General features: G+C 45.7%; 1 long non-coding RNA gene across 1 annotated transcript; it reads right to left on the reverse strand.

Moving 5' to 3' along the window:
* Window positions 1-12,403: 12,403 nt before the first annotated feature.
* Window positions 12,404-47,325, reverse strand: LOC309841689. Its single transcript, XR_014299250.1, has 3 exons — window positions 47,242-47,325; window positions 46,825-46,949; window positions 12,404-12,511 (listed from the first exon to the last, which is right to left on the reverse strand). It is a non-coding gene; the product is annotated as an uncharacterized lncRNA (long non-coding RNA).
* Window positions 47,326-60,948: the final 13,623 nt, after the last annotated feature.

A 60,948-nucleotide genomic window follows, 5' to 3' on the forward strand; every position in this document is an offset into this window, starting at 1 on the left:
AAAATCTTTAAAAAAAAAAAGTATTTTGGTCTAAGTCCTTTACAATCACATAAATATTAGAATTAGCCTATGTAATTCTTAGTGAAAAAACATACTGGAATTATTGTTAGGGTTCTATTGTATCTATGATTCATTTTAGGGAGAATATTAATAATATTGAGTCTTCTGATCTAAGAACATGATTTATCTTTCAATTTATTTAGGTCTTCTTTAATTTCACTCCATTATGTTTTGTAGTTTTCTTTGTACAAGTCTGCCATACAATTGTTAAGTTTATCCCTAAGTATTTCAAGGTTTTTTTTAATATTATTGTAAATTGTCTTTATTTTTTACTTCATTTTCCAATTTTTATTACTAATAGATAGAATTGAAATGAATTTTTATGTATTGACTTTATCTTGTGATCTGGCAAGACACATTTATTACCATTAGCATTTTTTGTAAATTCATCAGGATTTTTCATGTGCAAGATTATCATTTGTGTCCTCTAGTAAAATGTTGAAATTTAGTATTAAGTTCTAGTTCAAGATGGCAACATAGGAGGCCCCCAAATTCACCTCTTCCCACAGATACACTCTATCTCATCTAAATATGGAACAATTTGCTTTGAAAGAAATCCAGAAGCCAAATGAGTGAATCCTATACATTGGGCAGATGAGGGGGGGAAAAGAGCAGGAGAAACTGAGACAGAATTTCTCCATAAACCCTACCCCTGGCATGGCAACACACACTTAGGAGGGAACTTACAACTCCCAGCTTCTCAAGGAGTGATGGGTTTGGACCCAACATCTAGTGCCCCAACTTTTTTCCAATCAGCTTGCATCTAGGTGCTGCCTGAGATCCTTCCTTTGAGAAACTGATAGGTCTTGACACACCCTCAACCACTGGGAGCCACTAAGAATGAAGAGAGCAACTTGGACCACAAAGGTCTGAGAATCAATAAGGATCTCTGGATGGGCTTATTGATGAATTTCATCTCCTACATGAGACCAGTCTATCAAGACCACAAGAGGTAGCTATTTTATCTAATGCACAGAAACCAACACAGAGAGTCAGGAAAGGTGAAGAACTAGGAGACTATATTACAGACAAAAGAAAAAGGTAGGGGTGCATTGGTGGCTCACTCATTAAGCACCTGCCTTCAGCTCAGGTCATGATCTCAGGGTCCTGGGATAGAGCCCTATATCGGGCTCCCTGCTCAGCAGGAAGCCTGCTTCTTCCCCCCGCCCCCCGCTTGTGTTCCCTCTCTCCCTGCCTCTCCTTCTTTCAAATAAATAAATAAAAGCTTTTTTAAAAAAAAAGAAAGAAAGAAAAAGATAAATCTCCAGAAACCAATCTTAATGAAATGGAACTAAGTGATTTATATAATAGAGTTCAAAATAACATACATAAAGATGCTCACCAAAGTCAAGAGAACAATGCATGAAAAAGTAAGAATTTCAAGAAAAAAAGAAAATATTGAAAAGTACTAAATAGAAATCATAGAGCTAAAGAATACAATAACTGAAACAAAAATTCAGTAGAAGAGTTTAACAAGAGATGAGATCAAGCAGAAGAAAGAATCAGGAAACTCAAACAGGGCATTGGAAATCATTCAATTAAAGAAACAAAAGAAAAAGAGTAAAGATAGTTTAAAAAGACTTCTAGGACACCATCAAGAGAACCAATATATGATATGCATTATAGAGGTCTCAAAAGGAGATGAAATGAGCAGAAGCTTATTCAAAGAAATGGTTGAAAACTTTCCTAATCTGGGGAAGGAAACAGATAACCCAGATCTAGAAAGCCAAAGAGTACAAAATAAGGAGAACTAAAGAACTCATACCAAGAGACATTATAATTAATGTGTCAAATTAAAGACAAAGAAAGAATCTTAAAAGCAGTAAGAGAAAAGTAACTTGTTACATACAAGGGAACACCCCTATGACTAAGCATATTTTTCAGCAGAAACCTTGCAGAACAGAGAGAGTGGATGGTATATTTAAAGTTCTGGAAGGAAAAAACTGCCAACCAAGAATACTCGACCTAACAAAGTAGTACTTCAGAATTGAAGGAGGGATAAAGAGTTCCATACATTGAAAAGCTGGAGGAATTCATCACCACTAGACTGGCCTAGACTGGCCTTACAAAAAATATTAAAAGGAATTCTTCAAGCTGAAATGACAGGATGCTAGTTAGTAACGTGAAAACATGTGAAAGTATAAAACCCGCTGGTAAAGTTAAATTCAGAATACTCTAATATTGTGATGGCTGAAGGCAAATCATTTATAAATCTCATACAAAGGTTAAAACATGAAAATATTAAAATAACTAAACTACAATAATTTTTAGTGTATATACAATATAAATAGATGTAAATTGAAACACGAAAAACAAAAAGTGTGTGGGGGAGTAAAAATGTAGAGCCTTTATATGTATTTGTAGTTCTTATTAGCTTAAAATAAATAGTTACAAGTATAGGATAGTTTAAGTACACATCATGGTCACAACAAAGCAAAAACCTACAGTAGATACACAAAAGAGAAAAAAGGAAATCCAAGCATCCCACTACAGAAAATCATCAGAACAGAAAGAAAGATAACAACAGAAGAAGAAGGGATCAAAAGAACCACCAAACAACCAGAAAACAATTAACAAAATGGCAATAGAAAGTCCATACCTATCAATAATTACTTTAAATACAAAGGGAATTAATTCTCAAATCAAAATACATAGCTGAATAGATTTAAAAAAAAAAAAAAAGCAGACCCAACTCGATGCTGCCTACAAGAGACTTCAGCTTTAAAGACACACATAGACTGAAAGGGAAAAACATCTTCCATAAAATGGTAATCCAAAGATAGCAGGTTTCTGCACTACTGCCTGATATTTTGTAAGGTCATTGCCCTTATACTTGAAAAAGAATGGCAAACTGCCCCTACACTCTTGGTGTGTTTCTTTTTTTTTTTTTTCTTTTTTTTTATTTTTTACAAACATATATTTTTATCCCCAGGGGTACAGGTCTGTGAATCACCAGGTTTACACACTTCACAGCACTCACCAAAGCACATACCCTCCCCAATGTCCATAATCCCACCCCCTTCTCCCAAACCCCCTCCCCCCAGCAACCCTCAGTTTGTTTTGTGAGATTAAGAGTCACTTATGGTTTGTCTCCCTCCCAATCCCATCTTGTTTCATTTATTCTTCTCCTACCCACTTAAGCCTCCATGTTGCATCACCACTTCCTCATATCAGGGAGATCATATGATAGTTGTCTTTCTCTGCTTGACTTATTTCGCTAAGCATGATACGCTCTAGTTCCATCCATGTTGTCGCAAATGGCAAGATTTCATTTCTTTTGATGGCTGCATAGTATTCCATTGTGTATATATACCACATCTTCTTGATCCATTCATCTGTTGATGGACATCTAGGTTCTTTCCATAGTTTGGCTATTGTGGACATTGCTGCTATAAACATTCGGGTGCATGTGCCCCTTTGGATCACTACATTTGTATCTTTAGGGTAAATACCCAATAGTGCAATTGCTGGGTCATAGGGCAGTTCTATTTTCAACATTTTGAGGAACCTCCATGCTGTTTTCCAGAGTGGCTGCACCAGCTTGCATTCCCACCAACAGTGTAGGAGGGTTCCCCTTTCTCCGCATCCTCGCCAGCATCTGTCATTTCCTGACTTGTTGATTTCTTTAAGGATAAAACCAACCTATCCTAGCAGCTTCTACCCCTAGGCAAAGGACTTCACTAACTAGAATGAGTTCTCACAAACTACTATATGTTTTAGACCTGAACATTTAACATTCCTCCTCTTTCATTTTAATACCAGAGCGCACTTTAAGGGCATGGCTGAGTAGGGCACTGTACCCAGCAAGTTAAGCACATGCAGCCTCTGTTGTCAAAGTAGAAAACATCATGAAGAAGGAGTACAGACAATTTGACATAAACACTGAGTAATAATTCCTTTAAGCCTGTGGTCTACTGTGCCTACAGGATGCCAAACATCTGGATGGAAGATGCAACATTCAGTCAGGAATCTCACTATTCTTCCAGATAATTGAATAGACTTTTATTGTGAATTGCATAAACCTAGCAATTATAATAGTTATGCCAACTTATATTTCCATGATTTACAACTGCAGGATACATATATGTATAAGTATGTGCATGTGTTTACATGACTTCACTTAATTACCATATCCTTATGGAATAGACTTAATTACCCAATTTTACAGATGAGGAAGTTGAGAACCTTTGTCAAGCATGTACAGATCTCATACTCTGCGCCAGATACAAACCCTACAAATGAGAAATAAAACAGTCCCTGCCTTAAAGGTGCCCACGGACCAAAGGAGGAGGTCAGAATTTGAATGAACCTGACTTGCCCAAGGTCACAGCTATTTACTATAAGATATGTGACTCCATCCAACTTTTCTGGCACCAAGTTCAGCACTCTTTTCACAGCTGCCACCAAGAAAGTCCAGATGCACTTACAGGGCACAGAACAGAAAGGGGAAGGGATAAAGGTGTACTAAATTTGGAAGAGTCTCATTATTAACACCAAACTCAGAAACGAAGCACAACCCATTAAAGTTACAGTTTTGGAGATTATGGCCAAACATTAGAAAATCTTTTGATGTAATGGGTTGAAGAAACAAACAGGAATGGCATGTCTACCCATGTTCACTTTGTACACATATGGGCAGACAAAGGACAAGAGCATGGGTAAATTTAAACAGCTGGATTTTCTTCATGTAGCAGGGCAGTTAGTGGCTGAAGTTTCCTTCCTTCCTTCCTTCTTTTTCTCTCTCTCTTTCTTTCTCTTTCCTATTACTTTCTAGTTTTGTTGATGTTGCTAAAATATAAACTATAGGTAGGAAATAAGAGATAACATGGGAAGATTAAAGTTTTCGCAGCTGGGCAGACCCAGATTCAAATCCTCAGCAAAAACATGTGTTGAGTCAGGTTTTTAGGATACAGACTGTAAAACACCACCTGTTCTAAAGGGATTTACCATCTATCTTTTTTTTTACCTATTCTGTAAGCATTTATTATGAACCTTTTTTTTTAAAGATTTTATTTATTTGACAGATAGGGATCACAAGTAGACAGAGGCAGGCAGAGAAAGAGAGAGAGAGGAGGAAGCAGGCTCCCCGCTGAGCAGAGAGCCCGATGTGGGGCTCGATCACAGGTCCTGGGATCTTGACCTGAGCTGAAGGCAGAGGCTTTACCCACTGAGCCACCCAGGCGCCCCTATTATGAACCTCTTATAAGTCAGAGACCAAAAGAAAAACTAGTGATATAAAGATAAATAGGACTTAGTCCTTACCATAGTTTACTGGAGAGAAACAATCATGGAAACAGGTAAATGCAATATAATGTAGAGAATAGAATCACAAAGTTGGGCATTTGGGAGCATAGATAAACACTTGATTCAGGGGCGCCTGGGTGGCTCAGTGGGTTAAAGCCTCTGCCTCGGGCTCAGGTCATGATCCCAGGGTCCTGGGATCAAGCCCCGCATCGGGCTCTCTGCTCAGCAGGGAGCCTGCTTCTCTCACTCTCTCTGCCTGCCTCTCTGCCTACTTGTGATCTTTCTCTCTCTCTGTCAAATAAATAAATAAAATCTTTAAAAAAACAAAAACAAAAACAAAAAAAACCACACTTGATTCAACCTGGGTGAGGGAAGTCTAGGAAGCGATGGCCCTGGAAATGAGCTCTTAAGTATAAGCAAAACTTGGTTAGAAAAAAGGGGACTGGGTGGGGAGGCAGAAAGACCTCCCTGGCAGAGAGGAAGATGTGAGGAATGGTGCATTTACATAATCATCAGTGCGGTTTTGCCAGAGCATAGAATTTGAAGCAAGGGATGAGATTTGATAAGGAGGTAGGAACCAGCTCAAATGAGGCTTCGTACACCTCCAGGGGGCAGTGTGGATTTGAAGCCAGGAAGACAGGTGTCAAGGTGGTCAGCTTTACAGCTCAGACAAACACTCTAGAGCCCTGTAGAGGGAGAATGTGAATGGGACAGCCAGGTTGCAGGTAAAGGTCTCCTCTAGGGGTTCAGAAGAAACATGAGTCTGCACTAGGACAGAGTTCGTCAGCAGGGAGATGACAGTGATGGGAACCAGATGGCAAGACAGTCCCTAACAATTCCAAGAGCTCAGTGAAAAGTAGAAAGGAAGTATTATCTTAAGCTTGGAGAAAAATTTTTTTAAAAGACAGCCTGGGAAAGCTTAGTCGATAGAGGGTAGAGGAGATGAGCAGCCCTTTAAAGAAGGAGAAGACACGGGTGGAAAAGGGGGACAGATCCTAGGGTGAGGAACAGAATTAACAAAGGCAAAGCCGTAATGCGTAAGTTGAGTTCACAGAAGACGGTCAACCAACAGTAAGAACATGTAACATTTGACAGGCCCTCTATGTTGTAAATTCTCCTCCCCATACAGAGAAGGAATTGAGCCAGATAGATTAGTTTTTCTACCCCAAACCCCCATTTTCCTGAGGCATAAAGAGAGGCTACCATGAGCTCAAAGTCAAGAAAGATTCAGAAGTTCTAGACTATGATCCAGAAAAGAAAACACAGTCCCTCCTGATGGCATGAAAGCTCTGATGGTCTTGTGACTCCAGGCTGTGGCCAGACAAGGGCAGAGCCTCCTTCCCCTGCTCTGGCTTTCTCATTCCCCACCTCCAGCCCCACTCCCTGTCATCCAGTGACAGACAGAAGTGACTGGCTGACCAGCCGTGCCAAGGAAAACAGAAGAGTGAGATGGGAAGAAGTGGGAAGGAAAGTGCTAACGTGACCAAGGGGTCAACGGCGAAGAGGAGAAAAACAGTGTCCAAGGTGAGAGGTTCCCTCGCCAACCTGAATGTCACAGGAGTGCACAGCGTCAGACAGGAAACTTTATACTTTGTAAGACATTTGCTCCCTGTCTCAACTACTTGTCTCTGCCATTTAGCACTTACCATCTTGTGTCACTTAGGACAGTCAGTGAATAAAGAAGCGTAGCTATGTTTCAGTAAAACTTTGTTTGTGGATCCTGAAATTTGGATTTCACAAAATGTTCACATCTCACAAAATATTCATCTTTGATATTTTTTCAATCAGTTAAAAATGTAAAAACCATTCTTAGCTCACGTACCAAGTACGGCCAGTGGGCTGGGTTTGGTGTGTGCACTGTGATTTGCCATCCCTGGTTTAGAGGAAGGGTCTCATATAGATGAAGAGCTGGGATCGGTCAAGTAGCATAGAGAAGTCATTCCCAAACCCACAGTCCTGTGGGCTCTGGATGGGATGGATATAGGGCAGAAAGTGAAGAATAGAACTGCTTCTCCACTTTCACAGGTGCTTCTCTGGATAATGATAAGCTGTTTAGTAATGTAGTATGCCACTCCTTTACCCATAATTAAGGATGTAGCGATTGGGCTTTATATTGCTTTTATATTAATTAAATTTTGCAATACTTCTTCCTGTATTTCTATAAACCATATCATGGTATTCAAAAAAACTCATAATAAAGCAATAGCCATGCGTATTTTGGCTATGATATGCTCCTGTGGCTACTAAGGAAGCCAGGTAACACCAAGGGGTGTACCTCGCGGTGGCCTCAGCTGCCCATCTGGGAAATGGCAGAACCTCTTGCGAAGCTGTGAGACCCGTTCTTGCCCAACTGGCTGCTCCCACTTGTAAGGTTTTTATATGTTCTGCAGATACACGGTGTTTTATTGACCCTCCCAAGTCTCAATCTCTTCCTCTGCTAGACACTAAATGATCTTTCCTAGTTTGCAAAGATTTATGGGGTCTTGCTTGAAAAATACTTAAGAATCCTTGGGCTTTGCCTTTCTTCCAGCAGCGTAGCTGAGGGGTAGCTGTGCATCAAAATAAGGTGATTAGGAAGATTGACATACAAGATTCTTGACAAAGAGCCCAACCACTTTCCTTGGCCTGGGCACAAGTCTCCAGATTTCTAAATCATCAATATCATATCAAATTCTGACGCTAAAACCATTCAATCTCCCCTCCTCCTGGCCCACTGCACCCAGAATAAAAGGATTCATGTTGTTACACTTCCCTTCTTTTCTGCTTTCTGGAAGCAGTTACTCCTTCTTATTAGAGAGGATGTTGGAGAGACTGCTGCTGACCTGTTGCTTCATCTATGCTCCAAGACTTCTAATTCCCCAGCTACCTCCTTAAGAGGTGAAGACAAAAGGAAGGAGGCAAGAGGAAGAAGAGAAGCCCTGGAGAAAAGGAGGATGCACAGTGAGGGTTCTTTCTCCTGACACTGCTGCCCTCAGCTAGCCATGATGGGCAGGAAAGGAGCCAGCCACCCATACTGGTGTGTGATCCACACAACTTGAACCTGAAAGGACCCTGCCAAAGGGATTTTGCAGAACCAACGATGGAATCCTTTGTTGCAAACATTTCCAACAAGCCAAAGCTCACAGGACTTGCTTGGCTGGTAGTGGAGAGCCCTCCCCTCATTGCTAGTATGTGGGTAAGATGGAGGCACTTCTCCCAACTCCCCGGATACAGTCAAAAACCCACTTTCTGCCACAAGGCACGAGGTTGGTTCGGCTGGCTTCCCACAAATCTGGTTCTGAAGGAAGCGCACAGCTCCTCTGAAAACACATTCATTCTCCTCTCCCATTTGATCTCTCTTCCACATGCTTTTTGGATTAACGCTGCATTTTGTTTCCATCTGTTTTCAACTCTTGGTTAGAAACGTCCAGGGCAGGCTCTAGCCTTCTACATGGCTGGGAGGTCCTCTGCAGGGCACTGTTCCCAAGCAGGGCCCGTGGAAGATCACCTGCATGTCTTCCCCCCAGTCCTCAAACACTGAGTGAACACCTCCTACGTGTCAAGTGTTATGCCATCCATCAGGCACTTGGAGGTGCCACGTCACGCTGCTGTGCAAAATTCACACAGGCTCCCTGTCACTTGAGTAAAAGCTCAAGTCATTACAGTGACTGGCAAGACAAAAGATGACCCCGCTCCCCACCCCCATCCCTCTGACCTCACCTCCTGCAACTTCTCTGATGCTCCAAAGCAACTCTGGTCTTGCTGCTGGGCGGTTACCATACCTGCCACCTTCTGCCTCTGTGCCTTGGCACTGGCTGTTCCCTGCATACCCCCCACCCCCCGCCCACTGCCCCAGAATGTACCTTCCCCAGGTCGCTAACTTTCTCAACTTCAAATCTTTGCTCAAATATCACCTTTCAACAAGGCTGATACTGACAATACTGCCAACAACTGCAAGCCTTCACAGGCACACCTGACCCCCCTTTACCCACTCTACATGTTCTTTTTCTGCAGCACTTATCACCTACTGCCTTGGCCCAGTTCCCTAGAAAAGTATCTTAAAGGAATGCAATCCCAGGGAAGCAGACATGGGGGAAAAGAGGATAAAGCATAGAAGCAGGGAGAGCAGACCTCAGGGAATATGTTTTCCAAATGGCCATATGTTGTAAAAAGTGATGGCTAGATCCCACGGGACGTCTATAGAGAGGCTGAATGAAGCAATTCCTCTCCAAACAATCTGCCCAGGGGAGGAGAGAAGAGCGTAGCCTTTGGTCTCTATCTCTCATTGGTTGAAGTCTGCCCTCTCGGTGTTAACTCCCTTGTATTTCCAAGTGACGTGAAAGCAGATGAGCCCAGAGAAGGTTCCTCACCTCCATGGGAACTGGAAGCCTGTTCAGTGCAGAAGATGGGAGGTGAAAGACAGGTACCAGGCGGAGACCTCTGGGGCATGTCTTGGGGGCCACCTGAGGGACAGCTCTTATAGCTGGCCCCTTAGCTGTAGGAGTAGCAGTGATGGGTGGCTCCAGGGCTGCACCGAAGTGAAGGCACCACAGGCTCCGGACTGTCAGGCACAGACTGAGCCATTGCCAGGCCTGCTCCCTGCCAGGCCAGGTCCGTGGATCTGGACTGGGCAAAAACTGGGTCCTATATCACCTCCCAACATGGGACCCATCTCCCTTGGCTAGAAATCAAGCTCCACAAAGTAAGATCTTTGTGTGTGTTCCCTGATTTGCCCCAGGAGTCTAGGAAAAGCCCTGGTTCAGGATAGGTCCTCAGCACACTACTGAAAGAATAAAAGGGTAGCAGTACTAATGAATGAGATACAGTCCCTGCCCTCAATGAACTTACAGGTCCCGGGGACACAGACAAGCAAACAGCTCCGAGCGGTCCAGAATGGGAGTCCTGTGCCGGCAGCCAGCCAGGGACTTGATCCCTACAACCCATGAGATGATGACCTGAGCTGAAGCCAAGACTTTGATGCTGAACCAGCTGTGAACCACCCAGGCACCCTTAGATGACCCAATCTTTAGAGTCCTTTCCCGGGGCACCTGCGTGGCTCAGTGGGTTAAGGTCTCTGCCTTCGGCTCAGGTCATGATCTCAGGGTCCTGGGATCGAGCCCTGCATTGGGTTCTCTGCTCGGCAGGGAGCCTGCTTCCCTTCCTCTCTCTCTGCCTGACTCTCTGCCTACTTGTGATCTCTGTCTGTCAAATAAATAAAATCTTTAAAAAAAAAATAATGTCCTTTCCCATTAAACAGCATCCTAAACATGTCAAGGTCCAAGAGGAGTGATCCAGCCCAGACTCAGTGGCAAGTGATCGGACACTGTCCAAATACACTTGCGGTGTACTGGGGGCCACCAGCCAGGTTTGATTCACCAGCAGCCTCCTTCCAGTCCCAGACCAGCGAGCACAAGTCTCTCTAGGCTGCACATGAGGACATTCACAGGATGTCAGCCCGTCCAGGATAGAGGTGCCACCTGAACAAACTTGGGGTGGGATCCTGAAGGTACCCATGAACACAGTGTTCTTGCAGCTTTATGTTCCAGAATGTGATCGATGAAATCCCACCTACACGCTCACTGCCTCGCCTGAAGTTTGCAGGGCATCAGGGCAAGTGCTGTCAAAGCCTGTGACTCAGCCAGGGTGTCACAGAGTCTCTGTCGTGGGTCCAGATCACCACTGTCCCACAGAAATGTAATAGGGGACACATATGTAATTTTACATTTTCTAGTCACCACAGTTTAAAAAATAAAAAGAGAAAAAATTAATCTTGATAACATTTCGTTTGACCCAATCTATCCAAAATATTACCGACGCAACATGCTATCCATATACAAATCATGGAGATACCTTACATTTTCATTTTCATACTAAATCTTGGACTTCGAGCATGTCTCCTGCTGAGAGCCAATCTCAATTCAGAAGCCACATTTCAAGCACTCCGTGTGCATCCACACGAACCCCGTGAATTGTGGCTGCTGTGTTGGACAGTGCCGGCCCCAGGGTCTGCTGGTGCTGACGGAGAACACGCACATGTGTACACACACTCATACCTGAGCAGCACGGATAACAAGGCCCTTTGTCCAATCCCTGCAGCCTCAGGCCCAGCAAGTAATCCAAGTTACAGCCTCGCACCCTGCCGCACTGGGAGCAGGCGGAGCCCCCGGGAAATGGATGGCAACCTGAATTCATGCACACAGAATGCAGTCAAAGGAGAGGCGACTAGTTCGTAGGGGGGAGGGGGGCTATCTGGGCCGCTGCCTTTGATGTTCAATTCACCTTCTGATTTCAAAAGTAGCAGGCCAAGGAAAAAAAAATACTAGAAGTCTTGGGTGCCTGGGTGGCTCAGTGGTTTAAGCTCTTGCCTCCGGCTCAGGTCATGATCTCAGGGTCCTGGGATCAAGTCCCGCATCGGGCTCTCTGCTCAGCTGTGAGCCTGCTTCCCTTCCTCTCTCTCTGCCTGCCTCTGTCTACTTGTTCTCTCTCTCTGTCAAATAAATAAATAAAATCTTTAAAAAAAAAATACTAGAAGTCTTTAAGCAATTGAGGCAAGAGGTCAGAGTTCCTTGGTCAGTTCCTTGGGAAATGAGATTCATATGAGATCTGGGAGAGCGGGAAAAATTGTCAAAAAATCATAAAGTTAACAATTTGTATATTTAGGTGGTGTCAAACCACAGGAGCCTGGCATCCCCGCCCATTAATGAAAGTCTCAGCCCCATGCTCCTTTCCACTGAAAGTAATTGTTGCTTGAAACAGATCCACAGAAGCAAGGGGTAGCAGAGTAGAATGTGTGTTTTCCAAAACTGAAGACTTGGAGACTGCTGGGGGGATTGTGGTTTTCCAGGAATGGACTGGATTGAAACGGATTTTTTTAAAAAGAAAGGAAGAAGGGAAAACATTTCCAACACTCCTTTGTAGCTTCCCCCATGCCCCGCAACATGCAAAGCACCAAGGGAAGAGGGACTTCTCTGCCACTAGGAGAAGGGAGAAGGCTGGTACCTCCCAGGGCAGACATCCCTGGGGCCCATCTTTCCGACTCTCCCCCTTCAAGAGCAAACCACATGGGTGAGGCCTCAGAACGGAGTGTTTACTCACTGCGTTTGTGAGGCTGACACTAGAACCACATGGAAGGCACATGCAGGAAGCGTGCTGTAATCCACTGGTGTTTATAATTCCGAGAGAAGGACGACAGTCGAGGATGGGACTGATCCGGTTCCAAATCTATTTCCTGGACTCAGATTTAAAAGAGAGATGTTAAGGGCAAAGTCTCTAACGATGTGGGTACATCTCAACAACTTACAAGTTTATTTCTATGGGTGTTTGTACAGATTTTTAAAATCTGTTGCTTTCTTCTCATACACGCTAAGCCAGCCCTGCCGGAGCTCACAGAACTCTGAAAACCATCTCCTCTAACATATTCTTATCAAATTCAGAAAATCTGATTTTCAAAGAGTTCATTTACAGGACAATAATCCCCTTTTGCTGTAATGCCTTTATCATTTTTTTATTGTTTTTCTTCACATTTTAAGTGTTACCATCTGACAAGCTTGTCCGTTCTCGGTGATGTTAAACATCCCTCCAATCATAGTCTGGTTTCCAAATTTCTTCCCAAACAACCAAATCGTACAGTGGGTCTGCTCACATTCCGCGGCACACCCATGCAAGACGTCTTGGGGCCCAAGGAGCCTCTGCAAAGCCTCTTGTCTGAGCTAGCCGCTGCCCCGGGGCTGCCTCTGAGTCATTGTTCCCCTTTGTCTCTCTCAGTTAGGATGGGATGTTATACAGCTCTTGCTGGGAAGTACAGTTTCTGGGCTCCCAAGCATTTCAATCCTAGCCACATGGCCCCGGTAGGAAAGCTACCAGGCAATGAAGAAGACAGGTGAGCTGGAAAACCAGCTCTAGGGATGACTACGAGTAATGACTACCAACACACGGCACTCCACAGTTTACAAAGTGATTCTGAACCCGGCGTCTCACTGAACCTCACAGTCATCCAATGGCAGGCTCTTAACTGTCTTTTTATAGTGAGGAAACAGAGGCTGGGTTCCCTAAGGTCATGCACGGATCTCAGGGGGGAGCTGGGAATGCAAGCAGCTCTTCAGACAAGAAACCCAGCCCAGCTCTGCTCATGGGTCTTCTTCCCCCGGAGACATCGGCAAATAATCCAGGCAGCAGAGCCACTTTCATCACTGGGTCAAACCTGGAGCACGTAAGACATGTTTCATCGCAATGAATACGTCTCTTTGACTTCATTTTACTGTATCTTTTCCCTCATTGCGTTTTGAGGGTGCTCAGATAAAACTGTTCCAGGGCTCATCCAATGCGGATACAAGGAGAGGAAAAAAGTAAACCTTTCCCCAACTATGTGCAGAGGTTCACTTTGTGAGAGGATACTTGATTCCTCTCGTCCAGAAATTTCTATTGCTTGAGCAGAAAAGTTATAGTTTGCTGAGGCTCAGACACCCCAAACGAGAGCCATCACCTGGTCATGGCATGAGACGCAGCCTGGGCTGGGGGACAACCACAGAGATTTTGTAGAGGAGGAGCACAAGGAAGCCCTGGGCAGGACCCCCCCAGGTCCCCTAAAGACAGGTCACTAGAAGCACTTGTGATAGATACGGATTCTTGGATGCCTAAATCCCACCCCTGTCTTTTTTTTTTTTTTTTTTTTAAGATTTATTTATTTATTTATTTATTTGACAGAGAGAGAGATCACAAGTAGGCAGAGAGGCAGGCAGAGAGAGAGGAGGAAGCAGGCTCCCTGCCGAGCAGAGAGCCTGATGCGGGACTCAATCCCAGGACTGTGAGATCATGACCTGAGCCGAAGGTAGCGGCTTAGCCCACTGAGCCACCCAGGCGCCCCCCACCCCTGTCTTATAGGCTTCATAGCCCTTTTTCCAGTGTATTTGAATTATGTATATTTTCTCATTTCTCATATGAGACATGGAGTTTTAAAATTGAAAGCCCCAACCTTAAAGAAAAATAAATAAATAAAGATACGGATTCCTGGACTTCCATCCAGAAGGCAGGAGAAAAGCCTGGTAAACCTGTGCCCCAGATGGTCCCTAACTTAGGGAAGGCTGCAGCCCTGGGAAGCATGAGTCAACTCCAGAGGACCCGCCTTGGGGGAGGGGGTTTGAGGGCAGAAATTGTGGGGAAAGAGATGGAACGAGGTGAGACGTTCAAATTAAGATGAATACGGAAAGAAGACTTATTCCCAAAATGAAAGCAGGCATCAAGAAGTCGGCAGGCAGCAAGACAGCTGGAGGGAGGGAGGGCTCGGGGAAAGAAGGACTCCTCACATTTGCCCCCTGAGAGCAGCTGAGAGGGGTCCTCACTTTAGGGTCATGGCTTGGTGAGCCAATCTCCATTCCTGCCTGTGAGCCCATCCTGGGGACCATGGCCAGCCCCTGTCCCCTCATTTCCAACCAAGGATCCAACAGGGAGGAGAGAGGTGTAAGTTGCTGAATGGACATAGGACTTTGCTCCATATCTGAACGCCCCCCCCCCCCACTGGGATGTATACATGCCTGAGTCCTTAGAGACCCCACGGAGTTATTCCCACAGGGAATCTCTAACAGCCATGGTAAAGGCAGAGAGATTCTTGGTCTAGGGAAAATCTGGGTTCAAAGTCCAGCTCCAGAAGAACCTCACAGAGCAAAATGTTTTGGTCCTTGGTTTCTTCCTCGATTAAATAATAATCACACCTAACATTCTTATAGTGCTTACTACATGCCCAGCTTTGTTCTGTATATTTTTTATACATAAGTTTTAGGTCTTTCAACTCTCACAACAACCATGTAAGGAAGATTCTGCCGTTGTCCCTGCTTTACAGATGGGAAAACTGAGGTAGAGAGAATTTGTCAGTTGCCCAACAAATAACTGACAGAGGCAAGATTCAAATCTAGTGGGTCTGGCTCCAGAGCCCACACTTAGCCCCTGTCCCTATGGCCTCCCTCAGAAAAACAACATCTGGCCGACACAGACAGAAAATGTGTGTGTATATGTGAGTGTGTTGGCATGTGTGTGTGGGGGGGGGATGTATGAGAGAGATCTGGTGGGGAATGGTACCACAGTAGATCCCAAGACAGAAGATGATTCTGGGCTGGGGGTGGGGGATGGGGTGGGAAGGCTTCGTGAAGCAAGTCTCCCCACCTGATGGAGAAAACCCAGAGGAGGGAAGAGGAGGCCCCTGGATGGAGACTGGCAGAAAGGGGGTTTGGGGTGAAAACACTCAGCACCCAGTGGTCTCATTCATTCCATTTGGCCGCTGTTTAGTGAGGGCCTGAAATATACCAGGCCCCAGTGCAGACACAGGAGGCACAGACACCCTCGCTGCCTCTGGGGGGCTTATAGTCAGCAGAGGAGATGGACAAAAAAGAAGACCAACACATGAATAAAACCACAGGAAAAGTGATGAGCAGGATGGAGATTAAGAATTGGGGGACTAATTGAGCTAGGGTGCCTGGGAGAGGGCTAGGCAGGTGTAGAAAGTGGAAGAAGAGGGGGATTAGGGAGCACAGCACGAGGAAGAGGTGACAGAAGAGAGGGTGGGAGACAGGCATCGGCCCTCGAAGGTCACCAAGAGGAGGCTGGAGTGCAGGGCGGCAAGGCGGTTGGGGCGTGGGAAGACTTGAAGCAGGAAAGGGACACTATCCCATTTATGTCTTCAGAAAATCACCTCTGGCTGACTGGGAGGAGAGTAGGGGACCCGGTTAGGAGGGGCCACTGTTGTCCAGGCAGGGAGCTTGCACCGGTGGGAAGCACAGACAAATAGAAAGGGACATCCCGTCTTGGAGGAGTGGTCCTGTGCCACTCTCCAGGTTCACACCACAGCTCTGAAATGAGGATGCAAGAGTCAGATCCTCTCCAGCACCTTCAAATGGATCGACTTGAGGCCAGTGATTCGGGCAGGAACAATGGGGGTTCGGGGCAGGGCTGAGCACAGTCCCCACGCTTGGCACTCAGGCAGACAGGCGGCCACAGTGACTGATGGCATCCCGGGGCACGGCGCCAAGCCAGGAAACCCTGAGTAGCAAGCAGACTCACAGAGCCTGGGGCAGGAGGTGGCCACCAGGGACAACACAGCCTCCCAAGAGCACAAAGGATGGGTCTTCAGTGCTCTGAGGGGAATGGGAAGCCATGGGCAGCTCAGTGTCTGTGGCTGTGGACTAACCCCCAGGGACAGGGTCTTGCTGGAAGTGGACAGAAGCTGCCATTAGACTTAGAATTCTTAATATTAGCTTTCATTTTGAATAGAGTTTTCCTTTTAAATAAAACCAGTAGTGTCCTAGGAAGTTATTTTGCTAGCCTCCTGGTCTTACTCCTTCATTTATTTATTTAGTACGCAATGTATTGTCACAATATTCTGAACTAGGGGCTTCTCACACTTTTACATGCACGCGTATCACCTGGACAGACTCTGGCTCGGTGGGTCTGGGGTAAGGCCTGAGATTCTGCACATTTATTAGCTCTCTGAGGACCATGACCCTTATACTATATTTTGAGGAGGGAGACTCTGGCCCAGTCAGATGTTCCTTTCATCTTCCTTGAGTCCATTCCTCACTCTGCTTTGCTTTAATATAAAATTAGTTCATTTCACTGTTTATCAGAGTACCACTCTACAAGGCAACAAGTTGAGTGCAGAGAGAGATACAGAAACAAACATGATACAATGTCACATTGAAGGAAATTGCAAACTGGCTGGGTGGAGAGATGCGTGCTAAAACAGAGTCTAAGGCCTGCCCTGCCCCCACGCCTCCTACTGTGTCAGAATTATAAGGCGTTGTCCCATGTGAGCGTCACTGCACCCCGAAGTGGAAATTGTCTCTATCTCACAGAGAAGGAAAACCGGGCTGGGAAAAGTTAAGTTGGTTTATCAAGCTCACACAAAGTTGGATTTTGATTTAAATTTGGATCTGCTTGGCCCCAAAGTTCAAATTCTTTCCATTAAGCTATGGACATAGATCTAAGCAAAAATACCCAAAACACTGGGCATTACATGATGCCTGCAAAACAAGAAGTCGATGACCTTGCTGAAGGGAATTTAGCAAGTTGGGTGGTAAGTGACAGAAATTTGGAGCTATAGTAAATTTACCAATTTTGACCTGGTTACCAGAAAAAAAGCAGCAATGAAGACTTCATGTTGAAAACATTTTTTAATGTTGCAGAAGAGAGATCGGTTTCCTTGTTTGTTCATAAATTCTCCTTTTATGGACTGCAATTCCAAAGTGCAGGAAGCCACTTGCCAGGCAAGAGAAGCTGGCACCTCCGGCTCAGGGCTCCAGATGTTACCAGACATTTTGTCTGCAAGCAACCAGAATGATGGCTGCCCACCCCAGGAGCAATCGTTTCTCACACGTCTGCATCCATCAGAATAGAGAGCAGAGCTCAGCCTGGAAACCCAGGACGAGCACATGCTTCTTACCCATATTATTTGGCTAAATCTGTACCCCTGTCCCAGTGAGATTTTCTTCCACTGCCACCATCCCTTCTCAGGGCCCCTGGCTCCAAGTCTGGCAGTCCTGTGTCCACACAGATGGCTCCCTCTCAGCTCCCGCCAGCCGCGGCCGGACTGACCACTAACGAGGAGCCCTCGGGGCAGCATGTCTGGGATTCAGAAATGACTCCACTTTCTCTGCCGCTTAGTCATTGTTATTGGGGCCGGGACAGGAAGACCAAAATCCGTGAGAGCGTGAGTCTCAGTCGTGATCTCCCGTCCTTTTACAGCCACCCTCGGGCCTCCACCTGAGCCCAGCGTTCCTGTAACGGTGGCAGAATGTTCCATGTCATATTTGGAACAGGAGGGACAGAGAGAAACAAGACAGTCTGTCATTAAACACTGAAATACCTGGAAGTCAGCGCCAGAGTTATGAGAAGGCTGGAGTCACATTTTCTATTTCCTGGACACTCATGCGGGCTTTCTATTTCCTGCAGAGGACGCAGGGCACTGAGCCATGTTAATTAAGGAAAGCATCTCTGTAAACATTGCCTGACGGGCATCGCTTTCCGAAAGTACAGAGCTTCCCCTCTGGACCTGTCGCTGTCCCCGATCTCCATTCTGGAGATTGAAGGTGCAGCAGGTCACCGAGGCAGAGGGCAGCTTATGTGGGGTGTCTCCTGTCCCGGAGCGCTCTCAGCTCCAAGGACGGGGCCTCCCCAGGCTATTTCTCTATGGTCACACCCCACCCCCAGGTGCCAACAGTACATTTTGTCAAGAAGTAGATGTAAATGGGACCTGGAACACCAGCATTTCTTTTGCCAAACATTGTGGAGACACTTTCTGGAAGAATCACTGACATCCCGTTTCCTTCCACCAGCTGCTGACTACAGGGGCCAAGGGGGACACTTTAATACAAATTGAGCCCCTTCCATAATGAAACGAGCTGGGCTTTAGGGGTGATTTGTTTAAAAGCCACATCGTAAATCAGCTGTCAGTTCTTCTTTATTCCAGGCCTGGCAGGCTCACCTTTACACTGAATTAATCGCATCTGAAACCTGACCTCCCAGCCCCAGAGCCTGTTGGAAACAACATGTGCTCAACGACTTCCAGTCAGAGCGGCAAGAACTTAAACTGTTCCACATTTTTTAATAAATGGGCCGGGAACCCATGGGGCGATTCCCATTGGCCTGGGTGCTCTGCATGTTGATCTGATGAAGGGGATAGAGACAGGTCTACAACAGCCGGATTTGGGAGGACATTTACTAACATTGGACAATGCCAATTCATGTTCTTAAGTACAACCAGAATGAGCCTAAGCTTGAAGAAAGGCCCAGAAACATGACGTGATTTGCCAATAACGGCTCGGCTTGTGGAGGGTGAGAGGTAGGGAAGGCATCCCAGGACCACCTGCCAGGGACGGGGAGGGAGCTGGAGCTTTCTGTGAGGAGCAGGGCCTTGGGGACTCCCTCCAGCTTCTTGGTTCTCTGATGCTAGAAGAGAAATTTGATTACGCAGCAAGAAGGAACTTTGGAGCTCCCGGGGATAAGGCCTTGTTGCTGATGGTCTAAGTCGGCCAGAATAAGGAGCGCTTGTGAGCGGGCCTGTGCTAACCGCTGCAGATGTGACGTCATGAAATACGAAGTTCCCTCCTCAAACATGAAAATAGATGTTTCATACGACAAACAGCTCCCACAGGCCTGTGCTAGCTCAGGAACACAGTAAGGAACAGATGGGTAAGTAGCCCCTTCCCCTGGGAGGCACACAGTCCAGCAGGGACAAAGAGATGAAAGCAGAAAGCGACAGCTCACCCACACAGGGTGGAGGCACCGAGGAGGGGCAGGCAGTGCTGTCACAGGGCTGAGAGGAGGCACAGCGCCTTTTCAAACTACAAGGGACACGGCGAGATGGGAGGACAAAACGCAGAGACAGGTGAGAGCCAGGGAGAGGGACAAACGCAGACAGGACCTGTGTGCACGGTGCTCACGGAGTTTCAGAGCAGCGTGGGGGAGCGCTTTGGGCGCACAGAGAAGGGAGCCATAGAATTCGCTGAGGATGGCCTGGAGAAGCTTTCAAACAAGCAAACAATGACGCCTCCTAAATGACAACAAGGCATTACCAGAAGAAATGAGAAGACAAAATTCATTCTGGGCTGAAGAGACATAGTGTGCAAGGGCATGGGGCACCTTGAAAATGAACTCTCCCCCCAATCCCTGGTGGAGTCCAGAACGAACAACACGCCATGTACCCAATTCCGTTCTGCAGGGTCATGTCAAGGTCAAGATTATGAAGCCTCAAGCTCCAGACAAAGGGCAGGGGACTGACAACAAGGAATACTTGCTTATGAAGAGCTGGGCCCTGAAGCACAGGGACCCTCCTTGCTGGGGCGAGCCTACATTTCTGAAACCAGAAATATAGCCTGAGCAACTGGAAAAATTTCAGGGCAAATTTCAGAGAATACCTAGAGAGGGGATCACCTCTTGTCGGGGGGTCCCTATGAAAAGATGTTGGCTCCTTAACAACAGAAAAACACCCTCAAAACAAGGACCCTCTGAAATTATGTCAGTTGAAGTAGCAGCACTTGAGTGTTAAATGCTCCAAAGGCTGTCTCATTTAATTTCTCAGCGGTCCAATGGAGGGTTAAGTCTTCTATCACTTCACAGATGAGAAAACTGAAGTCTCAGGATGGTCGGTAATGGCATTTGGGAAGGACAAGGACTCTCCAGCCACATTTCCCCCCACTCTGGCCTACTGTCTCCCATAGACCGGAAACGGCACCCCCAAACCCTCTCCCTGCCATGTCGCGGGAGAAAAACACATGGAGACCAGCAAGAGAACAATTATCTCATAAACGTGTATACCAAAGAGATTACTGTGGGGTTTACCTGAAGTTGAAGCCTTGTTACCTGCCCAAGCATTGAATGGCAGCCAACCGTCCTCAATTTACTGAAGATAAAGATGCCTCTTCCATTAGGCATCTGGACCATCTTGCCTGCGAGACCCCTTCATTCTCCTTTCCTTGTGTGTTCCTCAATATGCCCATTTTACAGGTGGGGAAATCAAGATTCAAAGCTGTTAAGTATCCTTTCCAAAGTCTCAGTGCTCAAGGCAGGACTCAAACCAGGTGCTGTCTGACCTCAGGAACTAAGCTTTCCTATAGCACCTGCCCCCTCGAGGCAGAATGGAAGGGAACTAACTGTGGATCTTCCTAGGAGGAGAATCCTCGTAGCCAGTGAAAGAAAACTACTATGCAAGGCCTTTCATGAAGAGAAATTATAATTTACAAGGATACTGACATGTCTGCTCTGCCAAACACAGGTTCTTCCGCAAAACAAAAAAAAAAAAAAAAGGTAAAAACAAAGGCAGTGATCGGTGCCAAAAGAGAAAGAAACGGAACATCTGCCGATGAATAGAATGCCTGCTCTCCCAGCCAAACTCACGGTGAAACTTTCCACTCAAATGCCATTGTTGGAAAGTAACTCTTACGCTGGGGATCTTTATAATATAAGGCAACATAAATAAAGGATGGGGAAGGAAAGGCTCCCGGGGACCCGGGATGAAACAGCAAGATAGGTCACTTGGGAAGGGGAGGTCTGCGGAAGGAGCGGTCCGTCTGTGTGGACTCACATAGATGAAAGCTTCATTGTAGTTCATGCCCAGCTGCATTCACTCTTGGGCTTTCTAGTATTTTGGTCAGAGTGCTAAAAGGTGATGTCAGAGAAAGGAGACCTGGGTTCAAGTTCCAGGCTCACCACTATTCTAGGAACTGGGGAATCCCCTCAGTCTCTCATATTCTTTGTCTGAAACGTGAGAAAATCAGACGTGGTGATCTCTGGGACCTCTTCCATGTGATCACGACCCTAGCACCTCTCTCTTCACATTCTTGTTGGGGTCACAGAGGTGGGGCCCACCTGAGGGAGTGGCCCACATAACCAGCACCATGAGAAGGATTACTAAAGATGTTGGAGGGTTTGTTGTTGTTGTTGTTGTTGTTTAAGATTTTATTTATTGGGGTGCCCTCAGTGGGTTAAATTCTCTGCCTTCGGCTCAGGTGGTGATCCCAGGGTTCTGGGATCAAGCCCCACATCAGGCTCTCTGCTCAGCAGGGAGCCTGCTTCCTCTTCTCTTTCTGCCTGCTTCTCTGAGATCTCCGTCTGTCAAATAAATAAATAAAACCTTTAAAAAAAAAAGATTTTATTTATTTATTTGGCAGACAGAGATCACAAGTAGGCAGAGAGGCAGGCAGAGAGAGAGAGGAGGAAGCAGGCTCTCCGCTGAGCGGAGGGCCTGATGTGGGGCTCCATCCCAGGACCCTGAGATCATGACCTGAGCTGAAGGCAGAGGCTTTAACCCACTGAGCCACCCAGGCACTCCAAGAGGTTGGAGTTTAAGGGTAAGTTCTATCCATACTCAAGCCCTATCCCGCAGTCCCGCTCTAAGCTCTGGTCACCAGAGATACACAGCACTGAAATCTCCTCTCTCACATATGCACCCATTTTCTCTGATGCCCTGTCCCTTCCTGTGCCTTCTGGATCCATGGGGGCCAGGGAATTGGAGAAGCCAGAAGAGGAATAGCCCCCCAGGGTCAGGGTGAAGATGGTCCCAAGAAGGCAGAGGATTTGCCCCTGGGATTGAGACAATACATGTGGCCATTGAGAGCACTGGGTTCCAGGTGGACCAGGACTATCTCTTACAGGCTTGTGATCTGTGGGGTTTCAACTCTCTGAGCCTCGGTTTCCTGGCATGTGAGACAATGGTGACGATAGTATGGCCTGATGACAAATAGCCTTTCTCGCAGAGTCATTGTGATGATGAAATAACATGTAAAACCCTGTGACTTGGTAAATGAAGCAAGTGTTGCTCCCAGGGCAAGACCATGGCAATGACCAGGGGTCTAGGAGCAGGGCTAGGGCTACTGTATGTGTGACGTTCGGTACACACTCAACCAACCCTTTACCTACAAAAGAGCCGCCAGTAGTACACATGTGATGGAAGGAAGAGGAATCTCTCTCTTCAGATGGCAGGAAATACGCAGGACGTATATGGGAAAGGATCTAGCCACTCGGGCCAGACTAGAGATCCCACTAGTCACCACCCAGAAGCAAGAGCACCATGGGACTTTGGAGAGAGGGGAGTTTGAAGAGGTGTCTCTTTCCTGCCCGAACCAACTTTTACAGAAAGTATGCCAGGACAGTTCTACAAAGGAGGGCGTAGCTCTCTGAGGCAGGGGTCATTACCTGTGCAGTGCTGGATCCCCAGCACCCAGCATGGAGCTGGTACATCGTGGACACTGATTAAATATTTGTTGGCTGAGTTAATGATAAGAAGTGGAAAGATTGATGGAACAGAAACCCCAGTGAGCGGATGAAATAGGGGGCTGAGGGCCAAAAATGGCAGGATGGGCCTCCACACTAGGGATGTCCCAGAGGTGGGGGTGACCTGGAGAAGTAAGGATAGCACTATGAAAAACCAGACCAGAGAGAGGGTCAGTCTGTGAGTCACCTGTCCTTCAAACCCAGGCCCTGTCTGAGCAGGGCGCCAAGGAATGCACCACCATGAGTCAGCAGGTTATCCGTGTCACTACCTTCTGAGTCACTGCCTGACCCCCTGTGGCCCTGCCCTCATGCTTGAGAGGGTGTGGGCGAACGTGTGTGGCTGTGTGTTTATATCTATACCCACATACTCAGCAGACACCACCAGCCAGGATGAGTCAAGAGTTTCTCTCACGTTTTATTTAAGCTATGTCACTGGGCTGTCCTGTCAGTGAGTCACTGCTTATCTGCCCTCCCCCAGGAGAAATGCCTTCCAACAGAGGCGAAGCCTGGCACTGCCTCATGGTGTGTCAGGGGCCATGATACCTGCATACTACCCAGGTTCTGTCTGTCTCAAGGATCCACGTGTTTCCATGTGTTTTCAGACTCTCTGTGGATACCCCAATGAAAATGAGGCCCAGGGCAAGGCTGAGCATGGCGCCTACCCTAAGCCCTACCAAGAACTCTCTCAAAAGGCCCTCCTCAAAAAGCCCTCCCTAGACTGCCCTTCTCTTCCCCTTACCAATACCTGCTTCTGAATTGTCTCCTAGCGGATGATTGTAGAAAAAGCAGCTCTTCCATGTCTCTTGCAATCTATTACTAGCAAAGTCTTAAGGGTCCCAGTGCCTTCCAATTCCCTTGCCCCATCTTGCTAAAGAACTGCTAGTAGGGGTGCCTGTGGCTCAGTCTGTTGGGCCACTGACTCCTGGTTTGGGCTCAGATTGTGATCTCATGGGTCCTGAGATCAAGCCCTGAATCAGGCTCCGGGCTCAGTGGAGAGTTGGCCTGAGATTCTCTCCCTCTGCCCCTCCCCCAACTCACACACGCATGCATGCTCTCTCTCTCTCTCTCTCTCTCTCTCTCAAGGAATAAATAAATCTTTGAAAGGAAAAAAGAAAAAAAAAGAATCTCTAGTAAATCATTCCTCTCACCACTGAAATCATTCCTGACCTTACTACGAGATTAACCTTCCTCAGATGTAGCTCATTGCTTGAAAACTCTCATCTCATATCAAACTCAGTAAATATGTCTCTTCCTAACACTGCAAAGTTGGTTGCCAGCCACATGTAGGGTGAGAAGAAGGAGCTGTAGCAGCTATGGCTGTACTGTGTGGCTCTGACCACAGCCAAGTGTTCAGGGTGATCCCCGGCCTAACCTGCGCCAGTCTGAATCTTTTGCTGTGAAAATCTGAATAGAGGTTCAGAAATTCCAATCTCAGTCTGGACTAAAGGCTTAAATAGGGAAGATATAAGGACTCAGGACTTGGGGCGGGGAGGGAGGGGCAAATTTCCCATGACATGGCCAGGAAAGCTTAGAAAGTGGGTCCGCGGTGAAAGCAGGATAAAGCTGACATGCACAGAGAAGCCAAGATGAGAGGAAAACATATTGATTGCCCTGTCTGCTCCAGTCCCCAGTCCCCTCCAGTCCCCAGTTCCCTGACCCAGTTTGACTATACAAACGTGGGGAGGGGCATAAATGAAATAGTTAAATGCCCACCCATGGTAGAGAATTTAATTGGAAAAATATTTTATCCCCATTGTAACAACTGTCAATAATGAATTATATGTGCTTATCACCTTTTCAAAAAAAAAGAAAAATATTTGAAATTACATGGAATATAAAATAATATTTTAGAATTTTTTTCCACAGAAGGAAGGAAGGGGGGGGAGAGTGGGTGGAGGGAGGGGGAAGGTGGGGAAAGAAGGAAGGAAGGAAGGAAGACACTCATTCTACCTAATTTTACTGAGCACCTACTACATCCAGGCCCAGCATTCTGCTTCATTTTGTCATTAGAATTCCCAAAATCATGTGGGTGTGAGCTGCACGCTGAAGAACAAACTTGAAAGAAAAGAAAAAAAGAAGGAGGAAGGAAAGAAAGAAGGAAGGAAAGGGTAGAAGGGAAAAAAGAAAAGAAAATTTTGAAAGGAAAAAAGAAAAAAGAAAAGAAAATTTATAGTGTCCAAAATGTCGTTTTCCATTCTTTTTTTTTTTTTATAAGATTTTATTTATTTATTTGTCAGAGACAGAGGGAGAGAGAGCGAGTGAGCACAGGCAGACAGAGAGGCAGGCAGAGGCAGAGGGAGAAGCAGGCTCCCTGCCGAGCAAGGAGCCGGATATGGGACTCGATCCCAGGACGCTGGGATCATGACCTGAGCCCAAGGCAGCTGCTTAACCAACTGAGCCACCCAGGCGTCCCTCGTTTTCCATTCTTAAAGGTGACTATTCATGATCTAAAAGTGATCTTCCAAAGCCTTGTTTACAATTACATATGTATCTTGCAGCTTCCTGCCCTTTTCCTCTTGCAGGAAAGGCAGAATGTCGCAGGCATATTAATCTACTAAATGGATTTAACTCTACCCGGGAAACTTATTAGTGGCTCATAATTTTTGCTTTAATTGAAATTTACATATTTCTTCAGTTACTAATTGTCCCAGAGCTAGCAAAACTGGTTTACTATGGACAAGTAAGCTCCCAGCCAAGACGAAAGGATCTTTGTAAGCATCCATCATCTGTCTGTCCGTCTGTCTGTCTCTTTCTCTTTCACATTTTTGGTCCCCAGATGTGGAATCCTAGAAGGAAAGGGAAGTGGGGGGTGGGGTTGAGGAGCGATCAGGGAAGGAAGAGGAGAAAATGTATGTTCTCTGAGAAGTGTTTTTATCACAGCAATAAAAATAGCTAGCATTTATTGAGCATTTACTAGAGGTCACTCACCGAGCTAGCACTTTCTGTGTTTGTCTCATGCAGTCCTCACAAACAGCCCAAAAGGGGGACATTATCCTCCCACTCCCACAGAGGAAGAAGCTGAGGTCCAAGTCTGCTCAGCTAGTAAGTGGCAGGCTGACTAAATCCCGAGCCTGGGCCCTGAATCCCCCAGGACACGAACTCCCAAGGCCCCTCTCGATGGGGGGCCTCAGCTGAGCTCTGACCCAATCACACAGCCTGCATCTATTAGTCAATCTGCAATCCAGGCCCGGCTTGGCAAAGTAACAGGAGTGTCACCGTGGTTTGAGATGAAGAGAAAGCACATCCCCAGCCCAGACCAAGGGCCTAGGAGCTCAGACCCGAGCAACTTCCCTGCCAACGTCTTGTCGGGCACCCTGTGGTCAGGCATGGAGCTGAGTAGCTTCCTCTCACCAGGATCCTGGAGTTTTGAGCTCTCAGGAAGGGCCCAGAAGGAAAAGGAGCTGGCAACCAGGCCACTGTTCCGGAAGCCTTGGCCTAAACGTGAATGGGTTAGGTTGCTCTTGAAAAGCCAGAAACCCGAGTGACGGGGTCCCCTCACTCTCCTATTCCCAGAGGCCCCTAAATATCCTTAGGAAAGCAAAAAAGGAGCCACAGACTCGAAGCTTCTTGTTCTGATGGCGCTGAAAATATCCCCATCAGAGCCCAGACCCTGCAAAGACTATAGGAATGTTCTCGGCTCCACAGGCAGAAAACAGAGGGCCATGCCCAGAGCCCGCTCACTGCACTCCAGGGTATGACAGTCAAGAATGCTTTCATAGTTGCGTTTTGCTGCCTGATGCCTTCTGGAATGCATGGACTGTGTCCCTTTGAACTTTAATATGGCTGCTTGGAGGGGCCAGGATGTGGGCATTTGTAGCCACTTTGTCTTCACTCTCTGATCGTGCCTCCATCCCCAATTTCTGGACACAGTTCTGCAGCTCTGCTTTCGGAAGTCAGACCCTCCTCCTTCCCTTTCATCTCTCTCCACCTCTAAGAGTGCACCATCAACTCTAGACCCCCTCACCCGACATCCTGCCTCCCTGCCAGCAGGCTCCCTGTGACCCTCCCCCTCTTCTCGAGACTGCCTCATTGTGCTGCCTGCACCCCCAAATACAAGGACCCAATCTCTAGATGCTCAGAAACAAGCAACTGGTTCATTAGCTTAGGGTTTTCTCATTTGTTTTGCTTTTCATCCAGATGTTGGTGTCATGTAGAACCAGCCTGAAAGTCCCGTGTTTCTTTTTTATTACAATTTGGGGTAAGTTACAGTAACTAGAAGAAATAAGATGCCATTTGTCCCTTCCAGAACCATAACCAAGAACAAGACCTGGGGCTTAATCTGACCGAAGAAATTCTGTTGTGGACCTATTAGTCTTTTTATTTATTTATTTATTTATTTGACAGAGAGAGAGAGACAGAGCATGGGGGAGCGGCAGAGGGAGAGGGAGAAGCAGGCTTCCTGCGGAGCAGGGAGCTGGACGCCGGGGCTCCATCCCAGGACCCCAGGATCATGACCTGAGCCGAAAGCAGCCCCTTAATGACTGTGCCACCAGGCGCCCCATCAGTCCCTTTTTCAAAGGAGAAAGGAGAGGGGAACAAAGAGATAAAAGCAGGATTCTGGAGTCTGCTTAGAGTGAGACGAATGGTGGCCCTAGCGATGGCAGATCCTCATCTCTGGAACCTACAGTGTTACCTCGTTTGGAAAAAGCATCTCTGCAGATGTGCCTAAGTTAGGGACCTTGAGATGGCAATGTCACCGTGGATTATCTGGATGCGCCCCAAGTAGCCACCGCATGTATCCTTGTGAGAGGGAGTCAGAGGCAGCCCTGACACACACAAGAGGCAGACGCCATCTGAACACAGAAGCAGAGGCTGGAGCCCGGCAGGTGTGAGCCTCGAACGCCGCAGCTGCTGGAATCTGGCGCAGGCAAGGAGGGAGCCTTGGGACGGAGGCCACCCTGCTGGCTTGGTTTTCAAGGTTTGGCTTCCAGAACTGTGAGAGAAGACAATTCTGCTGTTTTAATCCACCGGCCTGGTGGCAAGTTGTTACAGCAATCACAGGAAACTCATGCGACACTTATTTCCAAGAGCCACTGCAGATAAGCCTGCAGATGGCGGTAAAACAAGGGACCAGTAGAAGAGACAGTAAAATCTACAGGTGGATCTGGGGGAGTAGGAGCTCTTCTTTAAGTCCAGCAGCTGGCTCAGCCAGCCGTCCTCCCTGTGTGTTCCTAAGAGAAACGGGAGCCTCAGGGAAACTAGCAAATATAAGATCAACATATCACGATCTAAACATCTGACTAGGTTTGGGCCTGAAACTCCACTGCACAGCTCCTAATGAGTGGGGCTGACACACTGTCCCAGTTTAGTGGCGGAAAGGTCTTACCACCTTCTGGTCTGCTTTAGAAGACCAACGAGATGAGCTCCCACAAACCTGTGTGGGTGGGTAAGCACACCAGCCCGTTGTCCTTAAAGTCCTACCCACTAGTAAATATGGCTGTATGTCCCGAATCAACAACTCATCCTCTCTGTCAGACAAGAAGGGAATGGGAATAGAGCTAAGCTCATCCCTCGCTTACAAATAGGGACAATTTGAGAAGCACAACCTCTCCAAGACTGTTGATTGAAATCTCTATTTTGGGGTACAGATGATGGGAGTGAATCACCCTTTTGCCCATTTCAGCTTTCTTCTCTTTTCTCTCCCAAGGGAAAGAGATGTCGGGCCAACTTTCCCTGGGTGCCCATCTTATGCCATGTACTATTCTAGGCCCAGAGCATAGAGCATTAAGGGGACAGACGCAGTCCCTGCCTCCACACAGGGCCATAAATTCCCTCCTGGGCTTACTAAGCCTTCACCACTCTGAAGCACAGTCCAGGGGAATTCACCTCAAGCTTAGTCCCTTCCACATCCCCGTCCCCTCAAGACACACCTCCCCCCACCCAGGACCAGGCTGGTCTGAAAACCTGAGAACCAGGGCTCTTGAAAGAACCACATCTTAAGAGTACGAGAACAGATAAAATAAACTTCCGTGAAGAGCATGAAACACTGTAAAATTACAAGGCATTTTTAATTGTAATCTATAACCAGTCGGGTCAGAGGATCAGAAAATTGTGCTGCTGAGGCCAAAATTTTGTGGTCTCATTAACTGCATTTATTCTCATGTCACATCCCCGGCTTAAACCTGGAACAGCTGATTAAAACCAATAGAAATCAGCTGACTCCCATCTGTCCTTTCTGAGGACCAGCCAATAGCACTGGCTTCCTTCACAGAGGATGGCATGTTGTTTTTGAAGCACGAAGAAAGAACAGAAAGAGGACACTTTGCAAGACCCCGGGAAATCCAAGTCTGGGAATAAGCCAGCCATATATCTAGAGATGAAGGAGGAGAGGGAGGAAGAGGAGGAGGCGGCAAATGTTTTTAAGTTTGCAAATGCTTGTTACGATGTAGAGCTGAGAGCTCTGTGAGTGACTGTTAAAGGAGACTTTGCTCTGTATTTGGTCACTCTATCCAAGAGCAAACACTAAAACCGAAGGTAATGGAAACCAAAACAGTTGTCCCCAAATGACGAAATTTGAAAATTAAGTCTAATTGTTTAATGCTAGTCAAAACAAGTCAGTTTTGATGAACGCCGTGGGAAGCAGCACCGAGCTTTCGGTCCAGGATCTGTGGTTACCTGGGTGGCACCCAGCCAGGACCGAATGTCTTTGTTCTCCCAGTCCTTCAGCCCCGGCCCATCACTGACACTCAAGAAACTTCCCGCTAGACCACAACACATTAGGAAGAACAACCAATGTTTGGGTCAGCGTGAGTGGGAAGGGCACCGCAGTAGAAGAACCGACAATAGAGAAAAAGAGAAGAAAGAGGAGGAAGTGACAGAGATAAAAACAGAGCCGGAACATGTAATTTGAAGAAGAAAGTAGGGACACGCCACTTCAGAGGTTTGGTTGAACTAAGTGAACTGAAGACAAAGGCCAGTGAAACATTCCCGTTCCCCGGGGCTCCAACTGGGCTAATTAGGTCCTCCCAGAACAGCCTGTCCGAGAGTTCACTGAGGTCTTTCACAATCCCTCACTCTCACTCATTCAGTCAACTACTACGCAGCATGTGCAGGGCCCTGGGCTTCGTTCTAAAGAGGTAGAAAAGGTGAGCACAATCCTGAGGATAGAATCTTATAGAGGCATAAGACATGAATGTAAATGGACGTACTAGTGTGACCTTTCAGTGGGACGAGTAGAGCTTGATGGGGTGCATTTTTAAAAATAAACATTTGGGGCACCTGGACAGCTCAGTTGGATGAACTGCTAGCTCATGACTTGGGCTTGGGTCTTGATCTCGGGGTTCTGGGATGGAGCCCCATGTGGAATCCCCACTTAGCAGGGAGTGTGTTCCTTCCTCTGACCCTTCCCCCTACTCATGAGCTCACTCTCTCAAATAAATAAAATCTTTTTTAAAAATTAAAAAAATAAACACTTTATTTTATAATATTTTTAGATTTATGAGGGCGCCTGGGTGACTCAGTGGGTTAAAGCCTCTGCCTTAGGCTCAGGTCATGATCTCGGGGTCCTGGGATCGAGCCCCGCATCGGACTCTCTGCTCAGCAGGGAGCCTGCTTCCTCCCCTCTATCTCTTTGCCTGCCTCTCTGCCTACTTGTGATCTCTGTCTGTCAAATAAATAAATAAAAATCTATAATATTTTTAGATTTATGGAAAAATTGTGAAGAGAGCACAGACCTTGCATCTATCCCCCATCCAAATCCCTCATTTTAGCATCTTACATTAGTGTGGTATCTTTGTCATTATTAATGAAGCAGTATCAATTGTTGTTAACAAAAGTCCCTTCTTTATTTAGATTTGCTTAGTTTTTTCTGAAGGTCTTTCTTCCGTGCCAGGATCCCAGCTAGGATACCACAGTGTGTTTAGTCACTGTGTCTTCTTAGGGTCCTTACAACTGTGAAAGGTGATAGCATCATTTTTTTTTTAATTTTTATTTTTTTATTTTATTTTAGAGAGAGAGAGAGAGAGTTGAGGGGAGGAGCAGTGGAGAGGGAGAATCTCAAGCAGATTCTGCACTGAGTGGGGAGCCGAGGCGGGGCTCTATCTCACGGCCCTGAGATCATGACCTGAGCTGAAACCAAGTCAGCTGTTTAGCCGACTGAGCCACCCCAAACTAAAGCAACTTTCATTTTTCTTGTGCTGTCCCTCCAGACAGGCTTGGTGAACTGGTCATTTCTCTGTCTCCAGATGAATCTTCAGCTGGCCCCAAAACTTTTTCAGTCTCTCTCAAATAATATGTGCTATCAGGTACAAAATATTGTGTCCAGGACACTGTAATAATTGATCAGACTTGGGGGAAGGGGGACAGTAGAGGAATAAACAGAGAAGAAGCATGCAAAGAAGCTCGAGGACCCAGGAAAGTAGAACATCATGGAAGTTAGGAAAGAGAGCATCTTAAGAAAGAAGAGGAAATCAGATGCTAGAGAGAGAGGCTCTGACAGAGGAGGAAGAGAAAAGGGCTTGGCTATCAAGAGTTCGCTTACGACCTTTGACAAAACCAGATGGTGTGGAGAGGCAAGAACAGAAACCACTGTGGAATAGGCTAAAGAGTGAATATGGGGCCAAAAACTGGGGCCACCAATTTGGATCCTTCTCTTGAGAAGCTGAGTGGGCAATAAAAGGTGAAAAATAGATTGACATCCTAAATGGGTAACCACAGGTTTGAGGGAAGGATTTAGGGGTTGGGATGTATGGCAGGCAGCTTTTAAAAGGTTCCTCAAGAGGTGCCGGGATGGCTCAGTTGGTTAAGCAACTGCCTTCGCCTCAGGTCATGATTTCAGGGTCCTGGGATCTGGCTCCCTACCAGTAAGGAACCTGCTTCTCCCTCTTCCACTCTCTCTGCTTTGTGCTCCTCTCTCTCTCTCTCTCTCTCTCTCTCTCTCTCTGTCAAATTAATAAAAATAAAAATCTTTAAAAAAATTAAAATAAAGCGTTTCCCTAAATCCCTCCTCCTGAAACTCACACTCTTGTTCAATTCTATCCCTGTGTAAACAGGCTGGACTAGTAATTTGCTTCTAGCAATCAGAATGCAGGTCAAATGTTGGGAGGTTATGTCTGAGATTAGGCTATGAAAGGCAGTGATTTTTGTCTTGCTTCCACTCTGTCTTCCCTGGCTTTTCTCAGGTTGCTCACTCTGATGAAGCAAGCTGCCATGTTATGAACCACCTATAGAAAGGCCTCCATGGCAAGGAACCAAGAATGACCTCCAGCCAACAGCCAGTGAGGAACTAAGGTCCCGAGGCCGACAGTCCATGAGGAACTAAGTGCTGCTAACAACACGCGAATGCCCTTGGAAGCAGAGCCTTCCCTGGCTGAACCTTGATGAGGACAGCAGCCCAGCCAATGCTCTGCAGCCTACGAGAGACCCCGAAGCAAAGGGCTCAGCTAAGCCACATCTCAAGTCCTGACCTACAGAAAACTGTGAGATAAGAAATGTTGGGTTAAGCCACTAAATTTAGGATAATTTGCTACATTGTGATAGGGACCTAACACGGGATGGGTATCTTTGATAAGGGATGCCTGCACAAGATTCTAGTTTCAAAATTTCTTTGTCCTTAAGCATGATCTTGGAGTCTGTCAAAATACAGGTTCTGGGCACCAGACCCAAAGATTTTTATTTTGGCACTGGGGATGCAGCACTAACTGGACAGCACCCATTGGAAAAGGACCCAAGAAATCGCATTTGTGAAATAACTGAGATGATGGTCATGCAGGTGGGGAGGAAGGACTGCATCCAGTGAAACAAACACCATGCAATTCAGAGATGTGGGTCTCGACGTCCTAGAACAGGCAGTGCAGGAATCCGGCAACCCCGGGGAAGCTGGTCTTCAAGTCTTGACTTCTTGCTCCAAAATAGCAAGAAAGAAAAACACCATAGGAAAAGACACATAGACATTTTGAGAGACGAAGGAGGAAAAGCTTTAGTCAACTCCAAAGGGAAGATGTGGAGCCGTGTACAAAGCCTGAGGAAGTGGAACAATCATTCCGGGTTTAAAGGGAGAAGAAAGAATTTGGAAGAAATAGACTCCTTAAGGAAGCTTTGGTAAGTCCGTAAGAATGTTTTCAACACTAGCAAAAGGATGGTGAGGGCCAGAGGATGACTAAGGAGCATAATTTGGAGGAAAAGGCGAGAGCACACTCTCCTCACTCTGTGAGCCACTGCAAGTGGGAGGAGGAAGGTCTATGTTGGAGAAAGTTGCCAGAATAGTATCGGGGGAAAAAGCCAGCTTCTGCTCTTATAAGCAGAAAGAGGGCTTTAAGGAAAGGTGAGGGAGGAGTTGTCTTCAACAGGACGAGGATTCTCCTGAGCTCAGTGGAAGAGTCCCAGAGCAGGGAAGCAAAGGTATCCTGGGTGGGAGTGGGGCTAAACTGGATAGAAAGAGAGGAGGGCAGGAGACATGCCTGAGGGGGTGAAGGCTGAGGGTGGGCTAGAGATTCCTGGTCATAACAGGAAGAGCAGATACCAGCTAAGTTCACTGAATTAACTTGTCCCCCAAATCTAAGTTAAGTATTAATCCATCATCAACATGTATGGCTCCCCAAGAGCAGGTCCAGGATGAGGGCTGATAGTGCCAGGTTCTTGCACGGAGGCCTGCCTCTGAGATCTGGCCTAGAGCAAGGTTCAGGTCTCAGGGGATCAATGTGCTATGTCCATATTCAAAATGTTTCAAGTCCTACATCTATTTTTTTACAACATCCCCATGCATCTCACAGAGGAACTTGCCTGTAGTTAACTTGGTATGGAGGAAAGATCTCTAGGCTAAGGGCTTAGAGACTTGATCCTTGTCCCAGCTCCACCCCAACAAGCTATGTGACCTTAAAAAGCCATTCACCTCCCTGATGCCATTTGTACAGTGAGGGGGCCGAACCAGATGTTCCCTCAAAGTCCCTTCCAGCTCCAACATTCTGAGAGCCTGAAAACATGCAAACCTCAACCAGGTCTAGGAATCATGTGGTTTCATTTTTGGAAATTTAGCTTCAAAAAAAGAAGGAAAGAATCTCTGCCCTTATCTGTCACCTTCTGGAGACTTTCTATCCATTGGTAGGATTCCCTGTGGGAAATGTTTTGAAATATTGGGCATTCACAAAATGAAATTCTGGGGATTCATCTGCAATAAGGGCTGAAAATTTTCCGAGTGATTTTTTCCCAAATGTATGAGAAATCTTTATCCAATTGGATGTGGGGCAGATTCCCTTCTGAAGCATCCTGTTTGCATTCTCAGTGCAGGGTTTGGTAGGAAAAAAGCACTTGGGCCCAGATATCTTGCCACTTACTCATAAAGCTGTTGGGGAAGATGCACTGACAATGAGTGGTGAATCACGTCTGGGTCATTTCATGTCTAAGGTTTTAAACTATCTCCAAGTATTGCCACACACACATCTACACACACCTCACCACCAGAACCATGAGGCAGATTGCGAAAGAACTTCCGTCACATGGATGAAGCGAAAGTGGGACTTTCTCCTGACCTCCAGCATCCCTGAGGAATGCTCTCTCTCACCACCACTCACTTCTCTGATGGAAACCCTGAGGTCATTTAATCCCATCTTACATCTTGGAAACTCGGGATAACCCAATAGATGTCCCAACTCACATCCCCAAACTTTACATGAAAGAGAGAAGATGAAAAACAGACATGGAAACTTTTTTTGATTTCCAAATGCAGGAATTTTGATTACCCTGGCGAGGCACTTGGGGACTTTGCTTACTTTTTCACAATATATTACCAGTAAAAAAAAAAAAAATGCCCTTTACAATGGTACACTGTATATTTTAAATATTTTATCCTTTTTTTCAATCATTCAACAAATACATATTTAGCACTGTGCTAGGTGCTAGGAGGGAACGCTGTATCTAAGCTATGAATTAATTACAATGCAATGAAATAAATTCTATAATAGTGGCATGTGAAAAGGTGTTCATAATTAATTCTGCCTCCGGGTAGGGAAGTGGAGGAAGGTGAGTCTTAAACAGTGAGTAAGAGTTTGAAGATGAGTCAGAGCTCGGCAGGTGATGAATGGGATTTGAAGGGCATTCAAGGCAAGAGAAATGGGGAGAAGGGGAAGACACAAAAATGTGAGACTACCTGAACAGTATTTGGAGATGCACTAGTAGTCTACGATGGCTACAGCATGGGGTTCAAAGCTAGAAAACAAAGGAATAGAGAGGAAGATAAGCAGGTTTAGGCCAGCCTGTGAAGAAACAATAGACTAAGGACTATGGGTCTTCATTTTTTAGACAACAAAGAGATAAAGATAATAATGATCAAGATCAAATTGTTACATTAGGAAGGTCATTCTGATAGCACTGAAGAAAATGAACACAAAGGGTCAGGAGGGGAAGAAAGATAGAGAAAGGTCAAGATCTATTGTGAGACCTAGGATATATGTAGAAAAGATATATGTAGAATATATCACATTTACTGTCATTCTTTCTTTTTGTCTCCTCCAGTTCCCACATACAGATAACCTCCAGTTCCCCATTGTATCCCAGCTGAGAACACAATGCCTGGCATTGTGTAGGCATGCAATAAATGCCATCCACAGGTGACTTAAAGTAGGGTAACAGTGGGGATGTAAAGAAAAGGGCATATTTAAGCAATATTTTCTGTTTTCCAGGGTAGCTGCACTACCTTGCATTCCCACCAACAGTTTAAGAGGGTTCCCCTTTCTCCGCACCCTCACCAACATTTGTTGGTTTCCTGTCTTGTTAATTTTTGCCACTCTAACTGGTGTATTGTGGTATCTCACTGGTTTTGATTTGTATTTCCCCCATGGCTAGTGATGTTGAACAACACTGAATATTATGCTGCTGTTCAAGAACATGAAGAGCTCTATTATTTGCTTTCTTTTAAGTGTCCATGATATGGTTAAGGGAAAAAACACTTGCAGAAATATATGGTATTATATGATACCACCTTTTGGAAATAAAATACACAGAGAATAAAAAGAAAGAAAGAAAGAAATATCTTCTAGGGAAGATTCTAAAGAATTTGGTCTGAAGAAAATGGAAAAATCCGAAGTTTCCATGTTGTGTGACTAGTAAGGTTCTTAAGGTTTTGTTGTTGTCATTGTTGTTGTTGTTGTTTTGTTTTTTGTTGTTGTTGTTTTTTTTTAATATTGGAGGCTAAGCAAGTTGAGATAAAAAGGCAATGACTTAAGAACACATTGAGATGGAGGCATCTGTGAATCAGGGTCCTGAACTCCAGTAGACAGTTGGAAATATGCATCAGGACCTCAGAAGAGTTCATTGGCTGACTTTCACTTATCACTACTCATAGAAACAGGTGTACTAAATTATTAAAAATCTAGGTTTTTTTAACATGTGCTGAAAACTTTGTTGCCAAAGAAAAAAGTAACTAAGTAAATGAAAATTGTATTCAAAGATCCCCACTTCATTACTCATGAAATAAAGGCAAAGATGAGAGAAGGAGCCAGAGATAATCGTCCACTCCTTGATCTTTGAATCTGTCACAATGAAGTCCTCATATCTTCAGAATCCCAAGGAAAAGGTACCCATGGGTAGCAGTAGTTCTCCAACTACTAATGAGTTAGCTGGACTACTGCAGAGCATAAAAAAACAATGAATTTTCCAACAGAAAATCCTAAGATTCTTCCCTTTGTTTCCTTCTCACACACTGCTTCTAAGAATTCTCAGGTAGCAGATGCTTTCTTGTAGCCATGGAATAATGGAAATCTAAGGCCATCTGGTACCTGGAATGTATACTGCATAAAGAGTTAAAAGAACTGGATTTAGTTTCTTCTCCACCTAATTGGCCATGTGACCTTAGGCAATTCTCTTTACCCTTCTTAATCTTGGCTTTCTCACCTGTAAAATGAGACCAGTCTTGATTTTTTTCATGTGTGTGTTTATTTTCTTAAACGTTTACCACTGATCTAGATCCTTCCATACGTGTTCATTGTTAACTCATTCTTAGGTCTCTAGACTTTTGCAGGCCCAACTCCAGCTAATCAGGGACTCAAGATGAAGCTAGATGACCATTCCACTGAAAGAAACAGTACATGCCAAGGCACTTCTTTATTACTATCCTTTGGTGTATTCGACTGCCCCCAAGAAGACCTAAAAATATACACCTTCTAGTGTTTTAACTGGTGCAAATTTTGGTACCTGGAAATGAAGAGCTACCATAATAAAAACATAAAGTGTAAGGGTTGTGTGGGCCAGTCAATGGACAGAGCTGGAATGGTTGTAAGAACTTTAAGAAGAGCACTAATGAAAGCCTGAATTATCTTGAATAGACTGTCAAAATAGACTTTAAGGAGGTAGTTGGTGGGGTCTTAAAGGAAAATGAGGAAAATCTTGTTGGAAACCTGAAAAGGGGGGATCTTTGTTATACCTGGCAGAAAGTGCAGCAGCACTCTCTCCTGCAATAATATGAAAGGTAAAAAAAAAAAAAAAAAAAAAAAAAAGTACCTCGTATACTAGTTTATTTAACTAAGTTTTCCAGTCCTAGTGCTGAAGATGCCACCAGCTTCTTGTGACTGCTTATATTAAAATGTGAGAGGAGACAGATAAGCTAAAAGAAGGACTATTAAACCAAAAGAAGATGGGATGTGCTAATTCTGAAGATTCTGAGGCTTCCCAAAAGGCAAACAATACTAAACTTAGGAAACTGCTCCCACGCAAAGATCAAATCCAAGACATTCTCAGGAAACAGTGTTCTAGAGGTAAAGCCAAGAGTATATCTGTAAAATCCTTTGTTAAGACCTCTGTTAAAAGATGGGTCTTCAGGGTACTTTCAAGCAGACAAAAGGCCCTCTAAAGAGTTTAAACATTTGCCTCACGGCACCTATAAATCAAATAATATGGGTCCTAAGAAGCTTAAGGGCTTTGTCCTTCATCCATCTTAGCAGAAGCCCAAAGTAGAGAGGATTTACCTCAAAGAGATTTGTGGGTATGAGTTTGTGAAATGGAGCAAACCTCAGTGAGATTCACAGGAGGACTACAAAGTTTGAGAGAATTTTATGGCCAGAAATACTGCCAGCTTGAACTGAAAGTGACAGAAACAGTATTAAATAAAGAGGCTTCTGAACCTCCAAACTCCTACAAGCAAGAAACAGGCTGAGAAAACCACTCGGCTGCAAATGCATGGTAACTTTCATGAAAAGAGAAGGATGATTCCAAAGGAGGACTAAGACCCCAGAGAATCGAATCAAGAACTATGGAAATTCATTTCCAAGCAGGAGTAGTGCCGAGTCCAGGTCAAGGAATTTACAACTTTTGTCTGGCTGGATTTCAGAATCGCTATGAACCAGTGAGTCCTTTGTGCCTCGGTTTCCCCCTTTTCAAACAAGAGTGTCTATATTGACTGTCCTCTGCTGTGCCAACATGGTATGTTGTATGTGTAGATTATTTATTTCCTTTGTTCATCAGTCTACAAATTGAGAGGAATTATAGCCACGAAGCTGTACTTAAGGGAACAACCCCTGAGAACTTGGATCTGCTTTAGAAGATGAGGTCCTGAACTTGGGGCTGATGCTATAATGGGATGAAACTTTGGTGGGCCTTGGGAGGGGGTGAGTATATTCTGCATGGGTAGGGCAGATGAATTATCAGGACCAAAGAACAGGCTCTAGTGGCCAGATCCCAAGATGGCCATGTATGATTTTACACTTCCTGGTCCTCTCATCCCATGTAGTCCCCCTTGCACATTGCACAAAGATTTGTCTGTATGACCAATAGCATATGGCAGAAGTGATAGAATATCACTTCTGAGATGAGGTTATACAGCAATTTCTGTCCTGGGCACTCCCTCTTACTCTTTCAGACCATCCAGGGGAAATCCAGCTGCCATGTCATACACAATTTTATAGAGAGGCCTATGTGGTAAGAAACTGAAGCTTCCAGCCAACGGCCACATGAGTGACCTTGGGAAATCATCTGGCCCCAGTAGAACCTTTGGATGACTGCAGCCTTGGCCAAGAGCTGACTACAACTCATGATGGACCCCGAGCCATAATTACTCAACTGTTATTCCTGGATTTCTGACCCTCAGAAAGAGTGCTTGTTTATTTTTTTTAATATGCTAAGTTTGGGGACAGTTGTTCTGGACAATTGATAATTAAGAAGGTCCAGACAGATTTTTTTTTTCTTCTCTTATTTTTGAATTCTCAGGCAGGAGATGCTTTCTTGAAGCCATAGAACATAATGGAAACCTGGGCAGCTGTCCTAACTTGGACTTGAATAAAACTCTCTTATTCCTTTTTATTCTTTTTAAAGAAATTCTAAAAGGTTTGTTTTAAATTTAAAGGCTTTTTTTTTTTTTTTTTTTTTTTTTTTTGGATGGGACTTAATGAGCTAATTCTAAAGTATGTATGGTAACTCAAAGGCCAAGGAGAGTCAAGACACTCTTGACAAAGAAGGAAGAAACCTATTCTAAACTTTTCACACTTATTCTAAAACCACAAAAATCAAGAGAGTGCAGGCCTTAGTGCAGGAATAAACAAACAGACCAATGGAATAAAATAGTTACTTCAGAAATTTGCACCTATAAAAACACTTGATTTGTGACAAAGGCGATACTGCAGATAATTGGGAAAAGTATGATTTTTTCATAAATGGCACTGAACTAATTGGATATCCATATGGAAAAAATACACTAAACTCACCTTGTATCCTATACAAAAATCAATTCTAAGAAGAATATAGTTTTAAATGTGAAAGACAAAGATTCTAGACATTAATTTGCAGAATATTTTAATGACTGTGAGGAAAGATAGATTTCTAAAGCAGAAGTTTAAAAATGCACCAGTCATAAAGAAAATGATTGATAAAAATAGGAGCTAAAATTAAGAACATCTGCTCACCAAAAGACACAGTTAAGAGCTACAAAGGCAAGTCACAAAATAAAACAAGGTATCAGCAATTTATGTAATTGACAAAGGGTTTGCATTCAGAAAAAAATATATATATTAAGAATTCCTATGTGTTAAAAAAAAAAAAAAAGGTATACAGCCTAATAGAAAAATGGGGAAGAGATCTGAACAGGCACTCTACAAAGGATAATACCCAAACGTCCAGTAAATAGGAAAAGTTGTTCAGCTTTATCAGTCATCCAGAAAACACAAAATAAAACCACAATGAGATTGCTAGCTTTGTCTTTCCACCAGCATGGCTAATATTTGAGTAAGTAAAAATAATTAGTGTTGGTAAGAATTTGGAGCAACATAATTTCTCACTGCTGGCGGTTGCATAAATTGGTATAACCACTCTGGAAAATCATTTGACATTACGTAGTAAGATAAAGACACTAATAACCCTATAACCTATACATATACCCAAGAGTCACAATCAAGAATGTTCATAGTAACATTACTTTCTTTGTAATAGCCCAAACTAAAAGTAACATAAATGTCTATCAACAATAAATATGTATAAGTAAATTATGGTGTATGTGTACACTCTAACATTATACAGCAATGAAACTTACTAACCCAAGGTTAACATTTAACAACATGAATGAGAACAGAAACCAGGCACAAAAGAAAAATTAGGACACAGTTCTACTAGATAACCTTCAAAACAGGCAAAACTAAACTTACAGCATTAGAAGTCAGTTGTTAACTTTGAGGAAATTTCTAGTGTGCAGACAGATGAGTGGGCACAAAAGACGTGCTAACAGTGTTCTTTTTCTTACCTGGTGGGAGTTACACAGGTATTTGTTTTCTTATAATTTCCGGAGTACATTTGTTTTTTTATTAAAATGTATATACAGTATCTATATTGTGTATATGTACATATATTTCTGTATGTGTTACAGCTCTTAATAAAAAAGTTAAAATTAATTAAGTGCCTATTATGTAGCAAGGACTCAGAAAATAGTTTCTACTATTCTCTCAGCACTCCCCACCCCTGAGCATATACATAGACTTTCTTCTCCCAAAGAACCCTGCACGGAAAATTACAAGCTGTCACAGGCAAATGCTGACCTTCCTCTCCCTCCCTATTTGCGACCAGGTTCCAGATGATGGGAGGGACCCAGAAGCAGATTCCTTCATCGTTTTACCAGGCTCAGACTAAGTGAGGACCCACAGGCATCCGCATACACCACTGCTGTCTGTCCCACAACTTTGTAAACGGATGCAACCAGTCTGGAGGGTAACTTAGCACTGCTAGTGAAGTCGAAGATGCACATTTCCAGTGACCCACCAATTCTACTTCTAAATACACATCTCAGAGGTGTTTTTGCACAGTACATGGGTACAAAGGTATTTAACATAGCATATGTGTAGCGGAAAAGAAGAGAAGAAAAAAACCTGGAAGAATCTCAATATCCATCAGTGTAGGCCCAGGTAAATAAATAAAAGAGTAGTTATGCAATGAGCAGTTGTTACAATGAATGAACTAGATCTAATTTATTAACATTTTTGAGATAAATCTCAAAAATAAATAGTGGAGGAAAAAGACAAGTTGTAGTAGGATGCCCTTTATATACATTGAAGCATTCAAGACAATGCATGTGGCTTATGAGGGTGTAACAAAATTACAGAGAGAGGACAAGAAAGTGGTTATTTGTGAGATGGGAAGGTACTGGGATTTGGGGAAGCAGGCTATAGCTGAATTTCTAATACTTTGTTTCCGTAACTAAGTATCTTAAACAAATATGGGAAAATAGTAATGATTGCTTAAATCTGGTGGTGGATATATTAGGTATCTATTGCATTATTGTGTGGTTTTATGTTTGAAATATTGTCTAACTTTGAAAAAAATAATGGATATAAATCACCACTCTGAAAACATTCTTCAGGCTTCTTCCTCTTTGACAAAGGATCAGTTGTCTGATTCTGCCAGACTTTCCTTCTTCTTCAAGAAGCAAATGGAAATTTGATGAAGAACAAAAGTTGGCAGTAGGGTCATCAACTCTCCTCCAGGCTGTTCCTGACACAGAAGCATCTCTGACCTTGGCAGACCCCCCTTCACCATGGAAAGCTGATCTGTAAAGACAACATCCTCCTTGCTTTCTGGCTTCAGATGATGTTTGGTAAATGGGAGGCAGAAGCAGAGATGGTTACAAGGGAAGAATAAAAAAGACCAGGTATTTATTCCCTGGCTTCCTCCTGTAGTCCTACATGTTGGAAGTGGCTGTCTGTCTCTACTGAAGGCCATATCTCCCAAATGTGGGCCTCTCCTGAGTTCTGCTGTGGTTCTCACTAGGTTAGAGAATCCCCCAGCCTCCTCTTTCTTCTTCAGGCCTGGGAGGGCACAAGTGCTCCTCTTTGTCACTAGCCCCCCTGGCTTTACCATCACTCCTGGTTTCCCTTCATTCTGACCTCATCTTAAAAATAGTCCCCTCCTTAAGCTCTTTTTTTCCCCACTTGAATGTGCCTTCTCTTTCCTACTTGGCACCCTGACCTCATGGAGCAGTGGGACCTTCACTACACACATGGAGGACTGGGAGAATCCAAGTCCTCAGACTAAGTGCACAGATAAGGTTCAAACCTAAGCAAAGGCTTGAATGAGGAGCAGAAATTTGTCAGTTGATCAGAGAATTATGATGGGGGTGGGGGAGGATGACAAGAGTTTTAACACTGAGGGAACAACTTCTGGAAAGTCTTTTGTATGAGGGTGACCACACATAATTGCCAATATTAGACTATTTTCTGACATATTAAAAAAAAGTCAACTTCATATGATTCCATCTAATAATGGGATTCAAGTTATGATAATGTTCATGATGGTCAGTCGATGATGACTACAATGACCCCTTGGGAGGGAGCCTACAGGAGCAAGAAAAATCAAAAATGACCTTGTCCCCAGAATAGTAAATGGCAAGGAAGGATGGGAATAACATTAATCTGAAGAGGATGAAAATAATCTTTGCAAAGAGGGATAAAATGTTCTATGTATTATTTCTATTCAAACAGAACCTCGTGTCTCCTTCTGGTTCTTCTTATATCGGCATTTGCAGTCAAGTTCTTACAAAAAAAGTTAAATGCATACAGGTTTCCATATCTTGAGCCATAGCCTTGAGGGTAGACATGTCTTTAATATTCTAGCCTCTCCTCTCAAGGATTAAAAACATAATGAGGCATAGGAGTTAAGAGTCTTGCTCAGGATTACACAACCGTGTGATCCTCCAATTGGATGTCTTGATAATGGAAAACTTTTAGAAGGAATGAGTTTGGGATGATTCCAATGACACAATTCTATGGAGAGAGGGTGAAGGTCATTACAGAGTAGAGTCAAGCCCTGATAGAGACGAAGGAATACAAAGTTGCCTGGGGAGAGAGGCTGCTGAGAGCCAATTAGCTTGGCTGGAAGAGCAAAGAACGAACATGGCGGACTATTTCCTTTTATTAATCTTATCCTTGGACCCAAATTAATTTTTTTTAGACTTGTCAGGCTGACCAAATTTATTATAAACCTTCCCAGCTTTGGGAAGAATTAAAAGATGGATGATGTATTTTTCCTGAGCTCATTCCCAGGCCCATAGTGATGCTTTCAGAACTAATATTTTGACATTTAGTAAGCCAGGGAAATTAGGCCATAGGCCCTGTAGTTGACATTAGACAATTAAAAAAAAATAAATGCTGGTAATATTCAAAGTTGGAGCTGTTTTCATCTCGTAAGTTCTCCCCTGACATTTGAGTTAATATATATTCTGGAGCCAGATTTTCAGAAGCCTGTGTCAAGGGTGAGAACAGCCTCTTTGGATTGTGCACAGGTGGGAGAACTTGACTATCCACAAAGCCCCAGGCTTTATGTGAGGGTCCCGCTTGGTGTAGTGTCTGGGCCTTTCGAAGCACTACTCAGACCATTATAAGCAAGGACTGCGGTGGAACTTTGTGCTTTGAGAATAAAGAGTAAAGTGAACTCTTACAGTAGTGGGGAGTGGGGAAGCGGAGGGCTTGGTGGCTAAGCCCGACACCAGGTTGAGGAACTTCCAGACACACCTGTCTTGGTAGACAGTTATGAACAACAGGAGTATTCCCAGCCAGGAAGAACGGTAATATAGATAGATTAAAGTCCTCCAGGAGGATGTCACTCCTGAGACGACTGTCTGTTGGCTCAACAGAAATTGGCAGACCGGTTGTGGTCTCTAGGAGTTCTATTTACAAATACAGTACTGAATTACTTACTTCAGAACTAAATCACCAATTGTGACCCCATTCCTAAGCTTTTGGGCAGAACTGGAAAATGACCACAAGTCAACAAAATAATCAAGGAATTGTCCCCTGGAGGGGACCTTGGCTGATTATCTGGTTTTTAATTATCACGCTGAAAATGAGAAAGCACGAGCCCAGAGATAGCTAATGACTTGCTCAAGGTCCTAAAACTAGGAGGTACAGTTTTGCACTCAGTTGCAAGTCTCTCAACGACTAGGAGCAACTCCTGGGTCTTCCTTCAGTATATAGTCTGCCAACTCGGTGCCCAGAGACTTTTTCATCCTCTTTTCTTATGCAAATATGTTCCTCTTCTTTTTTCAATTATTTCTGTCCTATGACTTTGTTCTTGTGTTCTTGAAAGAGATTGCATGCATCTTAAAATTAGTACTGGTGTGATTCAGGTCACATTTATTCAGGGTCTCTAAGTGCCAGGCCTTGTGCACATATTAAGCTCTCAGTCAATATTTATTAAACCAGACTGTATATAGGAAGCCATTATAGCATCAGCACATGGAAGAAGAGAAAATGTGGAGGACAGGAATGGGACATATAACCATGCTACTACACCGGTCATGACATAATTCGGTCCTAAAAGATGTGGTGGTCATGATAGGAATAAAAATCAAAGGAAAAAATGTGGCATTCATTTCAGAGTAAAATTGGATTCAGGAGAGAAGAAAAAGAGAGGAATGATAAATCATATTTTACACATTTCAAATGTAAGGTACCAACTGAGCATGCATTTGGAGAAGTCCCACAAACAGGGTGAAATGCACAAGTGGGACTCAGGCAGGAGTCAAGACCAGAGTCTAGAGAGAAGATGGTTTAAATAGTGGAAGCAGAGCTTGCCTTTCTAGAAGTTAGCCCAACTCTCTGCTAACAATCTCCAACTGCTTTGAAATATTTGAATTAGATCAAGGACTGACAAAGATAGCAAAAATAGACAAAGTGAATAGGACAAGACTACTAACCATGCAGTCTACCCCAGAAGCAAGGCCAACCCTTGCCCGTTAACCCAGCCAGTGTTCTTTCTACCCAGCATTCCAAATGACCTGTCTCCTTCAGGAAGGCCTCCTGGTTTTAATGAGATCCACTAGCTTCCCTGTCTCTTTTCCTAGATTTGTGCATGTCCGTCATCCCAATGGTTCTATTAGTGGTCTACATGGGCACTTCATGGTAAGTATTTTCTGATGATGCTGACGGTCGCCACACCACCTATGTACCCATCTCTCCTCCTTTAGTTGCCCATCCTTCCACTGTTGTGCCCTTTCTCAACCCCTGCTCCCAACACCCTTTCCCTCCAGGCTCCTTGAAGCTCTCATATCTACCTGTATCCCTGATAAGTTCCAGCAAAGAATGAGTTTTATAAAACAAAATTTTAAAAATGGATTTATGTCACAAAGGAGAAACCTGATTAAAATAGATTTTGGCTTTGTAAATACTCTGCATATGTTAAAGCTACTCCCTAAATGTGGCAAATAACTCTGTTTGATAAACCTCTAACTCAATCTCATTTTAAATATTTGTAAAATTTCCTCTAGAACATGCAGCCATGGCTGGTGGCACTGATGATCAAAATAGAAGCAAGGAAATTGGATGAAAACAGCAGACCACTAAGGCCACCCAAGTGGGGATGCCAAACCACAGAGGAGCAGGAAGCTTCAGGGACACAGCCCTCTGGGAAAACCTTCAGCTTCCTCTTTTCCAGAACACAAATGTAGACATAGCATGGTTTATCTTATCATGGAAGGGGTTCTTGGCTCAAATACTGGAAAGTCAGGGGCTTTGTACACTGAACCCCAACAGCACCACAGTTTACTACCAACAACCATCAGTATGTTGGAACTCAATGTCTCCTCGATTACCCAAACCTGCAAAACCTTCCCCAAAACGTCATATTACTGAGTCTTATGAGGAAGTACTTGAAATCTGAAATTCTCAAAGAATACGACTTAAGGAGTCATTCTTCTGTGTGCTTAGCAATTTCCGGTCGATCCATCACACCTGCTGAGTACCAGTGTGAAATGAGCAATTGAAGCCATCTCAACCATTCCTTGGCTTGGCACTTATGTGAAGATAAGGAGGTTTCCCCACAGAACATTTCCCACCACAGCAGCTAACAATAGCGTCTTGTCTCCTAAAGCAGCCCCTCCAGTAAGAGCCCAGGCCAGACCCCACCACACCCAGTAATGGGAACTCTGCTGACAAATGCTTCTCATCTGAACCCAATCAGTTTATAGGGCATTATACAGAACTACGAATGCATTCCATATGGGCTCCATCTTTGAAATTCTGAAGCCTCAGCCCCAAGCCAAAATCATATTACTACCATTGTTGTTGTTGTTCAACATTTGTTCTTTTTACAAGCGCAGAGTGCAGCCCAATCATTTCATTAAGGTCTTATCATCTGGAGCCCAGTCCCTGTGCAGAGACTGACAACAGAGGTGAGCTGGAGAAGTGCATTGGCCTTGGTGCAGCCCTGGTATTCTTTCCTCACCCAACCCACTCGTGCCCCCACCTCATACCTTCCAAAGGAAGGGCTTGGCCTGAGGTCCATGTGAAGTTTGGTTCACAGAGCTGCCCTCGTGCATAAATAATAGTGCATGCAGCAAAAGCAGAGACAGTTCTGATCCCTCTGAATGCTGTGGGGACTGGTGGTACTCACAACCTTCAGGTCACAGCAAGGAATGAGGACAGAAAGATGAACTGGAGTGCTCCTCTTCTCTCTTGGGGAGGATGTCTGCCAGCTGGGGAAGATGATGGTCTGTGCATCTGTGCCTGTTGGAGAACCTTCCAAGAAGAGGATAATCAGCTAGGTGATTTCTGGAGGGCAGTGGCCCAATTCCAGCATTATCCCCAACTGTTTCTAAAATTCCAGGCAAATAGTACCTTCCCCACCTCTGTACCTAGTCTAGTGCACTCAGGCCAAGTTCACGGGTGCATCAGTGCACTTGAGCATTTCAAATCATTTTGATAGTAACCTAAACAAAAGGGACCTGGAAAGTGAATTTTCTGCCAGTAAAATCTTTCAGAGTCCAAAAGAACAGATCCATCCTTTGGGAGGAGTTCTCCCTGCACCCACCTGTGTCCACCATCCATGCTCAGCGTGGCTCAGAATCCAGGCTTCCGGAAGCGTGTCTGCACTGTTCATATCAAACATTTGCAGCTTTCCCAGTGCACTAAAAAAATGTGAGCACAGAAAGACTTTTCTCAGTTGCAGGCATTTCTCCCATAAACCTTTGTTCCACCCTTGGTGCCTGTTACCACTTGCCTATTAGCTGCAGCTAGTATAAGACAAAATAAATGAATGAATAGACATTATTAATGAGAAGCTCAGAAACAAACACTCGCATCCTTCAGCAGTTTGCTCTCTTGTGGCCTGGGCCGCTAGTGTTTGTGGTTTAATATGATCATGTTTGCTGGGGGACATCACTCCTTGATCATTTGAAGGAACTCAAGAGATCATATTTTATGTCATTTGGGGAGGGAAAAAAAAAAACCAGATAGACTCCATAACAAGAACTGTGGAAGGGATTTTGAGCCTGGTCATGTTCCCTCCCTAGGCAAGTTCTTCTACTGACCTGATCGCTCTAGCCTCAGTTTCCATAGCAGCACAATAAAGAGTAGGCAATTGATGGGGGAACATTCTGAGGACTAAATGTGACCATGTGTTAGTGTGCCCGGTGCAAGGCAGGCACTCAGTAAATGTCAGTGACTGTTACTATCTGGATGAATGAATGTGCATTTTAAATATCTCTAGCCCAGTTCCTCACACTTGCAAGGTGATCCACAAATGCCACTCCTTTCCCTTCCCTGCAGCCAGAGGGCTGTTATGCGGCAGCTGCTCTGCCCTCAGACCTCGCTGAGCTCTGGGAAGTGCTTCACACCACTTAGCTTCAACGCTGGTTTGTGAGCTCCCGCCCAGAGCCACCAGCTCCTGACAGCCAGGAACAGCCCCCAGAGAGCCCCAGGGACATGAAGCTCAAGTACAGGAGAAGCCCCAGCGAGAGAAAGTGTCTGCACACCTACAACCAAACCTATCCTGTCCAGGCCAAACCCTGCCGTTTCCTCAAAAGATGGCCCAGAGCTCTCTCACAAGGGGTCCACCCAGGCCCCAGGGTCACCCTCTCACAGCTTTGTCTGGACCAGACCCAGTAGTCTGGCACTCCTGGACCTTTAATCACATGCAAAAAAATGTAAATGGTTCTGCCTGAAACAAAAAACTAAGCCCTTGGAGATGCACAGCCTGGCACTCATCACAAGGGGTTAATCAGTTGGCAGGAGAGCACAAATGGGAAAGGCTCTTCCTGAAGAGAGAAAAGCTGGCTGGGCCAGAGTGCTGGCCCCCAGCCCCCTCCCCAAAGTGGTTCCATTTTTGGCTCCCTTAAGATGAATCTGTTTAAACAAGATTAAACAAGCATGGAATTTGGGAGGGAAAAGGATGAAATTTAATAATAATTTTTAAAAAGGCAAGAGAATTTCTCTTACCTAAAGACCCAACACAAATCTTAACTGTAAAAACCAGGGGCGCCTGGGTAGCTCAGTGGGTTAAAGCCTCTACCTTCAACTCAGGTCATGATCTCAGGGTCCTGGGATCGAGCCCCGCGCTGGACTCTCTGTTCAGCCGGGAGTCTGCCTCCCCCACCACCTTCCTGCCTCTCTGCCTACTTGTGATCTCTGCCTGTCAAATAAATAAATAAATAATCTAAAACAAAACAAAACAAACTCTTGTTTAAAAATAAATAAATAAATAAACTGCCAAAGCCAGCGTCAGCCCTTAGCAGCTGAAAACAAAAAACCAACTTCCAGGCTGAAAGTGTTAGTGTCCAAGGGAAATTAATTTCCTGGGGCTAACATATGACAGAAGAATTACAAAGGAAAAATGAACCCAGAGTCACCACCTTCACTTTGCTTTAGAGAAGAAGGAGAAGGAGAGGGCGGGGGGGAAGGGGAAGGGGGAGGGGAAGGTGAAGGGATCGGGGAGGAGAGGAAGAAGGAGAGGAAGGAAGGATTCACGGTCAGATTCCTGATTCATACCTTCATCAGTTTAGTCATTCAACAGATATTTTCCAGACATCTACTCCTTGCCAGGCACCATGCTAGGCACTGGGGCTACAATCGGGAACCTGATGGAAATGATGCCTTCCTTCAAGAAACTTCAAGACTCATGGGGCAAGAGGCTTATAAACTCTTATACACCCATCACACTGGGTGCTGTGCAAACAGAGGTAACGTGGTTGGCCCTGCTCAGAGGGGTTATTGAGGTACTGCTTCAGGTGAGAGATGACATTTACCCCAGACCTTAAAGAAGGAGTAGGGGGTTTTTTTAGGAAGAAGAGAATCAGGAGCTTTTTAAATAGTGCCCAGAGGTGCCCCTGGGCACACCTCATGCTGGGTCCTCCCTGGGGAGGAAAGATAGCTGTGTTTACACTGCCAAAGCTTATCCTCCCATTTTCCGGAGCGCCAACTTTGCCCTGTGCATACTGGAGCTTCTCAGAAGGCAGAATGACATCATGAAGAGAGCACTGGATTGAGAGCCAAGAAACCAAAGGATCTGCCATTTCCTAACTGTGTGACTTTGGGTAAGGGAATGTCCCACTCTGATCCTCAGTTTCCTTCTCTGTCAGATGAGAGCATTAAGCAGAATAATTTTTTTTTTTTTTTCTGAGAGGTGAAATAAGTTGAGGCTGGAAGCATGGTGTAGAAGCAGGTTGTGAAGCCGTCTGACTGATGTCATCCAGACCCTGTACATCCGTGCACAAGCAATCACATCCTTCTAACCTATCCTCCATTTGTCCACCAAACAGTGATGGGATTAAAGTGCTTCTGGGATCCAAAGCCCCTGTAGGATAAAGCTAAAACTCCTCAGCATCGAAGAGAAAGACGCTTCTATCTCCATAGTCTCACAACACAAACATTATAACTAGATGTTCCAGCACTGACAGCCCCAGTGCTCCTAATACATGATGCGGCCTCACCTATCTGCTCCTTGCCCACAGGGCTTCAGCTGTCTGAAATGCCCTTTCCCCACCCTTGCTCACTTGGTAAACCCCTGTTCACTCTTTAAAGCTTTCTCAAGAATGGCCACAGCAGGGGTGCTGGGTGGCTCAGTCAGTTAAGCGGCCAACTCTTGCTTTCAGCTCAGGTCATGGTCTTAGGGTTGTGAGATCAAACCCCAGGTCAGGCTCTATCCAGCCAGGAGTCCGCTTGAGAATTCTCTTTCCCTCTCCCTCTGTCCCTCTTCCCACCACGCATACTCTCTCTCCCAAAAATAAATTTTAAAGTTTAGAAAGAAAAAGCAAAATGATCTCCTCAGCAAAGCTCCTTATACTTCTACCCACACCTGGGACACTGGATATAACTACTGGCTTACATGACTCTCCCCACAGAAGAGGAACTTTTCAAAAACAAGGGCTCTGAGAAAATGCAAATCAAAACCACAGTGAGATGCTGTGCCATGCCAGCCAGAATGGATGGTATCAAAAAGCTAAGAAATAACTAGCATCGGTGAGGATATGGAGAGAAACTTTGTGCTGTTGGTGAGAATATGAATGGGGGCAGCCACTGTGGAAGACAGTATGGATTTTCCTCAAAAATTTAAATCTAGAATTACCATATGATCCAGAAATTCTACTACTGAATGCTTACCTAAAGAAAGCAAAAACATTAATTTGAAAAACATATGCACCCTTATGTTCATATAGCATTATTTACAATAGACAAGGTACAGAGGCAACCAAGTGTCCATTGATAGATGAGTGGATAAAGAAGATATGATATATCCATACATCAACACACAATGGAATACTACACACCCATAAAAAAGAGCAAGCTCTCGCCATGTGCAACAACATGGATGGACCTGATATATTCTACTAAGTAAAATAAGTCTGAAGAAGACAAATATCATATGATTTTACTTATAGGGAAATACAAAAAAAAAAAAAACAACAGAAATGGACTTATAATTACAGAGAACAAACTAAGTGACCAGAGGGGAGGCGGAGTGGATGAAACAGGTGAAGGGGATTAAGAAGTTCAAACTCCCAATTGCAAAAAAAAGACATCATAGAGATGAAAAGCACAGCATAGGGAATATAGTCAAGAAGACTGTAATAACTGTGTATGGTGACAGATGGTGACTACACTTACCATGGTGAGCATTACATAATGTACAGAATTGTCAAATCACTATTTTGTGCACCTGAAACTAATGTTCCATTGCATATGAACTATACCTTGATACTAAAACATTTTTAAAGAACGGAAAGGTTTTAAAAAGAGAGAACAAGGACTGTGTCTCAGTGCCACTCATCCCCTAGCTCCTAGGACTGTCCCCAGACATAGAATGCCTGCAGCAGACATCGGTAGAGCTGATCGCCTACAATTTTATTTAACTCTTCTAATCGTATGCACAATAATGTGGGATGCTCCTTCGACAGTCTTTTGGAACTGGTGTCCCTCAGAGCCAAGTTAGATGCCAGGAGAGAACTGCCCAGCATAGTTTGGAGGCCCATCACCTTGTCATGCCCAGCTTCTCATAACCGAACATCAGACCATGGGAGGACAGGTGAGAGGGTGGGCCCCTGACACTTGCCCAGCAATCTGTCACTTTCATATTATTTTCATTTCCTAGAAGCTATTGCAACCCTCCTTCCAGAGCATAACGTCTCCCCAGCCTGGAGTGCTGCTTACCCAGATTCAGTGGTCGCACCACGTCCTGTGGGAGCCTAGCTTGTTCTGGACTGATTATCAGAAACTGCTTCCTCACATCTTCCATATGATTCTGGAGTTTCCTTTGCTCCTGTTGCAGTAACATTTCATTCCAGAGAAACAGTCTCAAGACCAAGAAGAGGTAAAGATGTGATTCAAAAAGAGGCAGGAATTTCTCAGAGATCATCAAAAAGCCATCGAATCATCAACTACAAACAAGGTCTCACAATCCACTTTCTACATAACGCTGTTTTGATCTCCTACTCTGTGCAGAAACCCTTAAAACTCTCCGTTTTAACCATTCCCAACAAGCCTGCCAGTGGACTCCAGCCTCTTGCTCAACCCCTCCTCCCAGCCCCACCTGCCCTCTGACTGTACAACTCTCAGGAATAATCTTAACCTCTTTGGCTCTTTTACCTTCTGCTATTTTCTCCTTTAACCCCACTCCCCAGATTCTGTACTTCAAAAGAAGGCCCAGAAGCTTCCTTGATTTTGAAAGCACTGATATGTTCTATTCCTCTATCACACAGTGGTGGAAATAGAAGCAGGCACAGGACAGGAAGCTGTCACATGTTCCCTTTGTCTTTTCTTCTGCTGTCCCCACAGCCCCCGGTGCTTCATCGGACCCCAAATGCCACAACCATTCTGATTACCTCCTTTTAATACTGGATACTGTCCTTGGATAATTCCCATTGTCTTCAAAAGGACATGCCCTTGACTGAACACAGTAATTCAAGTGCGATTTCACAACAGAGTGCTGTGGAACTTCTGTGCAGAAGAAACTCCACGAACGAAGCTAAAGAATGCACTGCTTTTTCAACATTCTCTACAATTGCAAGTATTGCCCAGTTCAAAGCTGGACACCAGCGTTCAGAGGTGGGTGCTGCTCTCCGCAGGGAGGTGAGCTGGGGGTGGTAAGTTGATGCGTGTGCACCTTAGCAGGTCAGAAGGGACTGAGCATTCACAGACCCACTACCCTCTGTGTGACTGGAGGGGCTCTGCGGGCGTCCCCACCCCTCCCACCAAACCATGCCCACACCAGGGCACATTCCACGTGACTCAAAGGCACTGAAAGCAATTATGATGCCACCATGTCAATAGGAGGCCGACACCCTCAAACTTGCTACAATTAGGGTTTTAGCCTGAGTGAGTCCAGATGTTACTGGCTATCACTAAAGGAGGGAAGGAGAGGTGTGAGTCCGCGACAGTTTAGGGTTGTGGTATCCATCCAAGGGGGCATGGGGTAAAGGAAGGGTGGTGAGAAATACAAAGTATGCATCTACCAGGAGTGACGGGAGGCTGGTAAGGGTGGCAGAGCCCCCATGGCTGCCGGGGAACTTGCCTTGGGAAGCTATGTAAGGAGGAGCCAGCCTCTGCGGGGCTCCCAGCGAAGCACACGGCGACAGTGCCCTCTAGCGGGAGCACCAAGCGCTCACCCCACTCTGTGCTGCCCAGAGCGGCTGGCATCTAGGGATCTGTCACCTTCTCTGGGCACGCAGCCACAGATACTGCTGGAGTCCCCACCACATGCTAAACAGCACCACAGACAAGCGCGTGAGACATCATCACTCCCTCAAGAGGGTATCAGTCTGGCTGGGGAGGCCAGACAAGTCATGGGGGGGGTGGTGTGTGTGTGTGTGTGTGTGTGTGTGTGTGTGTGTGTGCGCCTGGCCTCACAGAGGCAGAAGGTGTGGCACAGGAAGGTCTTTCCTGAGACTGGTGACCCTCAGGCTGAGATGTGTGCCAGACAGGTAAGTGGGAAACAGGCCTTCCAGACACACTAGCACAGACTGAAGGTGTTCTGGTCCCCCTGAGAGAAAGAGAATGTGGGGGCCACAGCCAGAGAAGAAGCCGGAGAGGGGGAAATTGGGTCAGATAAAGGAAGTTTGACCTTCATCCCAAAGGTGAAAGAAGCCAGAGAAACATAAATCAGTTTTACAGATTTAAAAGGATTTCTCTGGGCGCACCTGGGTGGCTCAGTCCTTAGGCGTCTGCCTTCGGCTTGGGCCGTGATCCCAGGGTCCTGGGATCGAGCACCGCATCAGGCTCCCTGCTCTGTGGGAAGCCTGCTTCTCCCTCTCCCACTCCCCCTGCTTGTATTCCTCTCTCACTGTCTCTGTCAAACAAATAAAAAAAAAATTTTTTAATCAATAAATAAAAATAAAAGGATTTCTCTGGTAAAGGGGGCGGAAGTGGAAGCGCAAGGAAAAACCAAGGGCCTAAACCAAAGATGTCGAAGGCGTGGAGGAGGAGGTATGAAGGGCAGAGGGTCTACAGGCCTGGGCTGTGGGTGGGGTGCAAGGATAAAGGACACAGGTTAGCGTGACCATGATGTCACCCAGAAAGAGAAGGAGCAGATCAGGATGCAAGAAGGTAAGCTCAGTTCTGAACAGGTAGAATTGGATGTGCCTGAGGGACAGTCCCAAGGAAAGTTCTGGAAGGCAGCTGTTCATTGACTATCCAGTCTGGAGCACTGGGGACTGATTTGGGGGTTGGGAATAATCTGTGGCCCTGGAAGGGAAACTGTCTCAACGTGCACAGTCTATGTGAAGAGAGGAGAGAGCTGAGGACAGACCCTCAGGGAAAGCTCATTTGTAAGAAGCTGGCAGAAGAAATATGGCCACCAGGGAGGCTAAGAGGAATGACTGATGTGGAAGGAGAACCAGAAAGGACTGAAGCCATGGAGGAGAGCTTCAGGAAGCCTGTGATCCGTCTTGTCCTGTGGTCTAACACACTCTTTTAAACTTGGATTCTGAAAATATCAGTCTTTTTCCTTCTACCACTCAGCATCCAGGGCTACCCAGGTACAATATCTTCTAGAGGATGCAAACCCTTGGTGTGATAACACTTCTCACAGGACAATAGGAATTCAATAAAACCATTTACGGAGTACACCTAGAAAATTGCCCTGCACATAGTACACAAGGCTAGCTCCCTCCCCCACTTTGATAAAACAATAAGGAAAATAAATCTAACAGAATATAGACCCGCATTGGATTAGCTGATGTGGGCTGACCAGGTCATAGCTCACACCCCTGAACAGGGTAACGGAGAGTGGGCTCAGCTCCTGTGGGCAAATCTCCATCAAGCAGACATTGTGATTGGGGGCTCATGCATTCAGCTAGGGGTCAGAAATTGGGTCCTGAGAGTTAGACCCATTAGTGACCTCAGTGATCCATCACAGCAGTGGTAGGAGGTAAGTATTATCATTATTCCCTATTTACAGATGAGGACATTGAATTTCTAAAGATTACGGAATTCTCCAAATGCCACACATTCTTTCTCAGGAACCGGGGTCTGTTTTTAAACTATGTCATCCCCAGTGTCCTTGAAGATTTAGGAGGACTAGAGAGGAACACGCATGCACACACACTGACTACTGGACAGCCGCCACTCTGAGCAGCCCAATCTTTTCTTAGGTCCGCAGTTAGTTCATCACCTTGTCCTTTTTCAGCTGCGCTCTTTCCTCAGTTTCTCAATCTAGAAGTGGGAGAAAACAACCTATGCCTCCTACTTCCCTCCAGGGAGTGGTCCTGATGAGACTATGTCTGGATTGTTGGCTTGGAGAGAGAGAAGGCCAGTCCCGCTCCTGACTTCCAGAGGATATGCAGATCCAGAAGTACAAGCCGATGTCACGATGGCTGCCTGATCATGGGGCTCATATCTGAGACCTAGAGCAAAAGAGCAGGGGGGAGGTTGCGGTCCATGACGGTTCCCCATAGGGAGCAGCAAGGAAATAAAAGCTCAGTTTCAATGGTAGACTCTCAAAAGGAAAGGTGGTAGCCCAGCAGGCCAGTCACAGCCAAATTCTAGTAAGATCTGTAAATCATCCTATGGCTCTTGGAACACAGGCCCTTTACTCTACCCTCACCCCCCACCTTATCCCTACTTCTGGTTTTAATCTCACCCTAAGTCCAAGTTCTGAATTTAAACAAAGAAGCTGGGACATCTTTATTGAACTTAATGCTCCTGATGGGGTTCCTCAGAAATATCTCGTGCCTCGAGTTTATTAATCTCACATTTTCTTCATTACTTATCCTATGTCCTTCTCCTACCTCACTGTCTCACTGCCCTCCTCTTTCTCTAACATCTACACACACACACACACACACACACACACACACACACATGCACACGCGTACATACACACACCTCTACCCACTCCAAGCAGTCCAAAGAAGTGAGCCACCTGAAGGGCCCCTTAGCACCTTAGCCTGCAGAAACAACACTCATGCGCCTGGAATGTTCCCTGGCCACCTCTTTGCCAAGCTTATCTCTTTCTCCAATCTATCTGCTCCTGAAAGCCCACTTCCTCTGCAAGGTCTTCTGAGATTAATCACATAAGCAGTTGCCCCTGCCCCACCCTGCCTCAATCTGTACCTTAAAGCGGTTCCCGCAAGCTACTTTCTTACCTCAATTATTCATTCATCACTTTTTCTAACCCCGAAAATGCACTTAACCTTTATGTGTAAATCATGTTTATTCTCCACTGGCACGTTATGAAACTTTCTGATGCCTTCCCATGAGCATGTGTGTGTCCATACTCATCTGTCAGTGTGGCAGGGAGGAGGAGCTCTCCGTGCAGCACCAGACGGGCATTAACAAGGAATTTGTGAAGATGGCAACAACACAGATCACATTCAACAATTATTTACTGGGCTGCCCAATCTGCCCATCAGTATGCTAATTTGGTTGGGGTTAGGGTTGTGATAGAGCCGGTAAAAACGATAAAGCAAAATCCTTACAAGAAGAACATAATATCAAATCTTGGGTGTCATTGTTCCCATTTTACAGATGGGAAAATAGAGGTTCAGAGGTGTTCACAGCTTGCCAAAGGTCCCACAGCACAGAGTACCCAGGCAGGAGCTCCTAACTCCAGCCCCAGGGTTCAGGGAAACAAAGAAAGCAATACACTGACAACACAAACACAAACCTCCAAAGGCAGTGAACAAAAGGGTAGGTGGTCGGGGGTTAAAGGGTATGTAGAGATGACATGTGTGAAACATGTTTGAAGTGAAGAGGAATCCACCTCGGTGTAGGGTCTCAGGACAGTGGAGAGAAACACAGCTCGCTGAGCTGCTGCCCTCCCGGCCTCGTGTCCCCTGCTCCAGGACAGCATCACGCTGCCCACGTCGGACACAAGGAACAGCACTAGCACTGCTTAATAAATCACTTTCCGGGCACGAGTATTTGGAAACAGTTTGACTTTAAATGACATCTACATCATGAAGGAAACTAAAACTAGCAGTCTCTACTGCCATGACCCATTTGTTCTTCTAACTGGACTATCGGGGAGGGGAGATGGCTTGCCGAGACCATCCCGCCCACCCCATCACGGCCCTGTCGCTCTATGCTGGGAAAACATCTGTATCGCAACCAGGTCTGTAAGTGCACTTACATGAAGACCCACGTGTGTGCGTGCATGTGTATGTGTGTTTGTGTGTGCACATGTGGGCGTGCCCGGACCTTCACGCCCCAGGATCCTAGGAAGTTACTTAAGCTACTATATCTGTTGCTTACCTGAGACGGAAAGTGACCAATGCTTCCTGTCTTCGTGGGGGTTTCTTGGCCTGCACACGGATGCAGAAAGCAGGAAAGCCAAGCAGTGGGACCTTGGGGAGGGGTAGTCCTGGGGGTTGGTCCTGATCTGCACTCGCCCGCAACAGCCAGGTTTATACATCTTCCGGCTGATGGGCCACCACAAACGTGCCTTGGCTTCCTTCTGGGCTTTCCTCTCATTTCTCACCTCTGAACAGCTCTCTGGCTGCCTCTAGGCAGCTTTCCCCACCGCACAGCTTCTGCTTCTCGGAGCAGGAGCGTCGTGCCCACGCCCATCCCAGCCCCCTGCCTGTCCCACATCATTATCTCCCACTGTCAGCTTCCAAAGGCAAGCCCACTCTCCAGCTTTGTCTGTCTGGGTCAGAACAGTTCGAGGGGACTCTCCCAGGGCCCGGCGCGTCTTTTGAGACAAACCAAATCATGGGCCAGCCAAGGGGAGAGTGGTGCCTGGGGCAGATGCTCCATCCAACAGGGGCCAGCCTTGTGCAAAATGAAAGCTGTGGGCTATTTCCCAGAGTGAGGGGCTACGAGCAGGAGGCTGGCAGGACAACGCAGTGACAGCCACACCTGGCACACTCACTCACAGGTGACCCACAGCCAGACCCTGGGTCCTTCTCACCTGGGACACCACAGCAGTGCCTCAGCCCAATCCCCTGTCCCACACTGGGCCAGGACTGAAGCCTTGGGTTTGCCTGCATCTCTCTCTCTCTCTCCCCCTCAGCCTTTAGATTATTCCCTGATGCTCTCATTGCCCATCTTCATTATCTAGGTGACTCATTAACCAGACTGCAAAATCCTCAAGGCCAGGGAGGATCTCACCTTTCCTGCTATGACAAAGCCCTGAGTATAATATGATATGCAGGCCAGAGGCATGAATGAATGAACATACTAATTTAGGAAGGAAAAAAAGACTGACCAGATGAATTTCTGAAGCCAGATAGCCCACAGATCCCTGGGCACATGGAGTGTTCCTCTGCTCTGCTCTGGCCTCAGGCTGCAGGCAACTGAGCCCTCAGCAACCCCGGACACCCAAGCCTACAGGCTCCGAAGAAAAGTCTTCCTTGTCTCAGCTCATGCTCAGAGCCCACATGGAAAATTAACCATCTTGTTTGGTTACTGGGAATCAAGCCAAGCCCAGAAAGAAAGGGAACCAAGATATTAAGAAAAGACAAGCAGGGGTGGGGTAAGGGGACTCGGGGGGAGGCAGAGGGCCATGCTGGAGAGTCTGCAGCACAGCCCAAAGCTGGGCCGGTGCTCCGGGCCGATGGCTACCCCAGCTCTGTGCTCTCGGCCAGTCTCTCATCAGTGCTACCTTTCACCCCTGTCCTCCTTCCTGCCTCCAAGGGGCACTGAGAAAGTCAGATGCAGTCACCAACGTAAGATGGGTGTCGTTGGCATCGTCATTGTCCCTACAAGCCCGAACTCATGCCCGTGTGGCCCCGAGTCTCTCCGGCTCTGCTCTCTAGGATAGCCATGCTCACCCAGACATACGTGTCGGAAACACAGACAGTGGGGAGAAATCAAAACAAGACCCTGGGGCGCCTGGGTGGCTCAGTGGGTTAAGCCGCTGCCTTCGGCTCAGGTCATGATCTCAGGGTCCTGGGATCGTGGGATCGAGTCCCGCATGGGGCTCTCTGCTCAGCAGGGAGCCTGCTTCTCTCTCTCTCTCTGCCTGCCTCTCCGACTACTTGTGATTTCTCTCTGTCAAATAAATAAATAAAATCTTTAAAAAAAAAAAAAAACAAGACCAAACAGTCATGTGTGTGGATAGATCATGTGTCAAATGAAGATAAGTGGTTGTTTATCTAGAACACAAGACTGTTTACAGGGTGAAGCCCATGTTCTGAGCACACAATTGCCTTGAAAGGAAGCGTGGGAGGGGGAGTCATAGCAAGCCACCATCCTGGGTTCAGGTGACCCTGTGCGCCATGCCCCACGGATTTTCAAAGCAGCCTTGATATTGTTATTTTCTCTTCTGCAGAGAAGGGAACCGAACACGTGAGAGAATGGAGGCTTGAACCCAGGGTCTGTCGGAGTTCAAAGGTAGAAGCTGTTCACTCCAGGAATCCTGGAGATTTTCCAGGCCAGCCACCTTTCAGAGAGGTATGGGCAAACCACGGTGGGCTCCTCTGGTGAAAGACGGCTGGCCATGCCTTGGGGCAGCACAGACCATGCTTGTGGATGGCTGGGACCCTAAGAAACACAGCCGTCCCCCAGCACTACTGAGGGGTCACATTCACCCCTGGGGAAGTGATACCACCCCAGTCTCCCTCCACACTTTGTACCAAGGGACCTGCCTCAGTCCCCAGAGTAGCCTGAACAACCCACTTTTCATGACTGCCATTCAGATCCCAAGCAGCACATTCTGTTTCATGAATGGCCCTTGTTTTCAAGAACGAGAACACCCATGATCTAAACACTTAAACCAAAATGAACAAACAGCAAAACCACCCAGGAAAGGACTAGTGACCCAGCATGGCAGGATCTAATTGTCTCCCCAGCAGCCAAAGAGAGGTTGGTGACTTGTGAATCCGTCTTCTCTTTGGGGCCTTGGCGAGACACCCACACTCATAAACTGGGCTCCTCAGCCTTTTCAAAAGATCTTAAGGCTGAAGTCCCGCGCTTCTTCCCATGAAATCAGGCATCTTGGGGTGGGCAGGTAAGCCCAATGGTGAGGAGAGTGCAAAGCTGGAAAAGCCAGACAAGGGAACTTCCAAGGGGTAGCGGGATGCACTTCATGCTGGGGCCCACAGACTCCATCCAGCCATGGCCCTGTGTATTGTGTGCGCCTGGAGTTTATCATTAGCAAATCCATTTGCATGGAGTTGGCTTGTTTTTGCTCAGTCAACCAGCACCTCCTACTTTTCAAATACGTGGAAAATAATGAAAATGCTTGAATAACTAGGATGACTTCTCCCCCCCGCAAAAGCTTCCCCTGAAAAGATGTCTGGAACCCACAAAGAATGGTCAGATAAGAAATGAGTGGGGACCCATTCAAGACCAAACTGCAGGACCGCTGGTCCCCTCCCAGAATCTGGCAAGCCCCCTCAGGCCCCCAGCCTGCTCCCCTCGAATGACCCAGGCAGAGGAACTTTCCATCAAGGCGGGACCTGACTCAACCTCTCCCAAACAAACCAGACACCAGCCACCAAACTGTCAGCACAAGAGTTTCCATAATGAGAAGCTTCCAGGAAAGCCCCATAAAACCTTTACTGTAAATTCAATAAACTGGATTTCCAACATGGTGGCTGGGCTGGAGAAGCCTGGGGCCACATGCCACCCTCCCCCCCCCCCCCCACCATCTCTGCACACACAGAAGTAGGCCATTCCAGCTCTCAGAGAGATGCAGCCCCACCCTTCCCCAAGTTGGCGTCCCCATGCTCTCCCCCTGCTGGCCACACTGCCAGAGCAGCACAGGCCAGGCGTATGAAGAGCCCCAGGGAGAGACTCTCCACACAGTGCTCAGCCACTCACGGGGTGTGGAAATCCAGCCCTCAGATCCCCTCGAGCACACCCA

The sequence above is a fragment of the Mustela nivalis genome, assembly GCF_964662115.1.
Source record: "Mustela nivalis genome assembly, chromosome: 10".
NCBI lineage: Eukaryota > Metazoa > Chordata > Mammalia > Carnivora > Mustelidae > Mustela > Mustela nivalis.